The sequence below is a fragment of the Diaphorina citri genome, unplaced genomic scaffold, assembly GCF_000475195.1.
Source record: "Diaphorina citri unplaced genomic scaffold, Diaci psyllid genome assembly version 1.1 scaffold1775, whole genome shotgun sequence".
NCBI lineage: Eukaryota > Metazoa > Arthropoda > Insecta > Hemiptera > Psyllidae > Diaphorina > Diaphorina citri.
Genome location: NW_007379201.1, coordinates 1 through 65,704, shown reverse-complemented (window position 1 = coordinate 65,704; position 65,704 = coordinate 1). Strand labels below are relative to the sequence as shown.

Below are 65,704 nucleotides of genomic sequence, written 5' to 3'. Positions count from 1 at the left end.
TGGGTGATATCCGCGTATGACGCCTAGGTTAATTATTTCAGCATTACGTAATATACGGACCTCTTATTATCTAGGAGTACTACCGTACCCCGTGCCATTATACAAAATACACTAGTACATATGTAACGTTACGGAGTGTTCAGGATGTAACAAAAGTCAGTGACATTCATGGGATGATGATTTTCTGTGGCTTAGGCCTTAATCAAATGCCTCCTCTTGCGTCAAGATCTTCTGTTATTTTCCATCTCATAGAATAATAGTCGTAGATTGAATGAAAGGTAACCAGATTGAATGAAAGGCGTGGTTTACACCTGAGGCCTTTCAAGCCACCTAACCTAGTATTCATTAGCTCATTACTTTCAGCATTACGTAATATACCTACAGATCAAATTCTCTAATAAAGGAGGAAAAATTTCAGTACTTTTGGCTGCAGGAATTGTCTCTGGTCCATATCGATTTATAAATGGAACCGAATCCACCTTGCAAATCACAATTCTCTGTAGAATATATCCGGCCTGAGTTCAGTAGAGTGTTTGAACTGTTTTGTATCGGGTTTCATTCATTACTTTGCTGTGTGCTTCCATATGCTCATTACATGTTGTAGAAACCGTACATAGGTGGCTATACCTATGTATAAAATATCACTTGTACTTGGTTTTTTTTTTTTTTTTTGATAAGAAAGTAAACCGGAGACGTTAGCCTCGCGCTGGGTGATATCCGCGTATGACGCCTAGGTTAATTATTTCAGCATTACGTAATATACGGACCTCTTATTATCTAGGAGTCCTACCGTACCCCGTGCCATTATACATATACGTATGTAACATTGCGGAATATACAGGATGTAACAAAAGTTATGTTCAAGTTCATTACTTTCAGCATTAAGTAATATACAGACCAAATTCTCTAATAAACGAGGAAAAATTTCAGTACTTTTGGCTGCAGGGATTGAACTTGGAGCCATTACCTATCGATTCATAAATGCAACGGAATCCACTTTGCAAATCATTCAATAGGCAAGGGAACAAATAGGGAAGTGATTTTCAGCAATTCTCTGTAGAATATATCCGGCCTGAGTTCAGTAGAGTGTTTGAACTGTTTTGTATCGGGTTTCATTAATTACTTTGCTGTGTGCTTCCATATGCTCTTTGCCTTTCATGATTTCCTTTAATGTATATCAAATATGAACTTGTGTATGTAGATACCGACATACTTTCTTTACAAAGTTCCAAAGTTCAGTCGATACAACAAGAAAAAATTGTCAAATGAAAGACAGATCTACCTACAGTCAGATGACCTTTTCTATATTTAGCAGTTTATAAGCTATGAACTGTATAATCATTAGATTATTACTTATTTGAGTATTACTTTTAATAAAGAATCAATTACTCGTTGAAAGAAGCAATGAAGTTCCCTCGTACAAAGAAAGTGAACTCGAATTCAAAGGAAAGAAAAGCATGTAAATAAATAATGGTCTGAACAAAAGAAAAGGAAAAAAGTTTCAAGTGTGTGGTAGAACGTAATACAAACCTCGTAATTAGAGGACCGTTTACCATTTTTATAACGTGTAATCTGTGTTTCAAATCAATTTCTTTTATTTCATCCTCAACATGTAGGAAACCAGGAACATAAGTCACGGAAATACCGTTGAAAATCCGTATAAAGGCATTTTAATTTTCAGCAGTCTAGATTGAAATTGATAAACTTGATGTTCAAGTTCATTCTGCTCCCGATAATTGTATTGAACACTTTGATATTTCGGTAAGTAATACCTTTGTCGAATGTCTAATTTGATTTCAATTAAGTCTTTGATGTTGAATGATTTGTGTTGATTGAAGGAGTTATTCGACGTGAAAAGTGAATATTAGTGCGGGTTTGTAAGCTATGAATGAAATTCGTTCAATTTTATGTTAATTGTTATGCGAATCTTGTGAAAATGACAAAGGTAAGATCTCAATCTCAATATGGAAATTGGAAACTAAGAGAATAAGAGAGCTTCCCTATATCTGAACTTTTCTGGATACATAACCAGAAGTTTTTTTTTTAGATCCACAATATCGACTGTTCTAATGTAAAGGAGTTAACTAATCAACATTGCATACTTCAGTAAACTACTCTGTACACAAAAACATAAAGCTCAACATGTCACCCCATCCGACCAATGTTCACCTCTTGATTTGTTTAACTAACAGGAGCTGAGCGCAGTATAAGAAGCATCTCATCTTTGTGCTCTTTGTTTCGACCCCCTCTTCATTTTCAAATACAATTACTTTTAGAACAATCATTTCTTGCTGCCTTTTTTGTCCCACAACGATTTTCCCCTGTTTTTCCTGTAGTCCCTTACACTTTGATGTGATTGTGAACTTGTGTGCACGGTGCATCTTGTAGAAAGGTCTCCTCGCAGAAATAAGGAGGGGAAAAATATGATGAGGGAAATTGTATAAGTGCAGAGGAAGACAAGGGGGAAATCATCTCTTCCTTTCTTCTGTGGGGAGATATTTGTTCGACTTTTATATCCAAGCTTGGGATGAGAAGCTCTCCGTGTTATACGCTTCCCACGCGCCTTTGTCTCTATCCTCTCTCTCTTTCTCCCTCCCTCTGTTCCTCTCTCTTTCTCCCTTTCTTTCTCCTCCCTATTTTCCGCCCCTCTGTCTCCCTCCTAAAGTTCCCTCTTCACAAATATTTGCGTACACTTTTGTGTCAATGTTGGTGATTTAATTTCATTTAGTTTTCCCATGACAACATGTTTATTGATCACTCTCTGCTCGATCAAAATATTAGTCAACATGAAAGTGCTCGTAGAGGCTAGAGTATTACGACTTCCATAAATTGAGCCATAAAATAGTCATAAAAAAGTAGAGTAACCTAACCCATGCATGGATCTAAGCTATGAGACGAATGGGAATCAAGGTTATTTTTATGATCAGATTGGGTTCAAGAATATTTCGGCAGTCAAAATATTTACTGACGCCATTTCATGAGGTTCCTATACTTTTTGGATACCTCCCTGACTGACCCGGCCAGGGCCGTATTTGGGGAGTTTCGAGTCCCCTATCGGGCCTCATTCTTGCTCCTTTACCTTGGAAGACTCTGAGAATTTGGAGTAGCCACCCATTCTTTTACTTTTGTGGGTATGAGCAATATCAATTAACCCCACCCTTGATCAAACTTTATTTTGTACTTATATGTACATTATGTCACCATCTGTAAATATTTATTCTGTAGATAAAGTTTGATCTAATCGTTTAATAATAAGAATAATAATAATCAATGGGTCTTGATACCAGAAAACACTAAATATTAAAAGTAAAGGGGTAAACACAGCTCACTAAAATTTATAAAAACCTGTAAAAAAAGGTTGTGTCGGACGCCCACTTTTCAAAAATTGAACATTTGATAAAACAAATGGGAACTCATTCTTGCTCCTTTACCTTGGAGGACTCTGAGAATTTGGAGTAGCCACCCATTCTTTTACTTTTGTGGGTATGAGCAATATCAATGGGTCTTGATACCAGAAAACACTAAATATTAAAAGTAAAGGGGTAAACACAGCTCACTGAAATTTATAAAAAACCTGTAAAAAAAAGGTTGTGTCGGACGCCCTCTTTTCAAAAATTGAACAATTGATAAAACAAATGGGAACTCTATTTCTTCATAAAATTCTGTTGATGTGTTGACCGTTCTGATAATTTCGTTCTTGTCTTGGTTTGGTATGTTCAGTGAGTGCGCCTGATATGAATGCTTCGTCAAGGTGTTGTTCGCTTCTCACGTCTGGTCTACAGGAGTATTTTTTATTTCTATTTAACTTTACCATCTTGCAATCATCATTATTAGTATTAGTAAGAGTTCTAGAATTTTTCTTGTTTCGTTCTTTCTTCTGCAAGTTGTTTGCCAGCTTCGCCTTTCTCTCTCTCTCTCTCCTCCATGACTTTCTAAACTTTTATACAAAATACTCATTACTTTTCTCGCGTCCTCCTATACCTATACTTATTTTTAGTCCGTCCTTCCTTTATTATTACGATAGTAATAAATAAAGGAAGGACGGACTGATTGGCTAAATTTTTTTATACATCAACCAATCGGATTGCTTAATCCAAGAGTTAAATTAAAACCGAGTTTTAACTCACTTTGTGGCCCCCGATTTTTTAGTCCGTCCTTCCTTTATTATTACTAATAATAAAAGGTATAGTGGACGGACTATTGTATTCGCTTCGGTGTCGTCTGTCGGTCGGTCTGTCGGTCTGTCTGTCTGTCTGTCTGTCTGTCTGTCTGTCTGTCTGTCTGTCTGTCTGTCTGTCTGTCTGTCTGTCTGTCTGTCTGTCTGTCTGTCTGTCTGTCTGTCTGTCTGTCTGTCTGTCTGTCTGTCTGTCTGTCTGTCTGTCTGTCTGTCTGTCTGTCTGTCTGTCTGTCTGTCTGTCTGTCTGTCTGTCTGTCTGTCTGTCTGTCTGTCTGTCTGTCTGTCTGTCTGTCTGTCTGTCTGTCTGTCTGTCTGTCTGTCTGTCTGTCTGTCTGTCTGTCTGTCTGTCTGTCTGTCTGTCTGTCTGTCTGTCTGTCCCCATAGAAGGACTTATCCAAACCTGGTCGACCTGTATATCAAATTAAAGGTCTTTTTACCAGGATCATGAAAATGGTGGTGCAAATTTTGTCCAGAAAACCATAAAGCCGAAAATCCAAAAAAACTGGTTTTTGGGGGATTTTTTTTACATTTTCTCACATAAATGAGCTCTGATCTTGAAATTTGTCGCGACGACCTATGAACTCAGAGCGAGAAAGTTTTAGATAACACTTCAGTCGATCATTTCAGACCGGTTTTAGCGTCACCTATGTTAAGCTACGCCGAGCAAAGCCAATAAATGGATGGGTGACTTAAAGTTAATTGAGTAATTGTGGGATTTTTTTTTTCACATTTTCTCACACAAATGAGCTCTGATCTCGAACTTTGTCGCGACGACCTATGAACTCAAAGCGAGAAAGTTTTAGATAACATTTCAGTCGATCATTTAAGACCGGTTTTAGCGTCAGATATGTTAAGCTACGCCGAGCAAGGCCGATAAATGGATGGGTGACTTGAACCTTATATTGGGAATAAGGGAGAACGGGCTCTAGTCTTGATTTTAAATCATTACATGAACGTAAAATCAAATCAAGAATGATAATAAACTGAATATTAAACAAATTAGGTAGGTACATAGGTACTGATTTTCTCTAATCACGATCGAATAAACTACGGGCTAAAAAATTCCCGGAGGGACGGACCCAGCTTGTTAATTATTTTATTATTTGAATGAAAATGTCTAGAAGTCTTAAAAGACAAAACACCAGAAAACGAACTAGTAACACTTCTACATACGTTTCTGTTACATAGTTCAAATACATTGTTTCGTTTCTATGATGCATTTTCTTAATCTCTGATTTTCTTTATCATCAAGGTTTTGTGAAGCTTCATGCATTGGTTTTATAGAGCTTTATTCTGTCCCAGACTTTGTCCTTCCGTGTTTGTGCGAACTGCTTTCCTTCTGTAGATAGCACACTACACTATACACAATACGTTGTGGAGCTATGTACAAACTTATTACTATTGGAATTCCTAACTTAGCACAAACTTGGAATGTGACCAAAATTTTCCTATCCAAAGAAAATGTAACGTTTTCAATTTAATGTCAGGATGATAATACAAAAAACTCTTGTTCCTTTCGGTTTGTTCATTTCAGTCTGATAGTGATAGGCTGTCTGCAATTTGATCATATTTTCTTCCACTCTGCTCATTGAGAATACCTCTTTTAATTCCACTTAGCAAGATGAATTTTCATGAATTGTCAACATTATATAAGAGTATAAGAAAGGACACTATTTAATGGCGGGATTTAATAATATGTATAATCATGTCGGTCTTATTCAAAACAAGATGATTTTCGACAAAGGTCTTTTACCTTTCTAGCATATTAAAATGTTAAAAAATCGTAGATTCGTATAAGCTTAACCTGCTTAACCCAACTCTTAGGGCTGTTTATCCCTACACCCAAGCCTCAAAGTGTGCTTTTTGTCATTTGATAGCTGTGAATCAAAGGCTAATAATAGGAATGTAATGAAACTTGATGTACCTTCCTAAAACAAGACAGACTTTGCAGTGGCACCTAGATTTGGGCTTCATAGCAAGAAGAAGTATCCATGTCCACAAACTTATCAAATGACCCTCGTAAGTACTTCTTATTTACTGAAAAGATCTGCAACTACCTACCCTCAGATAGATTATTGTAGAAGAGAATGGAGCAGTTGCAAATGGGTAAAAATTGTAAATAAATGGTCGATTCCTATGTAAAAAGTTGGGAAAAATTCAAATCTGAGGTCAAAACTCCGAGAAAGTAATTTTAAAAGGTCGAAAATTCAATTTTTAATTGCCGTTCTATTGAAAAAGTTCAAAGAGTTGTGACGTCAGACTTAACCTAAAAATGCGCAGAAACGCTTGCGCACAAACAAACGAAGCGGGAGTCATGAATTATGACGTCATCGCCTACGGGAGCGTATGTCGTGACGTCAAACTTTACAAATTACCGGTATTTTTTAAATCGATTTATCTCGGGATCTAGAATTCGTAGAAGGAAAAGAAAAATTCCGTTGGTCCTCATTTTTCCTGCTCTATGACTTTGAAACATCACCCAAGTAAGCGCAACAGATCTATTCCAACTGTTAGACCGGCTCGGCAGTTTGGTTTAGAATTTGATTCAAATCGATGATACCTTCATAAGTTACCGATGAATTATTTAATATATATACTTTGGTTTGTTTGGATATCTGGTCAATGTAATCTTTTTAAATAGGTTCTCATGACGCTGCGCGCTGCTTTGAAATCTTTGAATAATTTAAAAAAAGTAATCTATTATTTTCATGAAGATTTGTACAGCCATGAGACAAAATACCTCTAGAAAACCTACTGTTGTCGATCTATGCCAGGGGAATCAGTCGTAAGGTTGTAAATAATGTTGAATTACAATGAAATGTATGCAAAACGAGTATGTGTCGGTATGCAAATAATATTTTACATCTAGGTAGACAGTACCTAACATATGTGAGGAGAATCTAGATAAATTGTCAAACAAGGTTAAGAAAAATAATTGGATAATAATTTCTAACAAGCAATACAGGGTGAGTTGATTTTTATCAACAGAAAAAAGAACTTGAAGCAAAAGCTTTTTTAACACCCTAGACTCCTAGAATATTAGATAAGTACATTGGTACTTGTGTTATAGTTTCATCATAGCCCCTGAATGGGAAGAAAATATTTCAAATACCTAGTTCCTGTGATTTACAAACCTATGAGGAATTAGCAATGTAGACAGTTCAATTTAGAATGGCGAACAAGGGTGAAATATAAGAATAGCAAGTGTTGTAAGAAATATAAAAGAGTGGGAGAGAAATAAAGTAATTCAAGCTCAATAAAATGGACTCAACATACTGAATTATAAGACCATCATTCACGAGGAAACAAATTAAACCTCACACCACACACCATTCATCCAAGCAGCACTAAGCTAAGCATCTAAGCAAAACATAAATCCAGAGAACAAAGACAAAGATCAAACACCTTGTATGATGCCACAGATACAATAAAGAAAAATATTCTCAACCAGTTCTCAAGTCCTACCAATAGAAACAGAAGACACGGAGAAGAAGACTGGTTTCCAAGATAATCTATATTATTGTGAACATCCCAGATCCCACTATACGAAGTAAAGTTTATCTACCTGTTAATGTGAAGTTCAAATTATACTCGAGAGTGTATGTTATCCTTAATATTATGCGAACATCTGATAAAATAATGTGTCTACCTGTTAATGTGAAGTTCAAATTATACTCGAGAGTGTATGTTATCCTTAATATTATGCGAACATCTGATAAAATAATGTGGGTAGGTACCGTATAACTTTGGCCACTGCCTAGTGTCTACTTGATTTTGTTCTATAATTTAGATTTGAACACGTTTCATTGATGGTTATTGTGCTATCAATGTCAGTACTGTCAGTAGGAGGTACTTGGTTTCATTGGACATAGGTTAGTGTTTGGGATTAATTATATTTAAAGCTAAACAGAGGATTTAAATATTTCGTGAATGATTAACTGTATTGGGTGCATATTTTCATTTTATTTCTTCATAAAATTCTGTTGATGTGTTGACCGTTCTGATAATTTCGTTCTTGTCTTGGTTTGGTATGTTCAGTGAGTGCGCCTGAAATGAATGCTTCGTCAAGATGTTGTTCGCTTCTCACGTCTGGTCTACAGGAGTATTTTTTATTTCTATTTAACTTTACCATCTTGCAATCATCATTATTAGTATTAGTAAGAGTTCTAGAATTTTTCTTGTTTCGTTCTTTCTTCTGCAAGTTGTTTGCCAGCTTCGCCTTTCTCTCTCTCTCTCTCCTCCATGACTTTCTAAACTTTTATACAAAATACTCATTACTTTTCTCGCGTCCTCCTATACCTATACTTATTTTTAGTCCGTCCTTCCTTTATTATTACGATAGTAATAAATAAAGGAAGGACGGACTAAAAAGGTATAAGGGACGGGCTATTGTATTCGCTTCGGTGTCGTCTGTCTGTCCCCATAGAAGGACTTATCCAAACCTGGTCGACCTATATATCAAATTAAAGGTCTTTTTACCAGGAACACGAAAGTGGTGGTGCAAATTTTGTCCAGAAAAACATAAAGCCAAGAAACCAAAAAAAAAAACGGTTTTTGGGGGATTTTTTTTTTTCACATTTTCTCACACAAATGAGCTTTGATCTCGAAATTTGTCGCGACGACCTAAAAACTCAAAGCGAGAAAGTTTTATATAACACTTCAGTCGTTATTTGAAGACCGGTTTTAGGACCTATGAACTCAAAGCGAGAAAGTTTTAGATAACACTTCAGTCGATCATTTAAGACCGGTTTTAGCGTCACCTATGTTGAGCTACGCCGAGGAAGGCCAATAAATGGATGGGTGACTTAAACCTTATATTGGGAATAAAGGGAAAACGGGCTCTAGTCTTGATTTTAAATAAATAATTACATGAAAGTAAAATCAAAAAATCAAATCAAGAATAATTAATGGAGGAGCAATTCAAATCCAAGTGATACGGATATATTAAGTACGAGGGAATTGAGAGAATGAAAGGGATTCTTGCGTTCATCCCTCATCCCTTATGCTAACACGGAGCATAATATTAATTCTTCTATGCTCGAACCATCAGATTCAATACCAACTTCTAAGATTCGATATTCGATAAGAGATCTCGAATATATCTATGATTCTGATCTATTATGTCCTTTCATAGTCTAATTTCATTCGCAAGTACACGTATCAACATGAAGTGCTTATCATTTGATACATCAACCACACTGAATGGAGGAGCAATTCAAATCCAAGTGATACGGATATATTAAGTACGAGGGAATTGAGAGAATGAAAGGGATTCTTGCGTTCATCCCTCATCCCTTATGCTAACACGTAAGCGTTACCCAGGACGGAGCCATTTCCCATTTTCCCCTCAATATGCCGAGATATATCGTAACAGCATATCCGTCGTGTTTACGTATTATTGAGTTTAGTCGGAGGCTTTTATATTTGCGGAGCTTTTAGCTTTTGTGTATCACACGCGTTGGTGATATCTTTTTATAGGGGTTTTCATCATTAGTTTGTATAGTCTAGCTAGAGATTGATATGGATGAGTAGATGTCTTCAATGGAGTCACACCTTTAACCTTGCTTTATGATGATTGTTGTTATAATGGGAGATACCTAGAAAGAGAATATCCACTTACTTCAAATTAAACTGAAATTCTAGATGTCTTTATTTGCACTATATATGTTTATTTAAATTAATTATTATTAATGGTAGATTTCTAGGTAATTATTTGTTTTCACCAATATCGGTATAAACGCCAGTGTTGGCCAAAGAATTCCTTGTAAATTCAGAAGAAAAGATCTCTGGTCCAAGATGCGAATCCCACTCACAGTAAGTCAGTAGATTCCAATAGCCTCTAGCTATGCACACTCTTGTCTCTTGTTTAGGTTCTTCGCGTGTAGTTTCCACTTCTCCTTCATATAATAAATATTTAAGATGTTCAGAGAGATGTTCAATTCGTTGAACTTCTACAAGTAAAGCTTGGGTCGAAGACAATCCTAATAAATGTATAGGTACTAATGTTGAATATAATATTCCATCTCTCCGTCTCTATCTGACTCGTGTGATAATGTGTTACATTTATCTCGCTCCCACTTGTGTAGAATGGATACTATAAAATGAACTGCATTCTTTTCTTTTAGTATTATTAATATTGTCTGTTATACTGGGTGACCCTGTGGAATGGTTTTCTCGAGGTTTGACGTTGACCGAAGAAATTCTGGTCAATCTTAGCAACCAATTGGATTTAAATCATTTGTAGATTTCATTGTTGGATTTGAAGTCTAAAATCACAACTACTAAAGTGTATCTACCTATATCATTGTGCTGTTGGTCTATAGGTTTTATGTAACTAAGAGTTTGCAAACATACGTACCTAATTAGTAACGAATTAGTGAACACTATTAATTTGGTGGATGTGCCAAATTATCTCATTATCACACGCCACAGTTTTGTGCTAAGAACATCCTGAATGGGTAGATGATGAAGTTATTAAGCTACCAGCTAAACAACTAACTACCCAGTATGCAGGTTAAAGAATTGCCTCAGACAAGTTCAAGGATACCTAATGTTTGTGTGATGATGATTCCTCCGAGATTTATTCCAAGTGTCCGAACCGGACTCAAATGTCTATTAATAGCCTCTCCCAGTCCCAGAGCCAGACACAATCACAATACATGTCAACATACCCGATACCAGTACACATTACATTAGGTCTTCACACGTTCTTCTAATATCCCTGTGGAACTCTTTGAATAGTCGAGAGCAAACGAGAGATAACTCATCCAGTTATTAATGAATACTAATCCTTTATCTTATAGTAGACAAGTTTGTCATGGAATCAAGCCGGGCGATAACAACGCTCTACTCTCCCTTTCGGTATCACAGATGCCCCCTTTCTCAAATCTCAGCTCGTAGAGTGAGAGATTGTTTCTCACTCATTACTCTTCCACAAGGATCTTGAGAGAACGTACCTACATATTTGTATGTCAAGTATATTCAACTTAAAGCTTGAAGTAAGTTACTTGAAGCAGTGAATGACATTCAATTTAATTTAGCCATGGTTGACTTGTTACTTAACTAGACGGTATCAAAACGCCCATATATTCTACACTTTGTGCATTATATGATTATGTACCTATTGGAATCACTTTAGTAGTCTGTTTGACTGAAGAAGAAAATGCATACTTTAACGAATTTTCATTTTAACAAAACGAGATTGAGATATAGGTATTCTTGTTGTACCATTTCAACCTTCGATTTTTCCAGTTGACCTCATTTTCCTCATAGTATTTTCATTTTCCTCTTTAAAATTGTATGAACACACAGGTATCTTTTTCCCTCTTTATTTTCCTCCGTTTCTCTTTTTCTCCACTGTTTGGATTTTCGTTTTGTCTTCTCTTTTTTTTCTGCTTTTATATTGGAAAATGGGTTTCCCTTCATGCGACCGAAGCTGCTTTTTAGGTTTGAAGGCTTTTCTTTATAGGCTTCGTATTCTTGCCTGATTTCAGTTTATGGTTTGAAATCATTCGCATTTGAGCTATTCAGGAGTTCCGGTTCAAAACTATCCCTAGATTCAATGTATACTAAGATTTGAAAACTGTATCAACAAGTTGTTTAAAAATAACGAAAAATGGGACAGACTGTTGATACCTATTCTCCCTGATGCATAAAATCAACACGGACAATCTCTGGTTACGAGCTGTAAGATAGCGGAAGTCCGACCTAAGCGAGAGAGAAAGAGTAAAGATATCGGTTCTCTGATAGAAAGAACGGTGGATTCCAACAAAAACTCGGAATGATACTCCGAAACAAAATAGCCAAGTCACCGAAGACTCGAGACTAGTATTGGAATATGGAACTGAAGATCTCAGTTGTTGAGAACTTATACGAGTTACATGGAGGGTTCACTAATACTTATTGACCCGTAACCTCGGATGTAGGGAGTTCTAATACCTCCACTACTCGAGGACTGCTGCCGGTCACAGGTATTTGTATATATCTTGGATGAACTTCTCCTCTTGGTTCTCCCGCTACTCGTGTTGTGTGCAGATTATTCAGATGAACCAGGAACCCAGAGGTTCCACAATAGCTCCGCGTGAATGTACCAAGGTGATCTGATTCAAACAAGAACAACCGTTACCACAAGAAAAAGAAGAATTGAAAAAAAGTTTCTTTTATGAATGAAGATTTTTCGAGTCGTTTTATTTTATTTGAATTAATTTTAAAAAATAGTTTTGAATTAATTCTATTTATTAGTAGAGAAACTTCAAGTAATATGGAATACCTCAGTATCTCAACTTTCACAATGCTACCCAATAGAAGATGTTAGAGGCATTCTTAAGAATATTCATCAATTTATTTGTAATAGAGTAATTAAAATATAATTACTCAATTTCAAATAAATAGATAAATATTCTCAAGAATGCCTCTAACATTCCCAAGGTACTTATTTTCTTATTGATCTCTTAATAACCATATTGTGCCTATAAGTTACTTGTTATTCAATTTATCTAAGAAATGCCCAAGTCAAGTCACAGATATGTAGCTATCTTCTTGGTGAACATTTCTGCGCTAAAAGAATTCAAACCTTATCCATTAACCTTCACCTGAATTCAATCCTTCCAATGAGCAATGAGTAGTAAATTATTTTAACCCTCGGTGACTTGTAGCATTTCCAACTGGAATGTCGAAGTGACACCCCAGTCAACAGGTGAACAGGGGTTTGTACTTTATGCTAAGTCGTTTGACAATGTCACCAATCATAAAACCCTATTGACTAAAGAAGTTACTTTGCCGGGGAATGAATGATTGTATCGCGTGCTATAGCTTTTTTGACAAAGGGAAAATTATAGTGGAAAAAGGCTACAAAAAGAAATATGTACATGATGTAAACTTTAGATATAGTTTACATTTTAAAGATTAGGTACAAATACATGATGGAAACTTTGGATACAGTGTACATTTTATTGATTGTAGGCATCAAAATATTGTGGATCAATTGAAGTAAATAATAACGTGAAGGTATCAGCAATTATCTCGATATACCTACACCTGAACATTGATCTACTAGCTGACAAGGGTTAAGATACCTTATGACTTGAGATTAAGATAGGTAGGTACAGTAATAATGATTTTGTATTGTTCAAATTACAAATTGCATACAAAGAGGTCACACGACTTTATAAAGTTTCATACTTCAGCTGAACAAATGAATAGAGCTTTAGGTACATTGTATGAAAAACAACTTGAAAAAAAGTTTGTTTACATTCATAACTCATACTGGATGACTTGAACATTGTTCAACCTGGGATATCCACGTAATATCGCGGTATTATTGGACAGAACTATTGAAGTATATGGTAATTGGGAAGGTATTCGTACATTAAAGGAAGAAAAAGTAAAAATTCAAACCCCAAAGATCTTCAGTAAACCAAACTCTCGTTGTTTTGGTGGATGTGTCGAATTTACCTACTTTCTCATATAACATTACTAGGGACCTATAGACGTCATTTTAAAACTTCTGGACTTATATCCCTAAATCCCTTGGGGGATGTAGGGCCTCATTCTAATACAGGCACTTGAGTTGATACCGATGAGGAGCGTACTTACAGAAAGCCATGCATTGTTTCTGACACAACTCTCATTTCTAGTTTTACTTACCTGTAACAAAAAGATGGAAGATGGGTTAAAAATTTGACTAAAGGATACCTATACGTTTATGAGTGAAGTATATTGTGTTTACATTAGAAAACCGCAAAACTAACTCTCATAAATTCAACAAAACTGTGGAATTTAAAGCCAGACAAATTGAGACAAAATTAATCATGCGTACTTAGGTACTTAGTTCACAAAACAATTCACATGAAGATCACGCAGGAAATGTATGCACCGCTCATGTTTCACATATAAATGGAATCATACATAGGTACTCACAAATATTAATATCAAAATACCCAGTGCACACATACTTCACAAAAGCACACATACTTGACACTAACAAATGAACACCCTGTATACAAAACGTTCAAACAAACTATGTAGGTAGGCATATTACAATAAATTAATTATTATTAATGGTAGATTTCTAGGTAATTATTTGTTTTCACCAATATCGGTATAAACGCCAGTGTTGGCCAAAGAATTCCTTGTAAATTCAGAAGAAAAGATCTCTGGTCCAAGATGCGAATCCCACTCACAGTAAGTCAGTAGATTCCAATAGCCTCTAGCTATGCACACTCTTGTCTCTTGTTTAGGTTCTTCGCGTGTAGTTTCCACTTCTCCTTCATATAATAAATATTTAAGATGTTCAGAGAGATGTTCAATTCGTTGAACTTCTACAAGTAAAGCTTGGGTCGAAGACAATCCTAATAAATGTATAGGTACTAATGTTGAATATAATATTCCATCTCTCCGTCTCTATCTGACTCGTGTGATAATGTGTTACATTTATCTCGCTCCCACTTGTGTAGAATGGATACTATAAAATGAACTGCATTCTTTTCTTTTAGTATTATTAATATTGTCTGTTATACTGGGTGACCCTGTGGAATGGTTTTCTCGAGGTTTGACGTTGACCGAAGAAATTCTGGTCAATCTTAGCAACCAATTGGATTTAAATCATTTGTAGATTTCATTGTTGGATTTGAAGTCTAAAATCACAACTACTAAAGTGTATCTACCTATATCATTGTGCTGTTGGTCTATAGGTTTTATGTAACTAAGAGTTTGCAAACATACGTACCTAATTAGTAACGAATTAGTGAACACTATTAATTTGGTGGATGTGCCAAATTATCTCATTATCGCCACAGTTTTGTGCTAAGAACATCCTGAATGGGTAGATGATGAAGTTATTAAGCTACCAGCTAAACAACTAACTACCCAGTATGCAGGTTAAAGAATTGCCTCAGACAAGTTCAAGGATACCTAATGTTTGTGTGAACCAGCTAAACAACTAACTACCCAGTATGCAGGTTAAAGAATTGCCTCAGACAAGTTCAAGGATACCTAATGTTTGTGTGATGATGATTCCTCCGAGATTTATTCCAAGTGTCCGAACCGGACTCAAATGTCTATTAATAGCCTCTCCCAGTCCCAGAGCCAGACACAATCACAATACATGTCAACATACCCGATACCAGTACACATTACATTAGGTCTTCACACGTTCTTCTAATATCCCTGTGGAACTCTTTGAATAGTCGAGAGCAAACGAGAGATAACTCATCCAGTTATTAATGAGCTATGCCAGATCCACTATGTCCAATTTCGAGATACATTGACACCTTTTTGTGCAACGGTCACCTCCACTAATACACGTATTTTTTGTAGAGCAAGCAAAAGTTCTCTGATTACCACAGATTAATTTGATCATATTATATCTTCAAACTCATTCTCCTGTGGTATTCAACCCACCACATTACAGCAGCCGCAATCCTTTTTAGCATCGCCATATTCTTTCGATAGAAAAAAAAACTTGCCGTTTTTGTTCTGATTTATCTCCATCGCCATATCTTACTACGAGCCCCACTTTACAGAATCCTACAGGGAGAGAAGCTTACAAGTACTGTCTCTACTTCCCCCTACGTTTGTTCCTGCTGGGCTTTTCTTCCTGTGCACTCACAGCTTCAACGTTCGTTCCTTCAATTTTCATACAAATTTCTTTCCTTCCAACGTAGCTAGAAGAATGACAGCGTAGTTGCTCTTCTCTTTTGAATATAAGTGGAATATCTGACCAAACTTCGACTCTGCTAGCCGAACCCGGGAACTCCGACGTGTAAGTCTAGTACAATAAGAGTTGGACTACGAAAATTGCTCAGAAGGACTTGCACACATAACTGAATCATTAGAACTACGATAGTTCAATGGTCTGACTGGGGACTTTAAACAGGAGTATACCAGCCTGAAATTTCCCCTGCCAAACAAATGATAGTTGCTCTTCTCTTTTGAATATAAGTGGAATATCTGACCAAACTTCGACTCTGCTAGCCGAACCCGGGAACTCCGACGTGCAAGTCTAGTACAATAAGAGTTGGACTACAAAAATTGCTCAGAAGGACTTGCACACATAACTGAATCATTAGAACTACGATAGTTCAATGGTCTGACTGGGAACTTTAAACAGGGAGGATACCAGCCTGAAATTTCCCTTGCCAAAGAAATGGCAAAGGTTGAGTGCGAAGGGCAGCCACTCGTAAAATTTTTGTAGCAGTTCTATGGTTCTATAAAGTCAAATGCTCATCGAAAGGTATTTTAGAATTTTCAGATAGAATTCCGCGAATATGTTGAAAGCTACGAACTTTTGAAGAAGTAAATTATTTTTCAAGTCTTCATAATAATATGAATACTTACGGAGAAGGATTGCGAGAAAAAAACCGAGGGTTCAGAAGCAAAGGGAAATGAAAATATTGCTGAAATATACCGAGAAAACTCATTGTTATTAAAATATTATACAGGGTTTGATAGTTTACCAAGTTTCATTAATTCATTCACCAAACAAATTTGTTCCCATTCATTCTTCATTGTGTGCCCCTTTTGCTGATTGTTATCTTATCAAGTGCCTACAAACTAATAGACAAGAAGATAATAACTAGCCTTTTTGGGTTGTTAAAAGTTATAGTGCACTCCTCTCTATTGAGGAGTTTTAGAGAATGCAGAATGCACTTATTGCTCATTGAACTCAAGTTGAGTGACAAAAGTCTGATTATACATTTTATGTTTGTTATTATTGTTATAGTATTGGTTCAATGGACAAAAAGAGGAAGAGATTTTAAGTATTTGAATAATAAACTATTTAAAAATCTTCCCAGCCTTCCTTTGTATGTACATAGTTCCTAAAGGTACTATTTGATGTATGATACTTTTTACTACTTAATGATGATCTTAGCTATCTATGTGAAAATATTTTTCTGGACCGAATGAACTTTTCCTTGGGTGTAGGTAAATTATGTGGTCTAGATAGAGATCTATGTTTCCTTGGTACTTGGTTATTTTTTAATTAGACATGTTGGGAAATGATTGCTAGGAAATTATTTTCAAAAGTTTCTGGTATTTATCATTCCATTTACACATTGCCCCCAAGTAAGAAGGTGTTTAGTGTTTATTAATAGGACCTAAATAGGTACCTAGGTAATATGAATATTGGATGTTTATTTTCACATTGCTACTAGAACATATGTAAATACCCATCGAGTACGGAGATAACTACTGATATGGATTTCAAATGACTTCCTTGGTCTGAGGCAATCATCTGAGAGAGTTACGCAGGTAGCTTTCTAGGACATCCAGTGATTTTGATGAACAATTTTGGATTGGTTCCAGTCCGATCGAGGATTAAAGTTCTGAACAATAAGTTGGCCGTGGCCTTGGGAGCTTTAGTGCCAAACAGTGCTCATCACCTCTATTGTGATTCACTTTAGTGGACAAGAAAACATATCGCAACTCTTGAAGGACGTTTGTCTTTGTGAATTTTTCAAATACCTGCCTCGGTGGTGTATTGCTTATGGCGCTCGTCTGCTAAACATGATATCGTGGGTGCAATTTTATTCCCTTCCTCCTTCTTCTTCTTCTTCTTCTTCTTCTTCGCTTTTTCTCGTGTTCAGACAGGGTCGGCGTTTTTTGTCAGCCTCTCAATCAGCTCTATTAGGGTGATTGCTTTCGAGGGGGACATGGGGTTTCGCTCTAAGGGATAGGTAGTAAAAAACGTGTCAAACTGCCTAAACTCCTAAATTTATGATACAATATACCAGGTACATGTGTTGTAATAAGTAGGTACGTATAAGTAGGGTATCTTATTGTAGTTACCAGGTAAGTGTAGTTGTACACTATCAGAATTTACGAATGGTCTACTACAGTTGCACTTCTTGGCACTCACGGGTAATTGTTACCACAGTGAATTCCTCTGGTATTACATGTAGTAACCGTACCTAGGTGGCTATCACTTGTATATAAATATCACTTGTACTTGGGTGTTTTTTTTTTATTACATGTTGTAGAAACCGTACATAGGTGGCTATACCTATGTATAAAATATCACTTGTACTTGGTTTTTTTTTTTTTTTTTGATAAGAAAGTAAACCGGAGACGTTAGCCTCGCGCTGGGTGATATCCGCGTATGACGCCTAGGTTAATTATTTCAGCATTACGTAATATACGGACCTCTTATTATCTAGGAGTCCTACCGTACCCCGTGCCATTATACATATACGTATGTAACATTGCGGAATATACAGGATGTAACAAAAGTTATGTTCAAGTTCATTACTTTCAGCATTAAGTAATATACAGACCAAATTCTCTAATAAACGAGGAAAAATTTCAGTACTTTTGGCTGCAGGGATTGAACTTGGAGCCATTACCTATCGATTCATAAATGCAACGGAATCCACTTTGCAAATCATTCAATAGGCAAGGGAACAAATAGGGAAGTGATTTTCAGCAATTCTCTGTAGAATATATCCGGCCTGAGTTCAGTAGAGTGTTTGAACTGTTTTGTATCGGGTTTCATTAATTACTTTGCTGTGTGCTTCCATATGCTCTTTGCCTTTCATGATTTCCTTTAATGTATATCAAATATGAACTTGTGTATGTAGATACCGACATACTTTCTTTACAAAGTTCCAAAGTTCAGTCGATACAACAAGAAAAAATTGTCAAATGAAAGACAGATCTACCTACAGTCAGATGACCTTTTCTATATTTAGCAGTTTATAAGCTATGAACTGTATAATCATTAGATTATTACTTATTTGAGTATTACTTTTAATAAAGAATCAATTACTCGTTGAAAGAAGCAATGAAGTTCCCTCGTACAAAGAAAGTGAACTCGAATTCAAAGGAAAGAAAAGCATGTAAATAAATAATGGTCTGAACAAAAGAAAAGGAAAAAAGTTTCAAGTGTGTGGTAGAACGTAATACAAACCTCGTAATTAGAGGACCGTTTACCATTTTTATAACGTGTAATCTGTGTTTCAAATCAATTTCTTTTATTTCATCCTCAACATGTAGGAAACCAGGAACATAAGTCACGGAAATACCGTTGAAAATCCGTATAAAGGCATTTTAATTTTCAGCAGTCTAGATTGAAATTGATAAACTTGATGTTCAAGTTCATTCTGCTCCCGATAATTGTATTGAACACTTTGATATTTCGGTAAGTAATACCTTTGTCGAATGTCTAATTTGATTTCAATTAAGTCTTTGATGTTGAATGATTTGTGTTGATTGAAGGAGTTATTCGACGTGAAAAGTGAATATTAGTGCGGGTTTGTAAGCTATGAATGAAATTCGTTCAATTTTATGTTAATTGTTATGCGAATCTTGTGAAAATGACAAAGGTAAGATCTCAATCTCAATATGGAAATTGGAAACTAAGAGAATAAGAGAGCTTCCCTATATCTGAACTTTTCTGGATACATAACCAGAAGTTTTTTTTTTAGATCCACAATATCGACTGTTCTAATGTAAAGGAGTTAACTAATCAACATTGCATACTTCAGTAAACTACTCTGTACACAAAAACATAAAGCTCAACATGTCACCCCATCCGACCAATGTTCACCTCTTGATTTGTTTAACTAACAGGAGCTGAGCGCAGTATAAGAAGCATCTCATCTTTGTGCTCTTTGTTTCGACCCCCTCTTCATTTTCAAATACAATTACTTTTAGAACAATCATTTCTTGCTGCCTTTTTTGTCCCACAACGATTTTCCCCTGTTTTTCCTGTAGTCCCTTACACTTTGATGTGATTGTGAACTTCTGTGCACGGTGCATCTTGTAGGAAGGTCTCCTCGCAGAAATAAGGAGGGGAAAAATATGATGAGGGAAATTGTATAAGTGCAGAGGAAGACAAGGGGGAAATCATCTCTTCCTTTCTTCTGTGGGGAGATATTTGTTCGACTTTTATATCCAAGCTTGGGATGAGAAGCTCTCCGTGTTATACGCTTCCCACGCGCCTTTGTCTCTATCCTCTCTCTCTTTCTCCCTTTCTTTCTCCTCCCTATTTTCCGCCCCTCTGTCTCCCTCCTAAAGTTCCCTCTTCACAAATATTTGCGTACACTTTTGTGTCAATGTTGGTGATTTAATTTCATTTAGTTTTCCCATGACAACATGTTTATTGATCACTCTCTGCTCGATCAAAATATTAGTCAACATGAAAGTGCTCGTAGAGGCTAGAGTATTACGACTTCCATAAATTGAGCCATAAAATAGTCATAAAAAAGTAGAGTAACCTAACCCATGCATGGATCTAAGCTATGAGACGAATGGGAATCAAGGTTATTTTTATGATCAGATTGGGTTCAAGAATATTTCGGCAGTCAAAATATTTACTGACGCCATTTCATGAGGTTCCTATACTTTTTGGATACCTCCCTGACTGACCCGGCCAGGGCCGTATTTGGGGAGTTTCGAGTCCCCTATCGGGCCTCATTCTTGCTCCTTTACCTTGGAAGACTCTGAGAATTTGGAGTAGCCACCCATTCTTTTACTTTTGTGGGTATGAGCAATATCAATTAACCCCACCCTTGATCAAACTTTATTTTGTACTTATATGTACATTATGTCACCATCTGTAAATATTTATTCTGTAGATAAAGTTTGATCTAATCGTTTAATAATAAGAATAATAATAATCAATGGGTCTTGATACCAGAAAACACTAAATATTAAAAGTAAAGGGGTAAACACAGCTCACTAAAATTTATAAAAACCTGTAAAAAAAGGTTGTGTCGGACGCCCACTTTTCAAAAATTGAACATTTGATAAAACAAATGGGAACTTTTTTCTGCTTGTCTATTGATTTGACAAAAGAGTTCACTCTAGTATGTGGGGTGCTTATCACGGGGGTGCATTTGACCATAGTCTAAATATCAGTGATGGTTTCAAATATTTATATGTACTATCGTGTCGAGCTATGTGCCTTCCACAATGTTCGCATGTCATATTCAATGAAATTTTCCATAATGTTCGATAGCTGGTCAGGGAACGAGATTATCCATTCATTTAAGGTTGAAGAAACTTTGTGGCCCTCATACTGGAACTTGGCCTGACTGTACTACCGTGCATCTAGATTCTTTATTAAAACCTGATACTTTTATATAAATTGGATAGTTGGATAAAGAAGAGGAAGAAGGGACCTTCTGAAATACTTGCATTACAAGAGTAATTTGTCTGACGAGCAAAAAAATTACATTCTCTCAATTTCGTAGTGGAGTAAAAGAGTCCTTTGCAATATGTAGAAGGGTGAAGTTATTGTTGGGAAAAGAAGCAGAATCCTGGCAACGTTAGGGAGAGCATTGGTACAGAAAGTGCAGGGTGCAGCAAAGTGTCTAGTCTACAATATAAAACAAAAGTTATGTCTACACGGCTGTAGCTCTACCTCTAACTCAGGCGGGAAGCTTCTTGTTTGGGACGATTTTCGAGAGTTGTTTCGAGGAAAGATCGTGGGATCCTTTCGAAGATAATGAGGCCCCAATTTATTTATAGTTATAGGGATAGGTACACAGGTACTGATTTTCTCTAATCACGATCGAATAAACTACGGGCTAAAAAATTCCCGGAGGGACGGGCCCAGCTTGTTATATTTTAAAAGACCAGAATGTGCTCAATTTATGCACCTTCTAGCAAGAGTAGAGAACTTGCTAGACTTGCCAGTTCAACTTTTAAAATTACGAAGTAGAATACCATACTGGTTCATGCGACTTTTGTTGTGCAGGTCACAGTGCCGACTTGCCAGAAAAAGTACGAAGAAATAGATATGAAGATAGTTGAGTTTAGAACTTGCTAGACTTGCCAGTTCAACTTTTAAAATTACGAAGTAGAATACCATACTGGTTCATGCGACTTTTGTTGTGCAGGTCACACTGCCGACTTGCCAGAAAAAGTACGAAGAAATAGATATGAAGATAGTTGAGTTGGTCTTCTCTTTGAAGGAATATTAATCCGACCAAAATATAATGCACATTTTCACCTGCACACAGTTGCTCCACAAACCACAATGCTACTCATTCATTATAAATTATCTGTGAAAACTCACAGCTTTATTCCATTTCTTCAGAACGTTGATAAGAATAGAGTTAGGTTTATAACCTACTCTAAATATTTTTTTTCAATTGTGCAACAACTACCTTCCATTTTATAGTGGAAGGTACTCGTCGAGAGTACTTGTGCATCTCCTTTGAAATGTTTTTAAGAGTTTAAGAGTACTTGCATAATTCAATTTAGTAGAGTCGATTTTTCATTATTTAATGCTATCATATACTTAAATATCCACGAGTAGGTACTTTCAAATCTCGTATCTCCTTTGTAGGTACTTCACAAATCTACTTGTAGGACTTGTTGTTATGCGAGTAATGTACCAAGCCATTTTGTTCATTGACAAATATCGCCCTACAAGCAAAATGAGCTAATTATATCTGGGAGATAAAATTAATAAATTGAATATAGCCATGTAGGCAGATAATTATAAGAGGTAAATCTTCACCATGCATGTAAAACAGATTACAGAAGGTCGTTATAGTTGACACGGGCATTATTATAGGCTGTGTCAAAAGTTCTGTAAGAAAAAAATTAAACATGATCCAGCTGGGTGTTACAAATTGTGTGGTTTAGTAATGAACACTAACATTCCGTGAACATAAGATTAGAGATTAACAAGAATAATAATTTTGTAAATGTGCCAGAACAACCGTGTTTAATAAAGAGCCCCTCACCAAGATGATATTTATTTAAAAATTAGGGTGGGAGACAAGTACTCATCAGTGTGGTCTTCCTGATACGTACACAGATTAGGAAGTACCCTGTATACTGGTGTAAGCACACCTATAATCCTATGTACTCTCTATTGTTAAGATAGGTAACTAGCTATACATAACTACTCGTAAAGGCAAATTTAAACTGTTTTTATGTAGATCAGACCTAAGTCACAAGCTTGTAATTTAGAGTTCCGGGTTCGATTCTCTAAGAAAAGCACGGGGAAAAACAGACATTACCTCTGATGATACTATCATATTCATAGTCACAGTCACAAAAATAAGAAATCCTGGAAGATGTTTGGATTTCTATATTCTTCCTACTTAAAGACTAGATTTATTTTATGAAATGGAATTCACATTGTTCATGACAAAGGTAAGAGCAGGGACCGGAGGCATTTCTTTCTTTTTCAATAAGAAATCTTTCATTGAGGTAACAAAGTGTGTTGTGCTTCCTCGTAACAGTTTTTAGTGGATGTGTCACTTTTCAACAGAAAATTTTGAAATGGCAAATATTTAAACATTAAGATTTGGACCAATAAATTATGATTAAGCTTTTATTACGCAGACAACTTTAACGCATTGTTTGAAGCTTAACTTAATTGAGGAGTTGTTCGATTCGATAGATTTAAGTTACACAATGATTACAATCAAAAGGCGAAATGATTGCCAAAGACAATCTCTACCATTTACCTAATCCCAAAAATTGTTGGGTAAATCACAACAGCCACTTATGATTAGTTAGTGATTATTTAGAAGTGAGATTTTCGTAGAGATAAGAATAAAGAACTACTAAGAGATGTGCAATCCAAAAAAAGAATCAAAATCTACGTTGCTACTTTTTATAGGTACCTAATACTTACATCGTTGTAATATTATTTCCACCCTCATTCTTTTCAAATGAAGAAGCTGTACTCTTGTTAGTTTTCTTTCTTTCATAAATTCCTTATTGTTACCGCACTGCAGTCCAAACATTCTTTGTATTCTTCCACAGAACCATCTACTTTGACCCTCAACTTAAATATCTCACCTCCTCATTCTAACCTTTTAATCTGCGAGTTCAAACAGTAACACAAAGTGAATTAGGCACATATTTTCAATTTCTGCAACCAATATGTCGAGCAGAGAGTGATCAATAAACATGTTGTCATGGGAAAACTAAATGAAATTAAATCACCAACATTGACACAAAAGTGTACGCAAATATTTGTGAAGAGGGAACTTTAGGAGGGAGACAGAGGGGCGGAAAATAGGGAGGAGAAAGAAAGGGAGAAAGAGAGAGAGGATAGAGACAAAGGCGCGTGGGAAGCGTATAACACGGAGAGCTTCTCATCCCAAGCTTGGATATAAAAGTCGAACAAATATCTCCCCACAGAAGAAAGGAAGAGATGATTTCCCCCTTGTCTTCCTCTGCACTTATACAATTTCCCTCATCATATTTTTCCCCTCCTTATTTCTGCGAGGAGACCTTTCTACAAGATGCACCGTGCACACAAGTTCACAATCACATCAAAGTGTAAGGGACTACAGGAAAAACAGGGGAAAATCGTTGTGGGACAAAAAAGGCAGCAAGAAATGATTGTTCTAAAAGTAATTGTATTTGAAAATGAAGAGGGGGTCGAAACAAAGAGCACAAAGATGAGATGCTTCTTATACTGCGCTCAGCTCCTGTTAGTTAAACAAATCAAGAGGTGAACATTGGTCGGATGGGGTGACATGTTGAGCTTTATGTTTTTGTGTACAGAGTAGTTTACTGAAGTATGCAATGTTGATTAGTTAACTCCTTTACATTAGAACAGTCGATATTGTGGATCTAAAAAAAAACTTTTGGTTATGTATCCAGAAAAGTTCAGATATAAGGAAGCTCTCTTATTCTCTTAGTTTCCAATTTCCATATTGAGATTGAGATCTTACCTTTGTCATTTTCACAGAATGGGAAGAAAATATTTCAAATACCTAGTTCCTGTGATTTACAAACCTATGAGGAATTAGCAATGTAGACAGTTCAATTTAGAATGGCGAACAAGGGTGAAATATAAGAATAGCAAGTGTTGTAAGAAATATAAAAGAGTGGGAGAGAAATAAAGTAATTCAAGCTCAATAAAATGGACTCAACATACTGAATTATAAGACGGAGACGAAATTTCATTAATGTAAAAACCTAATGATTTACTTGGAGAGAGATAAAGTCGATGGTACAAAATCGAATCCGTTGGTGTTCCTTTGTTGAGGACGTACCTCCCCCTCGGGATTCTAGGACCTAACTCATTTGTGCCCGCTGATCCCAAATGGGAACAAAATATTAGGGGTCAGTGATAAGTTTGTTATGACTCATTTCTGATTTATCTTTCTCAAAAAAAACACCAAAATTTAATTTGGGCATAAATGAGCTAAGTCAAATCAATGATGTACACGACTTGGCAAATCCTTTGTCGAAAAAGGGGTAGTGGGAATAATTCATTAGTGAATTACCTAGTGATGTTATACTACCCACAACAATATTGTGAAGCCCCACTAAAGTTTCACCAAAGATAATAATTCACGATATCTTCTATTAGTAAGTGCCTATGTATATTATTTGAATCAACCCTTCTGGTTAATTGAGTGTGCTTTTTGTGTACGATTTTAAAGGATCGCCCCAATATAAACATAAAGATCATCCTGCATGAGCCACCTCAATGCAAGCTCATACTAATCATATGACCACTACCAGTGTATTGTTGGATCTTGATGACGACATAAGGACATGACACACTACACAGCATCCTCAATGACCCATGATCCAATGAGCAGATGTATCTACCACACACACGTCACGAGTCTCATAACAATAGACCAGTGGACCGGTTCTGGCTCCTCGGAATAAATTGCATTAGAGTCGGAATTGAAGCGATCTTTATTGACACTTTGACATTGTCACAAAATCTTCAGCAAATTCTTAAAAATTTTCAAATCTTCTACCTTTTTTGACGAAATTCAAACTGTTAGACCGGCTCGGCAGTTTGGTTTAGAATTTGATTAAAATCGATGATACCTTCATACCGATGAATATTTAATACATATACTTTGGTTTGTTTGGATATCTGGTCAATGTAATCTTTTTAAATAGGTTCTCATGACGCTGCGCGCTGCTTTGAAATCTTTGAATAATTTAAAAAAAGTAATCTATTATTTTCATGAAGATTTGTACAGCCATGAGACAAAATACCTCTAGAAAACCTACTGTTGTCGATCTATGCCAGGGGAATCAGTCGTAAGGTTGTAAATAATGTTGAATTACAATGAAATGTATGCAAAACGAGTATGTGTCGGTATGCAAATAATATTTTACATCTAGGTAGACAGTACCTAACACTTGTGCGGACAATCTAGATAAATTGTCAAACAAGGTTAAGAAAAATAATTGGATAATAATTTCTAACAAGCAATACAGGGTGAGTTGATTTTTATCAACAGAAAAAAGAACTTGAAGCAAAAGCTTTTTTAACACCCTAGACTCCTAGAATATTAGATAAGTACATTGGTACTTGTGTTATAGTTTCATCATAGCCCCTGAATGGGAAGATCTAACCTTTTAATCTGCGAGTTCAAACAGTAACACAAAGTGAATTAGGCACATATTTTCAATTTCTGCAACCAATATGTGTTTGAGGTTTGAGGATGTAGAATATTGTAGAATTGTAGATAGATGGGAAGCAACAATAACATTTTCCTTGTTGCACAGCAATGTTCATTGTATCATTGAGCATATCTTAACGTTTCCATACATCCTAGATCGAGACTTCTAGAGAAAATTGGTGCAGATTTATCGCATGTTGAATAAAAGATTTCAGAAATTGTTATCTTGTTAGTGACAGGTCTAAAGTTGTGTTAGACACAAGAAACTTGCTGCTAGCTCCTGGTATGACAAGATTGAAGATTGATCGAAGTGACTACAAATTAGTTTCCTTATAAAACAATGAATAGTGTCTTATTTGACTTACTCCAATCTAATGATGCCATTAATACCCTATAAACACACTTAAGTCGTCTACACAGAATAAATATGGAAACATTTTAGAGCTACATAGCTATGTGAATGATATCTGATAACGCAGTCAGATGACAGTCCCTTCACAGTATCAGAAACGAGATAAGCCTATAAAAAGTGATTTTTGGTAATCAGATATAAGATATGGATGGGGTTCTATTGTTCTATCTGATAACGCAGTCAGATGACAGTCCCTTCACAGTATCAGAAACGAGATAAGCCTATAAAAAGTGATTTTTGGTAATCAGATATATATGATATGGATGGGGTTCTATTGTTTCTACATAATGAATATTACTGCTGACCAACGAAAAAATCAACATCAGAATTACTAATTCTGGAATATTAACCAACAGAACAAAAGAGGAGCAAACTACTCGAGAATTTTTATAAGATGTATCCTACATAATGAATATTACTGCTGACCAACGAAAAAATCAACATCAGAATTACTAATTCTGGAATATTAACCAACAGAACAAAAGAGCAAACTACTCGAGAATTTCTATAAGATATATTGAAATTTGTATGAAAATTGAAGGAACGAACGTTGAAGCTGTGAGTGCACAGGAAGAAAAGCCCAGCAGGAACAAACGTAGGGGGAAGTTGAGACAGTACTTGTAAGCTTCTCTCCCTGTAGGATTCTGTAAACTCGGGCTCGTAGCAAGATATGGCGATGGAGATAAATCAGAACTAAAACGGCAAGTTTTTTTTTCTATCGAAAGAATATGGCGATGCTAAAAAGGATTGCGGCTGCTGTAATGTGGTGGGTTGTATACCATAGGTCCCATAGGAGAATGAGTTTGAAGATATAATATCATCAAATCAATCTGTGGTAATCAGAGAACTTTTGCTTGCTTTACAAAAAATACGTGTATTAGTGGAGGTGACCGTTGCACAAAAAGGTGTCAATGTATCTCGAAATTGGACATAGTGGATCTGGCATAGGAAGTGCAAAAAAGTTAGACCAGAGACCAGGTTAGTTAGACCCTTCACTTTCAAGAGTTAGACCCTTTTAAGACAGAAAACTTTTTCAGGTCTGATGAAGATTTTGGCCGTGAAAGTAGGTTAAAAAGGTCGAAACTGGATACAACTGACCCAATCTACAGGCAGACTGACGACTGACGGGAGTCGAAAAGAAAGAAACTCAAACCTAATCTAAATCTTGCTAATGTCAATTTTCTTTTATTTCCCTTCTCTCCCTTCCTACCCTCCCTCTCTCTCTTTCTCTCTCTCTCTTGGCTTCATTTTTTGTCCCTCACTTTTTTAAAAGCATCGTCATGTTTGTGATGATTGTTATTATAGAAGGAAAAAAAGTAGAACAAAACAAACAAGAAAATGGAGAAGAGGGAGGGAGGGAGAGAGAGAGAGAGAGAGAGAGAGAGAGAGAGAGAGAGAGAGAGATTCACTGAAACACTGAAAGCATGAGATGGAAACGAGTAAAAAAGAGAGACAGAGAAAAAAGGGGATTAGAATCAGAGAAAAGAGGAAAAGAAAGAACGAGCTGCAAAAGGAGGGAAAGGGAGGGAGAGAGAGAGAAAGAGAGGGTACCTACAATACTAACAATACGAGAGAAAAAGAGAGATGGAGGAGAAAGAAAAGGGATAAGGGATGAGGGATGAACGCAAGAATCCCTTTCATTCTCTCAATTCCCTCGTACTTAATATATCCGTATCACTTGGATTTGAATTGCTCCTCCATTCAGTGTGGTTGATGTATCAAATGATAAGCACTTCATGTTGATACGTGTACTACTTTACGTCGGATGATCTGAGGATTTAAAAGGTTTGAAACGTTAGTAGTCGAATTAGTTATGACTCCTGTTGTATGTCAGAAGTATGGAAAATATCTACTTTTCTTTTGCTCCTTCTGCAAATGTACCTACCTAAGCAATGCCTGAGGAAGGTAAGACAATCATCTTTTTCCTCAATATGAAAGATCTATGAATCTCTGTTTTGCAAAAGATTTTCGTTGTTCAGTTAGCCTCTAATTAGAGAAGCATGAGGATTCTCAGGGTGCATACGGATTAACAAGCACTCACCCTGTTTTAATAGAATAGGGTCTGAAATATGATGTTCTCAAACGACAGCGGAACATAGATAGGGGTGTTTATAGGGAGTCACAGCATTTTGGATAGGGTGGGGGTGTGGGTATAAATATAACTTTCAATCACCATGATTGAAAAATATTACGAAGATTGAGGAGCGAAACAGATGCATACTGGGTAGTTAGTTGTTTAGCTGGTAGCTTAATAACTTCATCATCTACCCATTCAGGATGTTCTTAGCACAAAACTGTGGCGTGTGATAATGAGATAATTTGGCACATCCACCAAATTAATAGTGTTCACTAATTCGTTACTAATTAGGTACGTATGTTTGCAAACTCTTAGTTACATAAAACCTATAGACCAACAGCACAATGATATAGGTAGATACACTTTAGTAGTTGTGATTTTAGACTTCAAATCCAACAATGAAATCTACAAATGATTTAAATCCAATTGGTTGCTAAGATTGACCAGAATTTCTTCGGTCAACGTCAAACCTCGAGAAAACCATTCCACAGGGTCACCCAGTATAACAGACAATATTAATAATACTAAAAGAAAAGAATGCAGTTCATTTTATAGTATCCATTCTACACAAGTGGGAGCGAGATAAATGTAACACATTATCACACGAGTCAGATAGAGACGGAGAGATGGAATATTATATTCAACATTAGTACCTATACATTTATTAGGATTGTCTTCGACCCAAGCTTTACTTGTAGAAGTTCAACGAATTGAACATCTCTCTGAACATCTTAAATATTTATTATATGAAGGAGAAGTGGAAACTACACGCGAAGAACCTAAACAAGAGACAAGAGTGTGCATAGCTAGAGGCTATTGGAATCTACTGACTTACTGTGAGTGGGATTCGCATCTTGGACCAGAGATCTTTTCTTCTGAATTTACAAGGAATTCTTTGGCCAACACTGGCGTTTATACCGATATTGGTGAAAACAAATAATTACCTAGAAATCTACCATTAATAATAATTAATTTAAATAAACATATATAGTGCAAATAAAGACATCTAGAATTTCAGTTTAATTTGAAGTAAGTGGATATTCTCTTTCTAGGTATCTCCCATTATAACAACAATCATCATAAAGCAAGGTTAAAGGTGTGACTCCATTGAAGACATCTACTCATCCATATCAATCTCTAGCTAGACTATACAAACTAATGATGAAAACCCCTATAAAAAGATATCACCAACGCGTGTGATACACAAAAGCTAAAAGCTCCGCAAATATAAAAGCCTCCGACTAAACTCAATAATACGTAAACATTCTACACTCTTTTTGGTCTCATCTTAACTCTTTATTGTTTTCTCTACCTTCTTCTCTCGGTATCACTTTGTTCTCTCTTCCTTCCTAATGTCTTCTCCCTTGATAGTCCCGGGGAGAACTTAACCATCGGCTAATCAGGCTTGCTTTCTTTCTCATATTTCCTCTCGTATCCTCTGATTTCTCAAAGTATCCTTCGTATCACACTTACCCATAAAGTGGTGCAAAATAAATCTATAAAATAAGTCTCACACTTCTCCATAAAAGTGGTGCAAAATAAAACTATAACTTACCTGAACTGGTTCTCCCTCGACAGTCCAAGTCTAAATAAAGCACTAGACTATACAACATCTATGAGTCTAGACCTAATCTGAAGGCTTAGCACCCCTTGCTCTTTAGAACCAAGTGTTTGTTACCTTGGTATCGGATAACTGCATACTGCTCATTGCATCTTGATATTGCACTAAAGTGTACTTGTTAGTTGCTTCCTCCGTGGTTAGTCAGGTGTAGGTGGCACTGAAATTAAGACAGAGGAGTGTTCAGTGAGACAGTGAGCTATTGAAAAGGTTGCTTATTTTGCAAAGAATTTGAATTTGAAACAAAAATGTTCTCGTAGATACAAATGCGCTCGTACACAAAACAAAATAATTTTCGGCTCTTTTCTTCTGTATATCTATTTTTCCCCTAAACTAAAATTTTAATTATTTTCTCACTATACAAGAAAAAGCGGGAAAGACTTGATTCAAGTCTTGTTTTTTGATCTCGCGGTTACTCAACAAACTGTAGTCCAGGACATTTTGTCACTTGACCGCAGCTGTATAGATAACACAGAGCGAGCCTTGGTTTTGTGAAGGGTGGCCGCAGATTTGACAGTCACAGTGATAAACTGATAAGCGATCGATCTTTTCCTTCCTTTTCTTCTTTTTTATCTGTGATATGAGTGATAAGCGGTGTGATATTTTGCAACCAAGTGTATTCGATTGCTCTCTATGTACCTTCTACACTCTTTTTGGTCTCATCTTAACTCTTTATTGTTTTCTCTACCTTCTTCTCTCGGTATCACTTTGTTCTCTCTTCCTTCCTAGTGTCTTCTCATATTTCCTCTCGTATCCTCTGATTTCTTCAATTATCCTTCGTCTCACACTTACCCATAAAGTGGTGCAAAATAAATCTATAAAATAAGTCTGACACTTCTGCATAAAAGTGGTGAAAAATAAAACTATAACTTACCTGAACTGGTTCTCCCTCGACAGTCCAAGTCTAAATAAAGCACTAGACTACAACATCTATGAGTCTAGACCTAATCTGAAGGCTTAGCACCCCTTGCTCTTTAGAACCAAGTGTTTGTTTCCTTGGTATCGGATAACTGCATACTGCTCATTGCATCTTGATATTGCACTAAAGTGTACTTGTTTGTTGCTTCCTCCGTGGTTAATCAGGTGTAGGTGGCACTGAAATTAAGACAGAGGAGTGTTCAGTGAGACTGTAAGGTATGAAAAAGGTTGCTTATTTTGCAAAGAATTTGAAACAAAAATGTTCTCGTAGATACAAATGCGCTCGTACACAAAACAAAATAATTTTCGGCTCTTTTCTTCTGTATATCTATTTTTCCCCTAAACTAAAATTTTAATTATTTTCACTATACAAGAAAAAGGGGGAAAGACTTGATTCAAGTCTTGTTTTTTGATCTCGCGGTTACTCAACAAACTGCAGTCCAGGACATTTTGTCACTTGACCGCAGCTGTATGGATAACACAGAGCGAGCCTTGGTTTTGTGAAGGGTGGCCGCAGATTTGACAGTCACAGTGATAAACTGATAAGTGATCGATCTTCTCCTTCCTTTTCTTTTTTTTATCTGTGATATGAGTGATAAGCGGTGTGATATTTTGCAACAAAGTGTATTCGATTGCTCTCTATGTCTGGCTTTAAATTCCACAGTTTTGTTGAATTTATGAGAGTTAGTTTTGCGGTTTTCTAATGTAAACACAATATACTTCACTCATAAACGTATAGGTATGAAAAAGCCATAAGTACGTCATGTCCCAGACGATAACCCGCAAAGATACCAACTACTAACTAACCCAATGTTGCTTCTTCAGTGATCTTTCGCGAACTGGCACAATTAACATGATAATATAGTCACTAACTTTTATTAATTTAATTTTCATTAATGTCTTTTATCCTACCAATTAGATGCAATAGTAATCTGACTCTGTGGCTTCGGTAAGATATTAGTTTTATTTATCCATGCACTTCTGTCTTTTTCTTCTTCGAATGAATAATTCTCCAAGATTCATTTTTGTCAACAGCAGTTTCCATGTTGTTTACTTGTCCTCTATTACATTGTTTTATTTATGTTAATTTGGCTCTCACTTGTGCCTAGACATCATCATCTGATTAGAAAGAATCACGTGTGTTTACGAAACGTTTTGCGACACAAATATTTCCAACAGGAAACTTGACAATTTTAGGTCTGGAGAAATGGTTCGCTGTTCTGTTATTACAACATATTCAGTGAAGAGTGGCAGAAACGCATAAATTTAAATGGTAAAAAAAGCAATAAATTTAATGTGTAACATTCAAATGATATTTCCAAAAAAGTGACAAAACCATCCTTTTATTAGGGACATTTTTTTCCTAGCCACACATGGCTAGTTTGTTGCATATGCGTCTGTTTTTGACACTTATGTGTATCAGAACGAAAATAATATACATCGCATCTATTTACTATCTACAGTTTGCTTACTGGGTGATTCCGTGCTGTTTAAAAATGGAATTTATTGAACTACACAAGTTAGCAATACACTGGCATTAAAAAGAAAAAAAAAAATCGGTGTGTTCAGGGTTCTAGTTTAAGTATGAACTTTATGAAGTTATAGCTGCAGAAGATGTATTATTTTTGAAATTTGCTCTTCTCTGCTTACTTTCCTTGGTGGTGCGAATCACTACCCATACACTACAAATTATAAAAATATGAATGTTATGATGAATTCTATTTTTGTAAGATTTCGTTATTAAGTATTTTAACACCATTGCTTTCCGTTTAGTGATACTGTTGAAAAACAATGTCGGGAGTCGGACTACTCTGGTAGCGTGTACATGAATTATTTCGTGTCGGAGTATTAGATATAATTAATTACGATGAGAAGTATTAGCTTGTGTCCAATAACAATGGTGTGCAACCTTGTCACAAGTGTGCTACTTGCAGCTATGCTATGCATAGATTAGACTTTGGCGAACCATGAAAGAGGAGAGAGAAGAGGAAGAAGAGAGGGAGAGTGGGAGAGAAACGAAAATATACAAGGAAGAGAAATTAAAGAACCAGTGCACATCACAGAAAAACACAAGGGTGAAGAAAAGTCCTAAAAAGATTATTTTCACATTCACATAGGTAATTAGGTAGCTGTTATCCAGTGGTTTTGACCAGGGTAAATGTCTACTCTGAATATCCTATCAATCCAAAGGTTGTCCTACTATACAAATATTTTCAAGGTAAAATAACTAAGGGCATCATCGAACCCAGAACCTTCTAGACCACTGGTCTAGGCCAATATCGAGGTGCTATAGCTACTGCGCATGGAATCGAGGTGATCCGTTTGTATACAAGCGATGTACATGTAAATGAAGATATTCATGCAATTCCAACCAAGGTCTCATCAATCGAGACATTAGCTACAATCAAGGTAACCCTAGCCCACGAGTACAACTAATAAGTCACATCCTATACCGTCCATACGGTGCTAATTGTACATTTGTACACACAACACAACAACATAGCAAACACCAGTAACAACAACATTGCTTTTCAATACGCAAAATAGCACCATTGTCATCACTCCTATTGATACAACTCAAGTGAATGAGGAGGATTTTTCCTCGTGAGCTCAAGTGTTCCCTATGGATTTTCCTTCTAAACCTTTTATACACTCGTAACTAATAGAGGCAAAGGAAATTTAGTAACAGACTTGGTCCTAAAGTTTCATTACCAGATGAACAAAGGTGGCGAAAGTTGCAAAAGCATTTCACATAAAAATATAATCAATTTTTTTTAATACACGTAGTTGATTTTGAAAAAGACAACTGAAAATGCCATGATCATTTGGAAGGTTATTAAAATAACACATAATTCATACCTACACTATTGTTTGTTCATTGCAAAAATCTATATGACGATGACGGAACTAAACACATTTACACTTGGCCAAGCACACACAGATTCTATATGACCACACTCGGTCAAGGAGTCTGGAGCTACACATACGTATTATTCGAAACTCTGATAATATTCTGGCCCTTCAGGCCGAATGTTGAAATTCTAACGATAATGTGAGATATGACAGATCTAATGCCATGCCATGGATATTGTCCAATGAGAAAGGTAATAAAAACAGAACAAAACTGACCTTAATGTGAGAGATGCAAAATAATTGAAATTAATTAGAATGTGCAAACATTTTGGAGTGAATTATGAAACGGTAGGTAGCTGCTACTGCTACCGCCTGACCTCAATCTAAATATTATGCAAGCATCAGCAAAAACTGAACATTTTCCACCCACCTGCACAGACCTTACTAATGCTTTCAATACCAGGAATTGTCTAAGAGGATGGGAATGAAAGCGGGATATCTTAACACCAAATTACTACAAAAGTTTCTTTGAATGTAAAAGTTGTAGTATTTACGTTAATGGGCAAGTACTTAATTGTGGTAAATTAAAGTTCAACAGGAACCTACTCGGTCAATACAAAGTGCTGAGCTCTTAGGTTTGTTACCTATGCACACATTTCCTTATGTTCAAATAATTCACAAGTTGCTGTCTTCTACAGAACGGTTTTATTGGTTGGAAAAAGAACAAACCAAAGAAAAATGATTATATGAACACGAAGAAAGAACAAGTGAATTAACTTACCTATGCACACATTTCCTAATGTTCAAATAATTCACAAGTTGCTGTCTTCTACAGAACGGTTTTATTGGTTGGAAAAAGAACAAAACAAAGAAAAATGATTATATGAACACGAAGAAAGAACAAGTGAATTAATCACAATAAATTGAAAGAATTGGAAAGAACATTTCACAGTGGGTAAAAAGAACTCCCAAGACACTCCTCTGGGTTACTAAACTCGAAGAAATTATAGACAAATCTGTTTACCTGCAGGGGAATTCGGTGTTTAATTCTAGTAATCTAGTTAATAGTTACAAATTTGCTGGTGCCTATAAATACCCTCTCCAACTACCTGTGTACACTGTACATTTTGAGAAATGACTCTGCCAAGTTCGTGATAGAGTGGATATGGATAACTTACTAGCAGTAAACAGACTGCTGAGGACACCTCGTCACATACAAGTGCCAGACATTCCTACCTATAACAAAGACAAATAGAACATAAATAACGCATTTGCTAATGGTATATCTACCGAGATCCCCCTGAAATATTTGACACTATAAAGACTTCAAGACTGTAAGGCATCGAAAATAAAAGGAATATCTTCTGCCTTTCATTTTCAAAAAGGTAAAAAGGGATAATACATAAAACTAGTAAGACGATGCATAGAACTCCAAAACTTTAGGCTTAAAACTTCGAAAAAACTTTGTTCTCTATGTGAGAAGGTAGATCCCTAGATGTAAACTTGAAACAATAGAGGAGTTAGAGGAACAAGTTGCTATATTGGTACTCAATAAACTTACAAGTAGTGCCACTTCAACTGTTGATACTTGAAACAATAGAGGAGTTAGAGGAACAAGTTGCTATATTGGTACTCAATAAACTTACAAGTAGTGCCACTTCAACTGTTGATAAAACCAAACCTAACGCAATGTGGGTGGCTTGCTTAATCAATTTAATCATGTTGATCTCGAATTCCAGATGCAAGTTGAGGACAAGTACCCCATACTTATTACTCATTACCAATAGGTAACATAGACATAGATTTAGATACATAGTAGGTATAAATACTCATAGGTATGTACTCTACGTGTGAAAATATTATTTTTACATTATGCTGATTTAGTGATCTTTACATTGCTGCCTCAACAAGTCTAGAAGTAGCTCAGACACTCAGACATGTCAATGTTATGCTCGAATAGGACTCGAATGTAACTTACCCACCACCAACCTAGAAACTAGTATAAAGAGTTAATTAGCTGTTCTTGATGTCATCATCTTATCAAGACACCTTCAATATTTATACTCATTGAGATTATTGAGATTGAGCCACTGAGTGGTTTACTTGTAGTTCAATCTATTCAATGTGAACTTGTGAACGTAAAGGTACCTCTACTGAAGTATCTACTTCTCATTTTATCACATTTCATATAGCTTTATTAAAATAAGTTATAGATATGTGGGTACACCAAAAATGCAGTAATGCAGTAGGTATATGGCTGCATTTTTGGTATCGTACACATTTGCCCTTGATTAGTCTCATCAGAATGAACTTACAAGTTCATATTGAAGAATACTAGACTGCTAAACTAACAGAGGAGTAAAGGCGATTACTCCACCTTTGAGTATAATTTCAGCAAAAATCTCAAGTTGCTGTGGATAGTCCTTATGTAGGATTAAGAGAATACTAGACTGCTAAACTAACAGAGGAGTAAAGGCGATTACTCCACCTTTGAGTATAATTTCAGCAAAAATCTCAAGTTGCTGTGAATAGTCCTTATGTAGGATTAAACCAAATATTGTGATAAATAAGTAGGTTCAAACAATCAACTTAAAGGCCTACTTTTCCCCGGTAGTCCGACCGGTGCTTTCTGCTTTGCAAAACGAATGTAATGACTACAAGGTTGCTGTGATCGCACATTAGCCTAGATCTAGCTCAAATCTCAGAGGCTCTAGCAAATTCTAGTTAGGAGAAACGTTAAAGCAGGGGTGTCCAACCTACGAGGCGTGTGGACCGTTGTGGTCCGTGGTTATAGTGAATTTATTCAATACTTCAATAGCCACACTTATTGATTTACTTCGCTTTTATCTTTAGCTCTGATATTTGCCTCGAGTCTTAAAACTTTATCCACAGGTTTTATTTTGCATTTTGCCAAATTCTACACTCGAGCCTAAACGTACTACTGGCACAATGTCTATCAATAAAGGTAGGTGTACTTTAATGTTTTCAAAATTGGAACTTGATTTTTACGAATCCAACTTTTTCTGTCACACCTTCACATACTCCATACATCCATTACAAAACCAAATAGGCCAGTATCTACCTATTTGGTTTCAAGTACCAAATAACTTACCCACCACCAACCTAGAAACTAGTATAAAGAGTTAATTAGCTGTTCTTGATGTCATCATCTTATCAAGACACCTTCAATATTTATACTCATTGAGATTATTGAGATTGAGCCACTGAGTGGTTTACTTGTAGTTCAATCTATTCAATGTGAACTTGTGAACGTAAAGGTACATCTACTGAAGTATCTACTTCTCATTTTATCACATTTCATATCGCTTTATTAAAATAAGTTATAGATATGTGGGTACACCAAAAATGCAGTAATGCAGGTATCGTACACATTTGCCCTTGATTAGTCTCGTACCCCATACTTATTACTCATTACCAATAGGTAACATAGACATAGATTTAGATACATAGTAGGTATAAATACTCATAGGTATGTACTATACGTGTGGAAATATTATTTTTACATTATGCTGATTTAGTGATCTTTACATTGCTGCCTCAACAAGTCTAGAAGTAGAAGTAGCTCAGACATGTCAATGTTATGCTCGAATAGGACTCGAATGGGACTCCAGAAGTAGGCTACCTCGGCTGGGATTGAACCTACGAGCTACGTTCTCTTGTTTAGGAGGTGAGCGTTTCAACCACCAAGTGGTACATTTTAAGATTCAGTGAACCTTGTAGTCTTGGAAAACAATATTATCAAGATGATCACAAACATTAAAATATTGATTATACAGCAGCCAAAGGTAAAGCGCCAAGTTTACAGGCTAGGCAAGAAATAGACAGCTACATAAGTCTGTACAACATGCCTATAATCACAAGAAAACAGAGATTAGTCATTACAACGGTGTTACTATTACATACCTACGTTCATTAATTTATATTGATTTTTGAAGCTCTTTAGTGTGATTGTGTGATTACCTACATATGTATTTCGAATACTATCACGAGCTTATTACACTGACAAGGGGTAAATTTACTTTCAATTAAACTCGATTCTACAATTCCTCCGTTGTTTATTTTCCTATAATTCCTATCAATTGTAAATTGTAAGTATCCATTTTCGAGATACTAATTTTATTTTAGGTTAAGAATCAACACACAAGAGAAATCGGAAATCTAGATCTCAAACATTTCACTTCCCTTGTGAGATGAAATAATATGTTGATGCTTCTCAACAATCTCAGCTCAGAACTATAGGTACATTTCTCAAAAATGTGTCTAGCTCAGAACGCATAAATCTGATATAATATTTGTAACATTCACCCTCTCTTCATCTGTCTGTCTGGATCCAAAGTTTTGAGAAATGACTCTGCCAAGTTCGTGATAGAGTGGATATGGATAACTTACTAGCAGTAAACAGACTGCTGAGGACACCTCGTCACCTACAAGTGCCAGACATTCCTACCTATAACAAAGACAAATAGAACATAAATAACGCATTTGCTAATAGTATATCTACCGAGATCCCCCTGAAATATTTGACACTATAAAGACTTCAAGGCTGTAAGGCATCGAAAACTTATTATTAGTCTAGTTATACTCTATCTCTGTTACTCTCCCACTATCCACTTCAATGCCTCTCTAACGGTTCGTACAGGAGAGCTAAATAGTAAAGATATAGGTTTGAAAAAAAAAAGTTTATAAACAAGTAGAAAACGTACCTATAGACCAGGTAGTTACGATTGCAGTTAGGTTACTTATTTTAGCGCATTAACCATTCCATCGTAATTTGTTTCTTTCTAGAATTTGTTAACAGTATCGACTGAACCTACTCCTCTCTCTACACTGTTTCTTTACTTCTACTGGTACCGATGGAACACAGTAAACATTCACTGTAACTTTACATACACCTACATAATTATAAGCCTATCAGACCTATAAAGTTTCCTGAAATAAAAGTAAGTACATAGTATTAGGTACTTAGTACTTACAACTAGGTGTACCTTTGTAACAATGTTACCGCTGATGTTTACTAAAGCACACAGCATTGTAAGAAAGGTACAAGGTAGACAACAGAAATGTTTCACATCTCCTAATATTATGTAGTCCATTATACAAGCTAATATTGCTCAGCAATGGGTTATTGAGAATTCACCCTTCAACCTCTTGGTATTCAATGACATAATGGAGACCAGAATCAATCTCAAGCACCTACCTCCTTATACACCAGAATAATCAGAGTTATACACCTCCACAGAGTACCTACCTACCTACAGGGTGACTAACAAAATTTAGGTAGTGCGCCTGCTTTCGCCAATAGGTCGCGGGATCGGTTTCCGCCCGGGGCGAACTTTGTCCGAAACAGATTAAGTTCGTTCTTGGAATGGATGGTTTTCTCCCATTCTGTCCTCCTCTTTTCGGGACGGTAAGACCTACGTTGTTACAGTTCCCTTTATTAAACTTTAAATAATATTAATAATAATGATAATAATATATGTAATAATGCATTTTGCTTCCTGCCACCTATGGTTTTAGAAGACTACTGAAGTAGTGACGTATGTAAGGTACAACTACTAATATTCACGTTGAGCACAAACAGAGAATACATTTTCTCAGCAACCTTCATAACAATCGTCAAATAATTTATTATCATGCAAAAATGCACGTCGTTTGCATCTTAGTACGAGTACGTACTGACAATTGACCACTGATAAATAGTGGCGACCTATAAATATTACAACTTGTTTAGATATATTGCCCATCAGGATTATAAAGTCTTACTCGTGTAGTGTGAAGTCTGAGCAAGGTCTTGTTCATTTTATTGAGATTTAATTTATAAGTACAAAAGTTGGCTACTGACAGCTACCAGTACATCGGGTACCACTTCATCTTCATCTGTCCTCTTCCATACGTACTGGTATACCCTGTATTTCTTCTTCTTTTTCTTCGCCTTTTCCCGTGTACAGACGGGGCCGGCGTTTTTCGTCAGCCTCTACTTGCTTACTTTACGTGTCCAGGGTCACCAAACAAATGCCGTCATATGGAGTCCTGCTAGTGCTGCACGTCTTGTATCGCACTTTCAGATGCATTGATCAGCCTCTTAATCAGTCCTAACTAGGGTGATTGCTTTGGGCTGACATTTGGTTTCAGCTACAAGTTTTACGAGAGGACTTCGCACTCAACCTTTACTATTTCTTTAGCAAGGGAAATTGAGGCTGGTATACTCCCTGTGTAAAGTTCCCCAGCCAGACTAAGCTGGTTTGCCCCCTGGTTAAGGTCCCCCAGTCACAATAAGCTGGTATACTCCCTGTTTAAAGTCCCCCAGCCAGACCATGCTGGTCTACTCCCTGTTTAACGTCCCCCAACCAGACAACCTTACCTACTCTTATAACCTGTATTTATAAGTACATATTTGATTGTAACCCTGTACGAGTATATAAGTATTTATACTTACGTACACACTCTGATACAGTATACTATGTACAATGAGAAGTACCTATGTCTAGCCACCTTATCTGCATGGCAAATATAGCGTGCAGTGGCGTGCACTTGTCATTTATTACACCGTCAAATGACTGCACCCGTGTTACTTTAACCATCCAGCTGGCCCCACAATTTTCAAATTCGGGCGGGGTTTCATTTTATGCTTTTCTTTGGGTTACATTGAAATGGGGGTCTTTTCTGACGAAATTCCTGTGTGCTGATCATAACCTAAGGTCGGTTATATTTCCTCTCTTATTGCACATCTAGAACATGTGAGGAATATTCCTACCAAATTTCAGCTTTCTAGGTGTTGAGATTCTGAAGATAGAGCGCTCAGTGTGTGAATGGATCTTTTTTTTTTTTGTAGTAAAGATCGCTACCATCCCCTTTACCACGCCACCAGTTGGTGGATTATGTAACATCAGAATAATCATAATCACATTCTTCTAGGTTCTAGAGTCTATCGTCTAGGTGAATGTATCGGTTTGCAATCAATTCTCTAAGTAATAGCAATAGCCCTTGCACGCCCAAGACGCTAGATCGTGAAGGTCAATAAGAGTGGGAGAGACAAAGGCGGTGAGGAAGCTTGAGATGAGGATTTTGAGAAATTGAAAGTAGTGAATTAATCACTGACTTTGACATTTGGAACGCCCTGTATTGTCATAACAAAGGAGTTCCAAAGACCCTCTGGCCCTAGGAGATCACTCCAAGCTTTGATGTGAGAGATCAATCAGGGATCAGGTAGGAAAAGGTAGAATGATACAAAATGGTATTCAGGGACCTAACCATGTAAGACGCTGAAGAAGGCTCACAAAAGGAAGGTTTAATGGTAATGATAAGGTTAGACCCATTGATTTGTTCAGGAAGCGGTAGACATTTTAAAGGGATTTTTCAAAATAATTATAATGTAAGTAGGTAAATATATTTATTTTAGTCAACTCAACTATTCCGACAAAGAAAATTTCCTGTAAAAATTCACAGTTGCTGACTTTTCGAGTTGTCAAAAGGTCGTCAGTCTCTTGGGATCAAAGGAGTTTCAATCAGCTCAGGTGTTATTCCATCAATAAGGAACCTTGTCCAGTTATTAGTCAAATCTAAATAACTCCCATCCAGATATAGTACAAACTGTGGGTAGTTAACTGATATTCTATTAGGTAAGCTTATAGGTCTCCTTCATAATGAGAACTACCCATAATTTGTCTACATCTTACACAAGTGTTACATTCCAAGGGATGCACATGGGATTGTACGGTCCTACCCTCGTCCAACTCATATCAAGACCTCTAAATGGGTCGATTTGATTTTAATAAAATTTGGTAGTTTTGAAAACATATTCAACCCAAAATTGTAGGTAACTTCATATAAAAAATTGCAGATAACTTGCAGGGTCTTTCTTAAACTTAAACGTGTACTGTTGAGTAAACTACTAATTAAATCACTAATATTGTAACTTGTAAACCTGTTAGGAATATGTAGGTCCAAGGATACATCCATGCTCAAGATCTTTACTTGTAATTTATAATGGACCTACTCATACCAGTCAGTCATTTACGCCAACTATTGTTTCCAGAGATATATCGAGTTACCTGTGCATCCTCGAGTATACAATAAGCATTCTTATCTCTTCCCAACAAATCACAATAACAATACCAATCTGGTTTCTAAAATCTCTGGGTGAAACTGGTTGGTAGTATCAAATGCTGGGAATTGACTATCAGGTCATTTTCCTCCTCGCGTCCCAATATTTTGCGATAACTCCAGAAGTAGGCTACCTCGGCTGGGATTGAACCTACGAGCTACGTTCTCTTGTTTAGGAGGTGAGCGTTTCAACCACCAAGTGGTACATTTTAAGATTCAGTGAACCTTGTAGTCTTGGAAAACAATATTATCAAGATGATCACAAACATTAAAATATTGATTATACAGCAGCCAAAGGTAAAGCGCCAAGTTTACAGGCTAGGCAAGAAATAGACAGCTACATAAGTCTGTACAACATGCCTATAATCACAAGAAAACAGAGATTAGTCATTACAACGGTGTTACTATTACATACCTACGTTCATTAATTTATATTGATTTTTGAAGCTCTTTAGTGTGATTACCTACATATGTATTTCGAATACTATCACGAGCTTATTACACTGACAAGGGGTAAATTTACTTTCAATTAAACTCGATTCTACAATTCCTCCGTTGTTTATTTTCCTATAATTCCTATCAATTGTAAATTGTAAGTATCCATTTTCGAGATACTAATTTTATTTTAGGTTAAGAATCAACACACAAGAGAAATCGGAAATCTAGATCTCAAACATTTCACTTCCCTTGTGAGATGAAATAATATGTTGATGCTTCTCAACAATCTCAGCTCAGAACTATAGGTACATTTCTCAAAAATGTGTCTAGCTCAGAACGCATAAATCTGATATAATATTTGTAACATTCACCCTCTCTTCATCTGTCTGTCTGGATCCAAAGAAAAAAACTTGAATCCCTTCCTAAAAGGTTCCGAGTCTGGGAATATCAGTCGGTATATTTCTCTATTTTTTTCTGTGTCTTCAGAATCTTTAGATGATTAAATTTAATAATAATCAATAGAACACAGACCCACAGTGTACCCAAACAAGAGGGATACCCAAATCATCAGTGCCGGAGTTACGGAACTCTGAATTCATCTTATTTGTTTTACATCCGAACTTTGATGTACTTGCAAATGATCTCTATCAAATACAGAAATTACCTGTGAGAAATTACACGAAAGTTATAAAAGTTCAATATACAAACATAATTCAAAGTACAGAATGACATCCATTGAGGCTGTCTCATGGCCATGGAAAATTAGTAAAGAATACCGAATCAACTCCGGGCCGTTTGTTCAAAAGACCAATTCTAATAATCATTGATCATTGCTTTTTCTCTCACTGAATTTATCCTCTGAAAGAAAATTCAAGGGAAATAAAATGTTAGAACAATAGAAAAATTTTAGCGTCGAGATTTCGCCACTAGGTATTCACTATCGCTTCACCTTTTCCTAATTGAAAGACATTTTATAATCGCTTAAGGTACCTGTTGAAGAAGTGCAGGGAAGCAGTGCAAGGAAATTACATACCTTTGGCTTGGTAGTTGGTCATGAGAACCAACATTTCCAATGGGATCAGTCATTTTGAAACTATGTGCTACGGAACTTACAGGGTTTATTAAAGTTTACTGATCATTTGCAATTTGGATAAACGCCCCTATAATCATTACCTTCCTCGTTCTTGACTATTTTGGAAGTTACCTATAGGATAATTCGAAAGCATTTTGTTTTGAAACGAGGTAATTTCTTACACACTTTTTAATTTTGTTAACAATTAAAGCCAGATACTCGTACCTGAGATACATACTTCAGAAAAATTCATGTAATACTGATTTGTCTTAAAGAGTTCTTTATGAAACAAATACCAATGTGAAAGGAATGCTCAACAATACCTACTTCTTTAAAGGGTGAAGGAATACACATACCTACTGTTGAAAGTAGTGAATTAATCACTGACTTTGACATTTGGAACGCCCTGTATTGTCATAACAAAGGAGTTCCAAAGACCCTCTGGCCCTAATAGCCATTAACCACTCCATCGTAATTTGTTTCTTTCTAGAATTTGTTAACAGTATCGACTGAACCTACTCCTCTCTCTACACTGTTTCTTTACTTCTACTGGTACCGATGGAACACAGTAAACATTCACTGTAACTTTACATACACCTACATAATTATAAGCCTATCAGACCTATAAAGTTTCCTGAAATAAAAGTAAGTACATAGTATTAGGTACTTAGTACTTACAACTAGGTGTACCTTTGTAACAATGTTACCGCTGATGTTTACTAAAGCACACAGCATTGTAAGAAAGGTACAAGGTAGACAACAGAAATGTTTCACATCTCCTAATATTATGTAGTCCATTATACAAGCTAATATTGCTCAGCAATGGGTTATTGAGAATTCACCCTTCAACCTCTTGGTATTCAATGACATAATGGAGACCAGAATCAATCTCAAGCACCTACCTCCTTATACACCAGAATAATCAGAGTTATACACCTCCACAGAGTACCTACCTACCTACAGGGTGACTAACAAAATTTAGGTAGTGCGCCTGCTTTCGCCAATAGGTCGCGGGATCGGTTTCCGCCCGGGGCGAACTTTGTCCGAAACAGATTAAGTTCGTTCTTGGAATGGATGGTTTTCTCCCATTCTGTCCTCCTCTTTTCGGGACGGTAAGACCTACGTTGTTACAGTTCCCTTTATTAAACTTTAAATAATATTAATAATAATGATAATAATATATGTAATAATGCATTTTGCTTCCTGCCACCTATGGTTTTAGAAGACTACTGAAGTAGTGACGTATGTAAGGTACAACTACTAATATTCACGTTGAGCACAAACAGAGAATACATTTTCTCAGCAACCTTCATAACAATCGTCAAATAATTTATTATCATGCAAAAATGCACGTCGTTTGCATCTTAGTACGAGTACGTACTGACAATTGACCACTGATAAATAGTGGCGACCTATAAATATTACAACTTGTTTAGATATATTGCCCATCAGGATTATAAAGTCTTACTCGTGTAGTGTGAAGTCTGAGCAAGGTCTTGTTCATTTTATTGAGATTTAATTTATAAGTACAAAAGTTGGCTACTGACAGCTACCAGTACATCGGGTACCACTTCATCTTCATCTGTCCTCTTCCATACGTACTGGTATACCCTGTATTTCTTCTTCTTTTTCTTCGCCTTTTCCCGTGTACAGACGGGGCCGGCGTTTTTCGTCAGCCTCTACTTGCTTACTTTACGTGTCCAGGGTCACCAAACAAATGCCGTCATATGGAGTCCTGCTAGTGCTGCACGTCTTGTATCGCACTTTCAGATGCATTGATCAGCCTCTTAATCAGTCCTAACTAGGGTGATTGCTTTGGGCTGACATTTGGTTTCAGCTACAAGTTTTACGAGAGGACTTCGCACTCAACCTTTACTATTTCTTTAGCAAGGGAAATTGAGGCTGGTATACTCCCTGTGTAAAGTTCCCCAGCCAGACTAAGCTGGTTTGCCCCCTGGTTAAGGTCCCCCAGTCACAATAAGCTGGTATACTCCCTGTTTAAAGTCCCCCAGCCAGACCATGCTGGTCTACTCCCTGTTTAACGTCCCCCAACCAGACAACCTTACCTACTCTTATAACCTGTATTTATAAGTACATATTTGATTGTAACCCTGTACGAGTATATAAGTATTTATACTTACGTACACACTCTGATACAGTATACTATGTACAATGAGAAGTACCTATGTCTAGCCACCTTATCTGCATGGCAAATATAGCGTGCAGTGGCGTGCACTTGTCATTTATTACACCGTCAAATGACTGCACCCGTGTTACTTTAACCATCCAGCTGGCCCCACAATTTTCAAATTCGGGCGGGGTTTCATTTTATGCTTTTCTTTGGGTTACATTGAAATGGGGGTCTTTTCTGACGAAATTCCTGTGTGCTGATCATAACCTAAGGTCGGTTATATTTCGGCCCCACAATTTTCAAATTCGGGCGGGGTTTCATTTTATGCTTTTCTTTGGGTTACATTGAAATGGGGGTCTTTTCTGACGAAATTCTTGTGTGCTGATCATAACCTGAGTCGGTTATATTTTTGGTTTCTAATAAATAAGAATAATATTAGGGTTGAAAATCAAATCAAATGATTCCAATCTACTCGGGCTTCAGGTTGAGAGACTATTACACACACTACGGTGTAGGTAACCCAATTGACTAGATGAGAAAGATACAAGGGTGGAACTAAAGGATCTACAACATCAGGTTACCAAAGTGGCAAGTAAATGATTTGAAACAACTCCAACTGATTTTATGCCTAATGGCTACGTTGGGAATATGTTTCAAATGCTAGCAAAGTGGGACTTCTTGTCTCAAGATCACAGTCTAAATATAATACTTAAAAAAAGATAGGTAAATCAATTAGATGTCTTAAATTGTTATGAACTTTCCTACTTACATACATATATTATTTAGGTACATTCGAACTTGGAATTTATTATAAAAACTTTCAAGTTATAGTCACCTCCCTTATTCCAGGCTTTGAACTTTCTCCAAAAGTACCTATCACAATACACGCCACAGTTTTCATTGAGATACTCTGATGAAGATAGTCAAATAGCTGAGTACAATATTAGTCCCAATGAATTACATTGAGGACAGAATCGAAGAAGAGAAAAGAAATCCTCAGGTTCGGTTTATAGACATCACTGATAACAGGTACTCCAAAACTATGATGTTGGAGATCCAAATTGTTTACATACATTTTCACTTGCTTAGCAAATTGCCTATTGGTATCATTTGACATTTGGAGATTTACAAAACCCTAACAAGTATAGGGATATGTTAACAGACAGCCGATCGGTTTCAAGATCCCGATCCCCATTACCAACAAAGTCCTAATGTGCAAAAATTTCAATTTCAATATGTGCAGCCAATGCAATGTAGACTATTTCTTAAAGGTACCAGTTATTTGCAGCCAATGTCCTGTGCTTGCAAGGACTTCATGGATTCAATACAAAAACGAAACTGTACTTCCGCTATCTTTAAGTTTCCCAGTGGGTCCTAGGTATCATTTTCAGGTCATTCCAACATGAGCCTCTCCCTGTTCCAAGTCCTGAGATGTTAGATATCTCGTGAACATCATACTCTCCGTTATAGTCTGTTACATTTAAACCTAGGACTATTACTGTTATTATCACCAGTATATTTTCTACACAATTCAATGGGTTTACATTGTTCTTCTCCGGTAAGCTTTGTTTACACGGAGCACATTATCATATCTACCTACACGAACATTGTTTGCCTTCCTTCCTGTCTTCTGTCCCCGACATACTTACACTGAGAGTGGATCTCAGCGTCTTCGGAGCACAAATTCAATTAGATACCAAGGAGGGCAATAGATGTACTCATATGGTTCACGTACAAATAATCGTTTACGCTTGGACGACATCTTTGTCTTGATCCGTGAGTTCTGGGCATGTCTGCAGGTGGTCTGCATTCATGACAGCTTGTTGAGTGCAGAGTGGACAGGTAGGGGATTTTCTGCAGCCTATATGGTTGAGGTGTTTCTTTTTTTCTTGAAACTAGATAGGGACATAACACCGGTAAATAATCTTATGCTGTACTAACCAATTCCATTTTCCTTATGTTGTACTGACCAATTCCATTTTTTCCCCGTTTTCCAGAATCTGAAGAGGAACTACGTCTCACATTTCCAGTGCGGGATGGTATCATTTTACCACCATTTAGATTAGAACACAATTTAGCCGTTAGTAATCATGTCTTTCAATTAAAAACCACCGTGCATCAGACACTGATGTGGAGGTCGGATCTGGAGTTGCAACTGAAATGCTTCCACCATGAGGACCGACAAATGAACACCAACTGGCCCGCCAGTGTGCAAGTCTCAGTGAATGCCACTCCTCTCATGATAGACAGGGGAGAGAACAAGACATCACATCGGCCCCTGTATTTGAAGGAAGTGTGTCAACCGGGCCGGAATACGATACAGATTACAGTGTCCGCATGTTGCTGTGTAAGTACCCATTATAGACCTTATAAATGTAGTCAATTAGTCATTCTTTCATGTTAATGAACTCGTTCTTCAACTCTCCATATTTAGGATCTAAAATCTATGTTCTCCAGAATGTCTTGAAAGTTGAAAGTATTATTTCCTAGGTCGGTCGGTCTCTTGTCAACCCTCGATTCAAATAATGTTCCTGACGAAATCACTACATCGGATGATGTAACCTCAACATTCCAATGTCATTATCAACTTGACTTCTTGTGCTTTCAGTCTCATCTCTTCGTGCTGCAACTCGTTCATAGGCCGAGCGTAAAGAGTGTACTGCAAGGACTCTTGAGGAAACGGTTACTAACGGCAGATCACTGCATAGCCAAAATCAAGCGAAACTTCAACAATTCCAACAGTTCAAGTATGTCCTCTTCGGATAGCATTGAACAGACAGCGTTGAAGGTAAGAATCAAGCTACTCTTCCAACTTGAGGCATATTTCTATCAATTCAAGTGTATAGCTTTAAGCTCGCAGGAGCTTGTAAAACAGTTTGGCAAGAGTATATGATCTTGAAACATAGGCATGTAGAAAGGAGAATTTTTGCCTGGGACCATCAGCTTTGGCATGTCATCAGAACATCAGATCTTTTGACACTGTGCATTCATTTGAGTAACTGATATAACTGCATTTTGAACACTGAATTCAAAATTAATTCGGTACCGTCTTCTTGTTTCAGGTTTCACTCAAGTGTCCAATCACATTCAAGAAGATAACACTTCCCGCCCGTGGTCATGATTGTAAACACATCCAATGCTTTGATCTCGAATCCTATCTGCAGCTCAACTGTGAACGCGGCTCCTGGCGATGCCCTGTGTGCAAGTAAGTAGAGACCATTGATGATTCATCTCGTGTGTGTAAACGGGGTTTAAACATACTTCACCCAAAATCAAGAGTTCAGAAGTTTATGTACAGAAACAAGTTTTCGTCAAATAACGTTGAAGTGTTCAATTAACAGGACCCTAATTTTGGTTGCAAAAACTCTCCTAGCTCCAAAGTGAGGTATCAGTGGACCAGTATCCGAGGACTCAGCTTCTGTGGCAATGGCAAAACGATTTCTTTGTTTTTAACTGCCCCACCCCGCATTTCTTTGGACTTAATTTTTAGCCATGAACGGAAAAGTAAGTTCTTGTGTAAAATCCTTATTTTAACTGACGTTCTATCCCGTTTTCTTTCCAACAGTAAACCAGCCCAACTGGAGGGACTAGAAGTGGATCAGTACATGTGGGGCATCCTCAACACTCTGAATAATTCCGAGGTAGAAGAGGTGACCATTGATGCCACGGCAAACTGGAGGGTACCACGAGGCATGCATGTTGTCAAGGTAAGACAATCCATCGTATGTTGAGTTAAATATTGTACTTTTAGATGGGTAGGTTCATAAATATACATATTGAAGAACTTAGCTTAAAGCTAAGAAACAAATTTGAGGGATAAGAACAATAGTTCTCACAGGGAGCTCTTAACATCTACAAGCAATCCTACAAGAACAATTCCTGAGGGAGAAAATGGACCAAAACAAAGCATACAGTTATTAAATATATTCTCCGAAAAGAGAAATTAAGACAATCGCAGAAGAGCGACCTATTGGTAAAATAAGCGACCAATTGGTTAAAACCATGTTCTAATTCTAACCAACCACATTTGTTTCCTAAAACAAAGCATACAGTTATTAAATATATTCTCCGAAAAGAGAAATTAAGACAATCGCAGAAGAGCGACCTATTGGTAAAATAAGCGATTAATTGGTTAAAACCATGTTCTAATTCTAACCAACCACATTTGTTTCCCTTTCAGAACGAGGAAGACAGCGAATCGTGCGCCAATAGCAAGCGAGGAATGTGTGCAGGCAAAGCCATGTCACCAGGCAGTATGACGTTGCCTACGATGAGTAACTGGGAAATGGGGCAATCCATGTCACCTTATATTCCACCGGATATGAATAGTAAGTCGCCCTTTATGCATATTGAATCCTCCGCAATTCTATCTGTACTCAGGGATGGTCAATACTAAAATATCTCATTTGCTTCATCTCCCCTGGGACCGGGACCATACTTTTTTTGGCCCTTATTGCTTATTGTACATCTAGTGACTTAACATGTCATGTGTGTGTCAGTGAAAAACTTCATCTCACTCTGGCCGTTTGACATACCTAAATAAATACTCACCAGCCTCTGGTCCATAGACACAATAGTAAACATGGTCACCCCAGCCATTCTCTGGAGGATACAACAAATTGTCCACACACTTCACAGCCCGAGTTCTTCCATTTACTTGATATTTGAGTCCAACGGCTCCAGGGAACTGGGCAGCAAGCGTTGAAATGTACAAGGTGTCATTGTGCTCAACGGGCAAATCAATCAAGTTCTGTTCATTGTCATTGTCAGATACACAAATGTATTGCACCATTTTGTGTGGACTGAAATGATTGATACATATCAGGATTAAATTTATAGCTGCCTAGAATTCAGAACCCCCACCACAATTAATATCCTACCCTTTTAGCCCCCTTAGTCATGGGAATCCCAAGGGAATTAGGGGTTTCACTGGGACACATTCAGAGAGCCTAAAATTTGGAGTAACCACCCCCCCACCATTTTATTGACCCAAAGGCAAACATATACAATCTAGAAAGGAGGGGGGGGGAGGTCAAGGAAGTTTAAACCTCACTGGCTCCATAACCCTCCCCCCACCCCATTCCACTATTGACTCTGGAGGCACCCAAAACAAACCTTTGCTCCATGGTCCCCCGACCAGAAGCCAATGGTCTCGGGTATAGAAAGCCAAGTAGGTGGTACATACTTGGGTGAGAGATCAAAATCATTGCAAGTTTCATGGCTTTTATGTGTGACTTCAAGGGTCAGCTTTCATAATGTAGGTACTTGGGTGTAGTTGGTCATTAAACCGCCTGTCGATCGTACATCACATGCAAATGACCTTTGGAGTAGGCACCTAATATGATAGGCATACACATGTCGACATACCGATGGAGGGTTGATGATTTGAACACCTACAAGGCGCTGAATGAACTTCTACCTAAAACTAGCTAAAGCTACTGAATTTAAAGATACAAACATGTACTTACCTTATTAATTAATTACCTGGAAAATTAAAATAATTAAATATTATTTACCGAAATTCGATTATTTTCACCTACACATATGCGCAATGCGGCAAATCTGCTAGTTGAAATCGAACATGTAAATTCGTGTGGTATTTTGAATTGAAAAACATTTCTTCCCATGAAAATGAAATGCTAATTTTGAAAATAAAATATAAGGCCAGTTTGTGCTAGTAATATCAAAAACTACGCTCGTTTATTTATTTCTGAATCATTTTTTAAAGAGGTTAGATAGAGGGAACTATAATTGCTCCGGTCTTATCGTCCAGAAAGGAAATAGAGAAGAAAGACAGGATAAGATAAAGCACCCGTTCTGAGAACGAAACTTATCTGTTTAGGACAAACTCCGCTCCGGGGGAATCAAACCCGCGATCCAGCGCTTACGAGGCAGACGCACTGCCCTCCAAGTTAACTAGGCTGGTTCTGAATCAATTCATAGATCTTTGCTGGTGTTACCTTGTTACCACTACCAGTTCTCAGTAGGTAATGTCGGTGACTCAAGTCACCTCAGACAAAAATCTTCTTCAACCACCAACGCAACCTGATGGTTGTTTTCCGTGACGTAAACTATGCGACGTATGTAACTGAGTGAAACTTCCAACAAGTTCAGTCAGAAATTTCGAAAATATAAAGTCACATCTTCTCAAATAAAAAGTGTTCAAGTTACACCCAAGGGGAACATCAATTCCACCACTCTTTTAGTGAGATCTGAAAATGAGAAAATAATATTGTTAGGGATAACATAACGAAAAAAAGAAAAAAAAATAGTAAAAGCTAATTAAAAATTCGCCATTAAAAAATTCCAGGGTCAAATTTTATGCACTTATAGAAGATGGCATCCTCTATGAAAATATCCTCAAAATGTTAGTGTGCTTTCCCTCTGTGATACATTCTTTTGCAATTATGGACCGCTTTTGGTGGACAATGTATACAAAAGTAGATATTTCACAACTTTAGTTACACTGACACAAGACATTGGGAGGGAAGTGAAAACATTTTTAGTTCAGTGTTGCAGTCAGTTTTCTCAAGTGAGTGCGCCAATGCACTTTTTGGGTACTTTTACATCGGAATAGGACTCTATCTCGAAAAAAATTGTCATTTGGTTGTGCCCCATTCCAAATCAAAATCAAAATTTTAAAATTAAAAACAAAATGGCGAATCAGGCCGAATCCCCTCCCCTCCTTCATCGCTTATCACCCCTCCCCCAGTGTTGCCAGATTGATCCTCCCAAATTACCGTACACTGCTAGAAAATTTGAAAACTGCTAGAAATATCGTACATTTTTACTTCTCCTGGCAGTGTTGCCGGACTGGTCAGCTGAGATTACCATACAATTTTACTAAAAATACCGTACTTTTTCTCAATACTATGCTTATGATGAAGATATTTTATACTTACACTCCTGATCACCCTCTATTCTCTCCTTGTTTGACAAACACTCGTTGTTCTCATGACTTTCTCGCATCAACTTGAACTCTCGAGCTGTTTTCCATCCATTGTCTTTCTTCTTTTGAACTTCTCCAGGATCTCTTCTCAAAGATACAACGCTTTTATTCTATGTGAAAATGTACAGCTCTATATCTCAAAAAGACACTTTCTTGTACCAACTCTATGAAAAATATTTAGCTCTGATGTAATACATAAAATAAGGGACCGCATAATTGTGTCCATAGCCCCTCTGTATTCTGACCAAAGGCTCGGCCTTTTCTCGGATTTTTAGATAAATTGTTTTTGACTCCATTCCGACATCTCTCTTGTCTGGACCACACTTTGATATTAATGTTAATTCGTTTGAATCAAGCATTGGATTAACATTAATTTTAAAGTGTGGCCGCGCTAATAAATCCATAAAATGAGACAACTTAAATCTCATAGAACAAGTTTTTCAAAAGACAAACTCGTGTTATAAAACTCCTTGACACCTGTAATCAAACACTGGATCCACTCAACTCATTACACTCTGGTTTTTCACACTTGAAAAAAATGACACTCTTTTGTTTATTAAAGTGAAGGTAGTAACTTAACGTAATGAACTACAGTAATGTCTGGGAATAAAGCTTGTCAAAGACAGACTCAAATACTTTCCTATTAACTAAATTTATAAAACCATTCAATCAAGTGAAAAAAGCGAAATTTGTAAGATTAGAAAGAATATAAATCCAAGGGGTAAATATTTAAATATTATTTCATTTGGAGAAATATGTGATGAAAGAAATAGAAGGGAAAATCAAAATTTTGGATAAAGAAATAGAAGGAGACATAGAGGAACTCCTGGTAATAGCAGATTTGGGATATTAAAACCAATGGTGCCATTCAGCTTTTGTTTCAAAAAACGATAACTAATAAAGGTCTACCAGGAATGCAAAAGAAAGTTGACTAAATTTTGACTCTCAATTTGAATGCTATTTGTACCTTGTTGAGATGTTGAGTTTATAGTGAGCTAGATTTTCCCAAAGTGTTTATAAATATTATACCTGCGCTATAAGATTTTTTTTCTGAGATGTTGAGTTTATAGTGAGCTAGATTTTCCCAAAGTGTTTATAAATATTATACCTGCGCTATAAGATTTTTTTTCTTTTTTTTTTAAGTACATCAACAAAACTTCATATGTAAATGTTTTAGCAGGTAACAAACAACACCTTTGCTTCTACCAAAGCATAGATGAAATTTAACTAGTCCTGTAAAGACCTAAGAGTCCTCAGCTTATTTTTACCAGGCAAACACTCTCACATAGGTAGTTGCCAAGTAAATACTACCAACTTAAAATTTTCTATTATCCCATTCATCTTTCCTTTGCACACCCAACTACTATAATTTATAAAAATTTCACACATGAGATCAAGTTCTCTTTTGGAGTGAGTTCTCTATCACTTGCTTCCTTCTCTTCCGCTAGTACACATGTTCCTTATTTCCCAGCTTAACTCTCCCACTTGCTCCATCTCTTGTCAGAAGAAAAGTCTGTTCCATTGGAACCACCTCCTCCTGTGGCTCCCTTCATATTACTCAACACGCCTGCTACCGCTTGGTTCACAACAGTAGCTATAAAGTTAGGATCTGCTGCAGCAGAAGCAGGGTTCCCATTCTTCCAGGTAGAACTACTATTACCATAACTTGATGGTGCACCATCACCACGATACCCTGTGGAATTACCTCCATAGCCAGAGCCTCCAGACCAGGAGTCATTCTGTCTGGCATTCCACTTATTATTATAGCCACCGCCGTAGCTATCATATCTGCTAGGAGGACGTCTTGAAAAATCTCCTCCATCATAACTACTGCCATACCCTCCTCCACTTCCTCCTGCAAACTTGGGATTCTCAGTAGACCTGGGAATCGCCTCAGTTACAAACACTTTGGTATCTTTGATCATGTGATCTCTACCAGTCAATGCAGCCACAACATCTGGCTCATTGAATGTAACAAACCCAAACCCACGGAATGGTTTAGGAATAAAAGTATCAGTGATCTCACCATATTTACCGAAATAGTCTCGCAGATCATCCTCAGTGATATCTTCGGTGCAGTGGCCAACAAACACTTTCCTCACACTCTTCATGAAGGGCTGGAAATAAATCAATATGTTATTTAAATGACAGTTGTTTCCCTAGCTAACATTTTATAAATAAGTTTATTGCTCCCCATATACTTGTATATTTGAACTTTTTACTTCACTAACTCAGATAAATGTAAGTTATCACAACACTTCCTGTCTCAATAAATCCAAGGGGTAAATATTTAAATATTATTTCATTTGGAGAAATATGTGATGAAAGAAATAGAAGGGAAAATCAAAATTTTGGATGAAGAAATGGAAGGAGACATAGAGGAACTCCTGGTAATAGCAGATTTGGGATCTCCTGTCTCAAATTCATCTTAGATCTCTTCCTTTTAGTGCCAGGTAAGTTCATTTAGGTTGTAGAAATTGCCTTCAAAATTATTGGATCCTCTCCCATTATACTTACTTTGTTAGAGTTGGGTGAAGAGAGAAGGAAGACAGGATAGGAGAAAGCCAGCCGTTCCGAGAACGAACATTATCCCATCAGGATAAAATCCGCTCCGGGCGGAATCCTCCCTTCCCATTTTGTAATATATTCTTACAGAAAATCTAAAATGGGAAGGGAGGATTTCAAATCCATTTTCCTTCTTCAGATATATTTAGTAGTTTTTAAAACTCAAATATGTAGCTAGGTCTGAAAAAAATATCTAATTTACTTCTCTTTATCATTTCTTGAGAAAGGTTGGAAATTTGGGATTAATGTGTTAGATGACGACATCTACCTTCGAAACATGTTCAAGGACATCGGATTTATTGTCTCTACTGAATTCATCTTCTTGAGAGAACTTTTCATCGGGGGTAATAGATTTATCTATGTGTCTGTCTGATATATGTAGGTGATTGCGAGTAGCAACCATTCGAAGTTAATCACGATGTCTTTTATTTTGTTACAGAAATGTCAACGTTTCGACGGCTTACACGAACGGATCGGTAGACGGCCATCAGCACGGATATCATTCGAATCACCAGACTGCGATTAATGCAGCGGCCATGGTGGCTGCCGCGACTGCAACAGCAACGGCTACAGCAAGCGTAGTGGCTCTGCAGGAGCGACAAGATATGAGTGCCCAGTTCAACCAGGTAAGATAATCACGGTTGACGATATCCAAAATATAGGAATTTCATTGGGACATTATGTCACGTGCTCCCGGGAATATGAAAGAACTTTCAGATTGGGAGTATCAAGTATTTACGTTTTATCGAGTTTAATGGGAGGCTTTCATATAAGCGGAGCTTTCAGTTTTGTCTTTCTCTGACGTTGGCCATACATCAAATAGACGGCCATCAGCACGGATATCATTCGAATCACCAGACTGCGATTAATGCAGCGGCCATGGTGGCTGCCGCGACTGCAACAGCAACTGCTACAGCAAGCGTAGTGGCTCTGCAGGAGCGACAAGATATGAGTGCCCAGTTCAACCAGGTAAGATAATCACCGTTGAAAATATCCGAATTATAGGAATTTTCTCAAGACGTTATGTCACATGTTCCCAGGAATATGAAGGAACTTTCAGATGGGGAGTATCAATATCAAGTATTTACGTATTATCGAGTTTAGTTGGAGGCCTTTATATTTGTGGATCTTTTAGTTTTGTCTTTCCCTGACGTTGGCCATATATCAAGGAACTTTATTCTCTGTTCTTCAGATGTCTGGTGTAAATCCTCACATGCAACAGTTTGGTGGAAGTTATTCTCAACGAAGTCATGGAGGCATGGGACCTATGGGTGGCGGTGGACCCATGATGATGAACCAAGGCTCGGGGCCTATGCATGGGAACATTATGGGAGGAAATGGACCGATGCCTCCTGGTGGCATGAACCCTAAAATGGCAATGCAGGTGAGTAGCCTCTCATATATTTCTCACCAACGAAAATTTCATTTGCTTTATGAATACCTGTGACCCAGGAAGAATTAATTTACCAAGACACTTAATTACTTGCCGGATTCAAAAACCCAACACTGTCTGAAAAGAACCAGAAAGTGGAATTTTATAATTAGTAATTTCATACAAAAAGTATCTTACGTAACATTCATGAGGTCCCAATTTAAATATTAGGCTCAAGTAGACACATGGCATGTGCGAAAATCCTCGCGAATAATTTCACACTTGGTAAATTCCATTTGGTTTACACGATTGCGGAAAGATGTTTGGGCATTGTTGGGTAGAATGACTATGAGACTCGGTGGGTAACAAGGTTAATCATTAACACCACGTGGAAGGTCTTAGTGAAGTAATTAAATCTCGGTACCGGTAGGAATGGTAATGGTTTCAAATATAATCAGCGTATCTTGAACAAGCACGTGTTTAGATATCAAAGGAGATCTAGGCTTAATTCATGTAGCTACACCGCACCGTAAGCAATAAACCGAGAACCTACAGTACGGGATCACTTCCTCCAGGTGCTAAGAAGGGGAAATAACTTTATGTATCAGCAATAATGGGAACTATGTATCTACATAAATAGGTAGTTACAATATGGTGCAAGAACATTTTTTTCAACTGGTGTCATCACTGTTAGTTATTTCAGGTGCATAAATTATTTTGTTAAATTTAACAAATGTTAATATGTAGTATGTACTAACATCGATTGAAAGTAGTGCCAAGATATATTTTTTCATGATTGCCTGCAAGCTAGTCTATGTATGCAATGTGCTTCACATGAAATAAATATTTTCTCAATGCGACCTCAAGTTCACATCTTTTGGGTTTACAATGTTTACATTTATCGGTATTTATTTCCATTTTCAAATTATTTTTCATGTACCATATTTCAGGGTCCTGGATCTCAGATGTACCCAAGGAGGATGGCACCCTACCCTTCACCCGCAATGCACATGAATCAAAAACGACCTCAACCCAACGCCAATAGTCCCTATTTGAATCCTGGATTCAACCCTTCCAATGGAGGAAGTCCACAGGTAAGGCTAAATGCGTTTGAATTAAATTGGATCCAGAAATGAAGAAAAAATCAAATTTTAGATAAAATTTCAATACTAGAAATCGATTTCTATGAATCATCACTTAATCAGTCATCAACTCATCCCTAATCACTGAAATTCACTAAAGATCTAACCAGGTCGCAGTGATGGCCCTACTTATACCAATCTCTAATCACTACCTCCTTTTATCTACTCCCATAGTTCCCCAACGGTTATTCAATGCCGGGACGGCCATCATTTCAAGGTCACCATCAATACCCATCTCAGCAACCTGGATCCGGTCCTAATGGGGCACCTTTCGGACCCAACAGTGCGCCCAGCAGTCGAGGATCTTCGGTCCGACAAAGTACGCCATCTTTCCCGAGTAGTTCTGGTCCCAACAGTAATGCAAATGGAGGAAGCAATCATCAGTACTTTGGTGCTGGCAACCAATTTCCTGGTGGTGTTCCGCCCAACAGCAATCAATACCAAGGTAAGAATTGTTTCCTAGGGCTGACTATACTAAAAGTTGGGACTCCTAACTCAAAAAGACCATCAACCAGAAAAATCAAATAGAGATTTACAAAAGAAATTAAGGAGTGTGATCAGAAAGCTCAAATAAGCATGACCTACCAAATGCATTTTCATAATTTCATAACTATGTACTTCCACTCTTACCAATTACATAATGGCTTCTTGTGCTTCACAGGCTTTCAACAAAATGAAATGCGCAACAATCTAACGTACCAGCAACATTCGTCCCCCCTTCCCGGCAACCCTACCCCTCCCCTCACCCCCGCCAGCTCAACCAGTGTCCCTCCCTTTGTCTCTCCCAACTCCACTTCCTCCCCTTTCATCAGTCCTCCTCACTCGGTGTCCGGGAGAGACGTAAAACCAACGTTTAGCGACATCAAGCCCACCTTCAGCGATATAAAACCCGCCATCAACCCTCACCCGCAAAGTAAGTGGAAGAGGCGCTTTTAACCGCAGCGCAGATGATGTTCATGAAGATATTTAAAGTTGGACCAGAAAAATGGGTCGGGGATGACATGGGTCCAAAGTGTCTTTCAATTTTTCTTTGCCTACGATGAGTAACTGGGAAATGGGGCAATCCATGTCACCTTATATTCCACCGGATATGAATAGTAAGTCGCCCTTTATGCATACTGAATCCTCCGCAATTCTATCTGTACTCAGGGATGGTCAATACTAAATGATCTCATTAGAATCTCTGGATGATTTGTAAGATAACGTTTTAAAATTTGATCAGTCCCAACTTAGATAAAGAATTGGATTTGCGATAGAGGACACTGGGGTTCAATTGAAATTATTTGACATTTCACTTGTTTCTACGAGACACAAAAAGCTAATTTTGGAGTTGGAAAAAAACTTATACCACTACTTACGAGTACTCCTAATCTCATTTGTAAAAAATTCTCATTTTTCAGGTATAGCTAGTGGGTCTATGATGAATAACAACTCGGGTCCCCCCTCCTATTCAATGAGTATGAACCGATCCAGTGGCGGCAATGGAGGAGGTTTCAACGATTTCCCATCCGGTGGTAACAGTGGCGATTTTCCTGGAGACAATTCCCTTGAGTCTCTCAACGCTATGGAGAAGTCTCTCAGTGAACAGGTGAGTAGTGTTACGAAGAACGAGGTGGGAAGATGACCAGGAAAGAATTAGACCAAGAGAATGAAGACCGGATATCTTCTTCGTCCTTTTCCCGTGTTCAGACGGGGTCAGCGTTTTTCGTCAGCCTCTCAATCAGTATGAAGACCGGATATCATGATGTGCTAAGAGTTAAATGGGAAAATCAGTTCGCTGAAATCGGATATTTGAAAATTCCCTTCAATACATGGGTTTTGCCATCCGTATGGTTTCTTTCTGCTTCACTCTTCGGAGTGTTCGTCTTCGAAGATTTGCAAATGATGACAGGCTGTATCATGCATGATTCATGACTATTGGTCAATAGGACCATCGGCTTTAATGAACGCCCTTTGTCACTGCGACCTAGTTAGATCTTTTGTGACACTATTGTGCATCATGACTAATATTTAACATCTTGTTTCAGATGCCGCATACACCTCACACGCCGCACACACCCCATACCCCTCACACGCCTGGTGGCAATGGTCCTCCCAGCGTTCCTCCCTCCTCCAGCACACAGCAACAAGACACGCAAACTTCCAGTTCCAACAATGTCAGCACGGACGACATCCCTTCAGATCTGAACTTCGACCCTGCTGCCGTCATTGACGGCGAAGGTCAAGGTCAGGAAAACCTCAACCTCCTCCCTGACAATGTGGTGGATCCAATGGAACTCCTGTCATATTTGGACCCGCCAGACTTGGCGACGCCGCCAAGTAGTGGCTCCAGTAATGGCAACAACCCCGGGGGACCAACCACCAACGATGATATCTTGGCTCTGTTTGAATAAGACGGTAATCCTTGGAAGCCCATGGGGGTTCTTGAAATAAAATGTTCCTTGATCATCGTATGGACAGCACTTTAAAATGACTTCAACGTTGACTCCAAGTGCAACTATTGAGTCAAGTGAAATAAAATGTTCCTTGATCATCGTATGGACAGCACTTTAAAATGACTTCAACGTTGACTCCAAGTGCAACTATTGAGTCAAGTTAATAAACTAGAAGTGAGAGTGAATCCATATCCAATGACTTTTACGTGTCCTGAAGCTGGGAAGAAACTTGTATATCTGTCAGAACTTTTCTTTCTTTCAATTTTTAATCATACATTATTACTTTAGTACTTATTTTAATCTAAGCTTAGTGATTATATGAATGTCAAGCCAATGGAGCTGGAATAAATAGGCTCAAGAACTGAGGCTCCTCTCTACAAGTACATTGCACATTACCCTACTTGGGTGATTTCTCTAAAACGAAAATTTGGTCTAGCTTGAGCCAAAATGTTCTTCTGTATTTTTCAGTGAGGGAGTAAATGAAAGTTCTTCTTGGAATATGCCAGCTCTATTCTGGTTGACTTCTAAATAAACTAATGAGCACTCATTTACTGTTCCTATTTATTTATTTTTTGGTTCCTTTCAAAGTACTTATTCAGGAAAAAAATGTTCGATTTGTAGAGCCTTTCGACCGAGTACTATTTCAAACAAGAAACAGCGAGAAAGGTTAGGCAGAAAGCAAGGCTTTCTTAGCTGACATTCTGCTTTCTGACCTTACAAATTAATTAAGCTGAATTGGAATATTTTTTTTTTTTTTTTTTAATTAGTCATTCCTATTTTTTCATTTATTTATTATTCAAGTAGGTGCATATTATTTTACTTTACTATTTATTCAATAATTCAAACAAAAATCTGGTGCAAAATGACCAAGTCATTGTAACATCGATACTTCCGCACCTTTTAAATAGATTATGTAAATATATCCTGTATGTATTGTATTTTTTGTAATCATTCTTTTTTTTTCTTTTTTTTTTTGCAATTCATTTTATTTTTATGAACATCGTCATGGATTGTACAAATTATACGGACATAGGACTTATGTACCTAGTACAACAAAAGTTTTGAGAAAAAATGGTGTGTTTCTTTTTTTTTTTTTTTTTTTTTTTTTTTTTTTTTTTTTTTTGCCATGTGCAGGTTAAAATTTGATTCTAAAAAATCATCTATTCTAAAATATTACAAAGACTTTGGGTACAAAAATAACCAATGTAAGTAAAATTGTATACACACAACTTGTAAATTATTATGTACCTATTCAATTTATTTGTAAATGAAAATAAAACAATACTTTGAATTTTCTTGTTTAATGAGACAGAATAAAAGGAATTGTAACTTATAAATACTTGTGATAAATTTTGTAAAAGAATTTTAAAAACTACAAAAGAGAGTTTTATTGTATTTAGTGTAAATTCTACAAATGGAAAGTGTAATTTTACTTTTAAAATTTTAAGCTTTATCATTATTTTGATTTTATTTATCAAGAGGCGTTTGAACATTTTTATTATTTTTAAAATGTAAAATATGGTTATTTATTTGTTATTACAAAACTTTTCATCATGCTAATTACGATAATACGAAAACAGTCTAATGGACCCAATACTACACAACCAACTGAACCTCGTTAGTTGGGTGTATAATGAAAGGGTTCAGAGTATAAAAGTACAGCAACTTTCAAGACCAACACTAATCCAACTTTAGAAATAATAAAAATGTTCAAATATTTCTGATATTTTTGACAATGAGAATCTTTTTTGGTAAAAGAAAATTTTAATAATATAAAAGTAGATGAAAGAATGAAAAAGTTTTCTTGGTACCTTAACGCAAGTCTGAACTAGACAAGTAATAATTATGTTACCAACCAAGATACTATGCTAAATCATCAACTAGTTATGTATAATTACAAACATTTATGATCAGACTCGAAAGTGACACTGATCCCTTCATCGACTGTTGGTAACGACTGAAGTGAGTAACATAATATTACTAGACTAGTTTAGGGATGTAGAAATGTTCTCAATTCAGAATCACGAGGAAGTACATGTCCAATGTACGTTCAAAAATAAAATTAATGGTGCGTTCACCTACACAAATATTACTAGACTAGTTTAGGGATGTAGAAATGTTCTCAATTCAGAATCACGAGGAAGTACATGTCCAATGTACGTTCAAAAATAAATTTAATGGTGCGTTCACCTGCACGTATGCGCAATGCGGCAAATCTGCTAGTTGAAATCGAACATGTAAATTCGTGTGGTATTTTGAATTGAAAAACATTTCTTTCAACGATTTCCCATCCGGTGGTAACAGTGGCGATTTTCCTGGAGACAATTCCCTTGAGTCTCTCAACGCTATGGAGAAGTCTCTCAGTGAACAGGTGAGTAGTGTTACGAAGAACGAGGTGGGAAGATGACCAGGAAAGAATTAGACCAAGAGAATGAAGACCGGATATCTTCTTCGTCCTTTTCCCGTGTTCAGACGGGGTCAGCGTTTTTCGTCAGCCTCTCAATCAGTATGAAGACCGGATATCATGATGTGCTAAGAGTTAAATGGGAAAATCAGTTCGCTGAAATCGGATATTTGAAAATTCCCTTCAATACATGGGTTTTGCCATCCGTATGGTTTCTTTCTGCTTCACTCTTCGGAGTGTTCGTCTTCGAAGATTTGCAAATGATGACAGGCTGTATCATGCATGATTCATGACTATTGGTCAATAGGACCATCGGCTTTAATGAACGCCCTTTGTCACTGCGACCTAGTTAGATCTTTTGTGACACTATTGTGCATCATGACTAATATTTAACATCTTGTTTCAGATGCCGCATACACCTCACACGCCGCACACACCCCATACCCCTCACACGCCTGGTGGCAATGGTCCTCCCAGCGTTCCTCCCTCCTCCAGCACACAGCAACAAGACACGCAAACTTCCAGTTCCAACAATGTCAGCACGGACGACATCCCTTCAGATCTGAACTTCGACCCTGCTGCCGTCATTGACGGCGAAGGTCAAGGTCAGGAAAACCTCAACCTCCTCCCTGACAATGTGGTGGATCCAATGGAACTCCTGTCATATTTGGACCCGCCAGACTTGGCGACGCCGCCAAGTAGTGGCTCCAGTAATGGCAACAACCCCGGGGGACCAACCACCAACGATGATATCTTGGCTCTGTTTGAATAAGACGGTAATCCTTGGAAGCCCATGGGGGTTCTTGAAATAAAATGTTCCTTGATCATCGTATGGACAGCACTTTAAAATGACTTCAACGTTGACTCCAAGTGCAACTATTGAGTCAAGTTAAACTAGAAGTGAGAGTGAATCCATATCCAATGACTTTTACGTGTCCTGAAGCTGGGAAGAAACTTGTATATCTGTCAGAACTTTTCTTTCTTTCAATTTTTAATCATACATTATTACTTTAGTACTTATTTTAATCTAAGCTTAGTGATTATATGAATGTCAAGCCAATGGAGCTGGAATAAATAGGCTCAAGAACTGAGGCTCCTCTCTACAAGTACATTGCACATTACCCTACTTGGGTGATTTCTCTAAAACGAAAATTTGGTCTAGCTTGAGCCAAAATGTTCTTCTGTATTTTTCAGTGAGGGAGTAAATGAAAGTTCTTCTTGGAATATGCCAGCTCTATTCTGGTTGACTTCTAAATAAACTAATGAGCACTCATTTACTGTTCCTATTTATTTATTTTTTGGTTCCTTTCAAAGTACTTATTCAGATATTCAGGAAAAAAATGTTTGATTTGTAGAGCCTTTCGACCGAGTACTATTTCAAACAAGAAACAGCGAGAAAGGTTAGGCAGAAAGCAAGGCTTTCTTAGCTGACATTCTGCTTTCTGACCTTACAAATTAATTAAGCTGAATTGGAATATTTTTTTTTTTTTTTTTTAATTAGTCATTCCTATTTTTTCATTTATTTATTATTCAAGTAGGTGCATATTATTTTACTTTACTATTTATTCAATAATTCAAACAAAAATCTGGTGCAAAATGACCAAGTCATTGTAACATCGATACTTCCGCACCTTTTAAATAGATTATGTAAATATATCCTGTATGTATTGTATTTTTTGTAATCATTCTTTTTTTTTTTGCAATTCATTTTATTTTTATGAACATCGTCATGGATTGTACAAATTATACGGACATAGGACTTATGTACCTAGTACAACAAAAGTTTTGAGAAAAAATGCACTAAAAGTGGGTTTTGATAATTATCCTGTCTCAAATTCATCTTAGATCTCTTCCTTTTAGTGCCAGGTAAGTTCATTTAGGTTGTAGAAATTGCCTTCAAAATTATTGGATACTCTCCCATTATACTTACTTTGTTAGAGTTGGGAATTCTGATATCACAGAATCTGTCTCCAATCTTGTGACGTTTCAACATGACACGGACCTGAACTTCAGGGTCTGAGAACCTAATGAAGCCAAACCCTTTGGACCGCCCAGTGACTCGGTCAGTTTTAACCTGGAAAAAATAACCATACCAATAAGCACAAGACATCCTGCTGCACACCAGACCTAATCCTATAGCTTATGTTCCAGTACACAGAGCCCACTACTTAGATTATTTCAGAGTCAACAGTTTGAACCAGGTTTGTTTCAAATTGATATATGAATAGCTTATGTTCCAGTACACAGAGCCCACTACTTAGATTATTTCAGAGTCAACAGTTTGAACCAGGTTTGTTTCAAATTGATATATGTCCTTACTTTGGCGAATTCCAAGTTTCCATACTGTTCAAAGTATTCCTTCAGTTCTTCATCAGTTGTTTTCCATGCCAACCCTAGTACAACCAGGTCAGAGGAGAAAGCACTAGAGTCTTCTTCGGTATTCTTGAATTTCTTGGAATCATTGTCCAAAACACCAGCTTTTCTCTTAGCTCCTGAAACACATCAGAAGAACACTTGAAGCAGATACAATTAAAAATATTGGCACATTGTTTCTTACAGTATCCAAGATTAGTGCTCAAGTGTGATATTCCATTAAGAAATTTTGAACAGCCAATGGTAGAACTTGCATTAAAAAAAAAAAAAAAAAAAAAAAAAAAAAAAAAAA

The 65,704-nt window shown here is 37.0% G+C and overlaps 2 protein-coding genes and 2 long non-coding RNA genes across 4 annotated transcripts; 1 reads left to right on the top strand and 3 right to left on the bottom strand.

The window, feature by feature from the left end:
- Positions 1-48,144: 48,144 nt before the first annotated feature.
- LOC103517192 (zinc finger MIZ domain-containing protein 1) lies at positions 48,145-64,364 on the top strand (the record flags this gene model as incomplete). The annotated part of the gene is made up of 9 exons (XM_026829380.1): positions 48,145-48,519; positions 48,781-48,960; positions 49,235-49,377; positions 49,738-49,879; positions 50,353-50,500; positions 59,601-59,788; positions 60,228-60,590; positions 62,890-63,006; positions 63,446-64,364. Coding segments are annotated over 9 exons (2,022 nt in total), but the record flags the coding sequence as incomplete, so codon positions are not given.
- Positions 50,723-51,701, bottom strand: LOC113470720. Its single transcript, XR_003393678.1, has 2 exons — positions 51,641-51,701; positions 50,723-50,974 (listed from the first exon to the last, which is right to left on the bottom strand). It is a non-coding gene; the product is annotated as an uncharacterized LOC113470720 (long non-coding RNA).
- On the bottom strand, positions 51,841-54,171 carry LOC113470721. The gene is made up of 2 exons (XR_003393679.1): positions 53,075-54,171; positions 51,841-52,384 (listed from the first exon to the last, which is right to left on the bottom strand). It is a non-coding gene; the product is annotated as an uncharacterized LOC113470721 (long non-coding RNA).
- LOC103517191 (TAR DNA-binding protein 43) lies at positions 63,916-65,531 on the bottom strand (the record flags this gene model as incomplete). The annotated part of the gene is made up of 3 exons (XM_008482214.1): positions 63,916-63,933; positions 64,970-65,113; positions 65,359-65,531. Coding segments are annotated over 3 exons (335 nt in total), but the record flags the coding sequence as incomplete, so codon positions are not given.
- Between the last annotated feature and the right edge of the window lie 173 nt (positions 65,532-65,704).